Consider the following 72,089-nt stretch of genomic DNA (forward strand, 5'->3'; position numbering starts at 1 on the left):
GGTAATTGCTTTCCATTATGGGACATGTAGAACTGTTTACCCAATTATAAATTCAGGAGTACAAGTCCCAGAATGCAAAGAGAAAAGCATGCACTGGAAGAGCTACTCAGGCATGGATGTACATGGAAAACTTGAGAGCTTTGTGTGTGGTATTTACATCCATGGACGTCATTTAGGGAGCCGCAGCTGCGACCCCTGGCACTTCCTTTGTAACCCCTGGACTCTGAGGTAAACATCAGTACCAGGAACACAGGACAGCTTGTCCTTATGGAAGTCGGATGGGGATCCACTTACATTGTTTTAAGTCACCATTTTAAATTATGCATTTAATGAATAATATGATATTATTTACTATTAGTAAATAATATCATATTATTCACTATTAGTGTAATAAAAAATGGAGTACACTTAATTTGAAAATAACTCAAAGTGCCTGATGAGGTAAGTAAACAAGCATTTGCATTGCAATAGGTCTCGCAATTGCGAGATTTTGAGCTATTGGCATTGTAAATGGCAATGCCTTTATTTAAGTGCTTAAAAAACCTGCAATAATAAAAGGCATTATCATTTACATTACCAATTGGTCAAAGTTTCTAAAATGCGAGACCTATTGCATTGGAAATGCTTGTTTATGGTGTCTATAGGAGTAACATAAGGCTCTTCCACCTGCTTAAGTGATGTCGTAAGACCTAATCAATTATCATTCCGAAATGGCAGAAAAACTCCCATATGAAGGAGAACGCATGCTTAGTCCTTCTTTTATTTCAATGCAAGGAGCGACGAGGCCTCTCCTCTTTGGTGGTTTCCGCTGGGTCAGACGCTGAGGCTGGTAGTCAAAGATGGCGGCGTCCAGTGGCTGCTGCACGTTGTTTCTTAGAAGAAGCGCTTGATTGCGAGCCTGAAGCATCAGCGTGTACCCCAGTCGTACCTATTTCAAGGGGCATAAAAAGGTTAGTGGTAGGCAGTGTCTCGTGAGTTTGAAGTCCGAATAAAATTTATTTATCTTTCAATAATTCGCCTCATTCACAGACATCACACATTCTTAAAACGTGAAATGGGTTTGTTTACATTAAAACCTAATGTTTTTCACTGCGCGTCATAAATATCCAATTGGCAAACTTCACTAAATGGGTCACTGGCGTTTCGATCCATAAAGTGTTTTCTTCTCAGTCTCTCCCAACAGCTTTAGTTGTTAGAAAATCAATGCTTTTTAAAACTTTTCAGTGGATTTAAGTCGCCTGCTTTAAATTCAGTTAGGTGCTCTAAGGAACTCCTAATGGTTTCGAGATTAGGTACAATTTCAGATTGGCACGTTAATGCTTTTTGGTGAAATGTGTAGTATTTACTTAAAAATAAAGTGCATGTTAAAGCCCTTCCACTGTCCACACAAGATCAACCATCACTGTGCTTGGTGTCGTTACGTAGTGGCATGAGCCCTTCCTCCTGTTTATAGAGGACTCGCTACGAAGATGTAAGAAGTTGAAAGAGCCTCAATCCTCCTTTTTAGTCAGTACAATTGTACTTGTACATTTGCAATGTTTGCATTTTTTTCTGCTTGTATCTCTTCCTTGTGTGACTTTACCACTTGTACATTTGCAAAAAATTTTCAGTTTGCATCTTTTATGTAACTCATGTAATCCTAAATCCTTATGTATCGCAACTGGTTCTTATGTAAAGCGCTCTGACACCTTCGGGTAATGTTCGTGCTATATAAAATCGCATTAAATATAGGCGTGGCCAATGTCCTTATATTGCAGAGGATGACCAAATTATGCGGTACGTTAAGGCACATTTATGCGGCGTAATGCTGCTCATTTAGTGATGGCATTACTTCATTATTTTGACATTTTTACGCATGGGGACACTGTCTGATAGAAGAGTTTGCCTTTATTAGTACCAATGTAACGCCCAACCATAATCAAGTGAAAGATGAGCAGTCAAAGGGCCATTGGCACAGGAAGATGTCCCCATGATTTTAGTAACTTTTAACCCATTTGAACTAGGAACAATTATTTTTATAATATGCAGATTATGCAGCAGATGATGGATTATGTGCCAAATGTAAAGTCATAATTTTGCGGTAAGGTTGACTATATTAAATGTCAAGAAAGGTCAAATTATGCAGCATAATATGCACCTTTTTAGGTCGAGCCTATCCCATTCCGCAGGGGATGGGGAGAATTTTAGTGGCCAAAATAGGTTCTCAAACCAAGGGCCGGATTTTCAACAGTTCACGTGAACACAAGCACGCTCATTTCCCCACATCAAAGCAATCAGCCCCCCTCCCACAGGCTTCCCCAGCGTACGCAGTGCGCGCTGGCCTCACTTCTCTTCCCCCCCTAATTGCTTTTTTTCACGGCCGCCAGACCGTGAGCTACATCAAAGGGTTCCAATCCCCTGCCCCCTGCTTCACGGACGATTCTTTATTTCTTTCGGCCATGTTTCCCCAGCCTCCGTCCGATTACTTTCACGCCTTGTTTTAACAGAGCTGTGCTTCTGACGAGCGTTGTGCTTCTGCCTTTAACCCCTTCGGGGCTGATGACGAGCTCAGCTCGTCATGGGCGTAACCTGCCCTACGCTGATGACGAGCTGAGCTAGTCACGTAACGCGGGTTTTTCAAAATCGCAGTGGGAAAACCGCTAGCGCGCATGCGGTTAAGGCTGTCCATTAAACAAAGATCGGAGCAGTGCTCCCAGGGTGTTTGTCTCCGAAATATCACCAACAGAAAAAAAAGGCTGCCCCTCAGTAACTGGGTTGCGCCCATTTTATAATTTCGGATATTAGGATTTCGATGGAGCGCTTTCTTCAGCTGTTCGCTGTGTTCCTGACCCTCTGCCTGGCTCTGGAAGGTATGTGCCCCCTGTGTCTGCTGTTGTTTGTGCCTCTCTTCGGCAAATGTGTGACAAACGTTTCAGAAAAACAAAAACTTGGGCCTTTTAGGGGTCCGATTTGGAATGGCTGGGCGCTTCCGTTTGTCAATAGGGCTCCAGTGTGAGTGAGGTACCCCCGGGGGCTCGTGTGCCTGAACCAGAGATCAGTTCAACTCGTTTAACAACGGCCTATTACAAGTGAGGTAGATAAGTGGGTTAACGAACCTGCTCCTGACATCTGCGTGCCCCGCTGCAAACCCAGACACGCCAGCCTCGCATTCCACCCTCACCGCTCAGTTCAAAAATGAAAAATGTAGTTTGTATTTCGTACTTGGAAGTTCTGTGAAAAGCAGCGCCAAGAAATCTCAGTGTGTGGTGTGTGCTAGATTCTTGATCACGTTCCGTGTGTTGCGCTGCCCTCAAACCCACAGGAGCGAACATAGAGCTTAAAATTTGAAAAAGTAACTCTTTTGCGTTTACTTATCCATGATAGAGAAAGAGGCGCTTGTGAGTTTCATCAGCCGCACAATGCGCTATATAAATAGGACAGTACACACAGCTCCTGGTGCATCTTAAGCACACGGGACTTCCAGGCACTTTAAAGTGGCTGCTTTTCCAGATTTTGTTTTTCTCTCGCCAGGCACACGCTATGTGGCCTCTAATTGTATCCATGGCAGCTCGGCGAGGCTATAGTTGTGTAAATAAATAAATGTTTTTGGCCCGCACCGCTGCTAATGGGGGACTGTTCACAGACCCTGCTTGAACCCTGGCAGCCGTGACTCGCGCCCGCAGTGCGTCCATCGTTACCCCGGCTCGCTCAGCATGGCTGCCCCCGGGGCTTCACTTCAGTTATACAATAGTCCCATCCGCCTCTGTAGTGAAGTCACGTCTTCTAGTTCCCCAAATCCCCGCGTGACTGACTCATCACGGCCAGGGGGGGGGTGTTCTGTGCATTCTGGAATGCGCAGCGCAACCAGATCGATAAATGTTTTTGAATTAATGTACATTTTTCAAAAAAATAAAAGAACCGCTCTGAACTGATGCTACGGCCTTGGCCTGGGAGTGCGAGTTAAGAATCTGGCACAAGTGAGACGCGGGCGCGCGGCATGAGCGCCCTCTGCCCACGCCCTCTCCTGTCCAGGCCTTGCCATGGTTCAGGGGTGACCTCCGCGGAAAACTGCCCTCTCTAAAGCTGCTCGGATTTGTATTCAATATTAACTGTGGGGTGCAGCCGAGAGGAGAGGCTCGTTTCTCCGCGGACCCGCTCTCGTGATAAAAATATGATGATCCGTCCAAAAGTCCCACCTCGACTATAGTTTATTCCATGCCAAGTGCCCCCGTGTCATGACACTTTCAGGCTAGTATTCTTTAAAACAAACAAACAAATAAAAGGTGGGCACATTTCCCAGCTTTAAAGGAGGCCTACGTATCAGACAAGACCCGAAGAGAAGCAGTCACAGGCCTGAGCGGCCACCGAAGGCATGGGCACCACTAGGTGTCCATGTATTTAATCGTCATTCTTGTTAGTTTTTGAGTCTGGCTCGACGGCTGCTGTATGTCACGTTTTGTTACAATTTCTTTCCATACAAATATACAAAGGCTGGGCTTTTGCTACACCCAGAAAAGTATAACTCTCTCCTAGCTCATGACACCGGCTAATTTTTGTATCCTTCCACCTCTCAGAAAGCGATCTCTACATTGCATGCGGGACTATTTTGCACCTCAAACAAACTCAAATGTTCGCGCACTTTGTCACATTCGATTCTTGTCTCCTATAAGCAGTCTATATTGTTGACAACCGTTTTCACTACCCCCCCCCCGCATTGGTAACGCCAAAAGGACAAGCTTTAATTTAATGAAGAATGTTAGTAAATGAAACTCGTGTACACAGCATTTTGCATGCCTCAGTTTTACACGAATTGTCCTATTAAAGTTAGATGTATTGGCTTCCATCCTGTCTTGCCTTCCTTTTCTTTCTTCCATTCCTTCCTTCCCTCCCTACCTTTCATTCCTTTCTTTCTTTCCTTCCTCCCTTCTCCCTTCTTTCGATCGTTCTTTCTTTCTTCCCTTCCACATTATCACTCAGCACCACTCAGCGCTACCCCAGCATCACTCAGCGCTACCCCAGCATCACTCAGCGCTACCCCAGCATCACTCAGCGCTACTCCAGCATCACTCAGCGCTACCCCAGCATCACTCAGCGCTACCCCAGCATCACTCAGCGCTACCCCAGCATCACTCAGCGCTACCCCAGCATCACTCAGCGCTACCCCAGCATCACTCAGCGCTACCCCAGCATCACCACAGCACCACTCGGCGGCACCACAGCACCACCACAGCATCCCCACATCACTCAGCGCTACCCCAGCATCACTCGGCACCACCACATTATCACTCAGCACCACCTCAGCACCACCTCAGCACCACTCAGCACCACCTCAGCACCACCTCAGCACCACCTCAGCACCACCTCAGCACCACCTCAGCACCACCTCAGCACCACCTCAGCACCACCTCAGCACCACCTCAGCACCACCTCAGCACCACCTCAGCACCACCTCAGCACCACCACAGCACCACCACAGCACCACCTCAGCACCACTCAGCACCACCACAGCACCACTCAGCGCCACCACAGCATCACTCAGCGCAACCCCAGGTTATAGGTGTCACATTTGCGAAAGTTATAACTATTGGCATTGTAAATGACAAAGCTATTAATTTAGCTATTTTCAAAAACAACACATAAATAAAAAAAATGTCATTTACAAGACCATTAGCTCAAACTTTCCTAATGTGAGACCTATTGCATTGCAAATGCTTGTTTGATAGTATTACTTAAATATTTTGATATTTTTACTGATGTTACCACTGTATGGGAAAAGGTTTCACCTAATTAGTACCAGTTTAACACCCAAACTCATCAATAAGCAACTAAAATCAACCTTTTTGAGGGCCTTCAACTCCACGGCTACACTTGTTCTTGTGTTTTTAGTAGATTTTGAGCAAGAAACTATTTGATTTTTTTGTTTAAATCTTCAGATTATGCAGTAAATGATGTATTAGTGGTAAATGTATGGTTTTATGAAAGTTACGTGACTATATGCAAATGGAACACTGTACTTGCATACACATGTATTTACCTATGTTCCAGGAGGTACTGTGTTTGCCCCGTGCTGTCTTGTTAGAACCCTTTTAAAGAGCTTGGGGATGGAAGAACAACTCCAGAACGATATAGGTGATATGGAATAAGACAACATTATACCACATCATGTTGATTATTTGTGTTTCTCCTCGAACTCTAATATGATATAATTTCCCCTTTCCAATACAAAGTAGGATAATATGCATATCCTGGCTTAAAAATATCAATCTAGCGTGTTTTATGGCATAAATTTGAAAGAATATGCTTCGATTTCATTATCGCATCCACTTTTGGAACACAGTCAGCCACTGACCATTGTTTACACAATTGAAGGCAATTTAATGTTAATATTTATAAAGATGTAACCACAATGACCAGATAAACCTGGACTAGGGGAACCAGAGGCACGGGGTACTGGTAGACGGCAGCCTCCAACAAGAACTGTTTACCACAATGAACCGCTACCAGTAGAAATATTACTAGTGTAAGTGGGGTGTTATTTTGTGAGTGCTGGCATCTCCCAAAAAGTGAAGGACTGGTCTCACACACCACCGGGTGTCATGCTTCGTCATTGACCAGTCCTCGCCCTCTAAAAACTTGGTTTGGTAGAGGGCGGGCATACACCTGACGACAGGGATGCACTTCTAAACTAAGTGGGGGCCCAAAGAAAAATGGGCAGTGAATTTAAAGGCCATTATGGGTGTCTACTTAATTTTAATAGCGTCGACATCCATATGGTAGCTTAAAATAAAGTGATCGGTGCGTGGGGATATTAGTGTCCCCACACCCCTGTATATGAGATCAACATGTTTCTGCCTGTAGGCCCACCTGGGTCCGCGGCATTCATCAGGATCATAATATTAAGGGCTCTACTCTTACCAAAATTGGGTGAGAGCGTTCCACTTGGTGGGGTGATCAATACTCACACTCCACTGTCTGTAATGATAGGTTTTAATGATTCCTATGATGAGGTAAACTGCGCCTCATTAGGAGGGAAAGCAGATGGACCCTTTAGGTCCTGGAATGATAACTGCCGTGATCGCCGCCTCTCAACCTAGGTCTGCAAGCCTCCACTCCTCACCGGAAGAACCCAGAGAGTCCGCCTCCCCCCGTTCAGATCCGAGGCCACCGAAGTCATCTGCGACGTACCACAAGGATCATCACTCAGCCCAAACCTCAACGTCTACATGAGCCCTCTCGCAGCCATCGCACGCAAACACAACCTCAACATCATCTCCTACGCCGACGACACCCAGCTGATCCTCTCCCTCACCAACGACCCCGCCACCGCCAGAACCAGCCTGCATGAAGGGATGAAAGACGTCGCCGAGTGGATGAAGAACAGCCGCCTGAAACTGAACTCAGACAAGACGGAAGTCCTCATCCTGGGATCATCGCCCTCCGCCTGGGACGACTCCTGGTGGCCGCCTGCCCTGGGCAGCACACCCAAACCAACGGACCATGCACGCAACCTGGGCGTCAATCTGGACTCCTCCCTCACGATGACCAAGCAAGTGAACGCAGTCTCATCATCCTGCTTCAACACCCTGCGCATGCTCCGAAAGATCTTCCGATGGATCCCCACCAAAACCAGGAAGACGGTCACCCAGGCCCTCGTCACCAGCTGTCTGGACTATGGGAACACCCTCTACGCGGGAACCACAGCCAAACTCCAGAAAAGACTCCAGCGCATCCAGAACGCCTCAGCACGACTCATCCTGGACATCCCACGCCGCAGCTACATCTCCGCCCACCTGAAAGACCTGCACTGGCTCCCCGTCAACAAGACATGGCTGTTCGAGCAGTAGCAACCCCCCCCTCCCCTTCAGCGCCTTGAGACCCTTACGGGTGAGTAGCGCGCTATACAAATTTTATGATTGATTGATACGGTAAGAGATTTCAGGAGTCCACTCGATGCCTCTATAAAGTGCGTTCCGCCTCAACCAGGCAGCGAGAGGCTCGATGACCGAGCCTGAATCGGGGGCCCAGTTTAAATATTTCAGCATTATGAACATGTATGTCCAGCTGACAGTCAAATGCCTTGTCCTTATCTACTAACAGTAGGGCAGATGGTCTATCGAGTCAATCTATGGCAGCAATCGCATTGTGCACTCTGCAAATGTTATGTCTGGTTGCTCTTTGCGGCATGAAGCCGGCCTGATCTGGGTGAATTAAATGTATGAGGTGTGGTTCTATTCGCCAATATCTTGGCCAGAATTTTGGCTTCTACATTTAAGAGAGAGATTGGCCTGGTCGGAACTGAAGCTGAACCGGGGAGTGATCTGACACTCCCCTGGGTAAGATCTCCGTCCCAATCAGTCTATGAATGTGTTCCCTGGTGATTAAAAATGTAGTCTAACCTAGAGAACGACCCTTGAACAGTTGAGAAGTATGTGTAGCCTACTTTCGCTGGGTGATGAGTTCTCCATGAATCTGCCCATCCCTGTGCCTCCACCAGTGGTCGGGACTCTTTGTGCATACTGTAGTGCGGTAGGGTGCCATCTCTCACGGTCAGGATGATTTACATCATTCCAGTCCCCCCTGTCATTGCTAAGACATCGGGTAGTGAGGCCCAGGTATCAGTAATATGTTCAATGAATGTTTGACTAAGAGGCGGGGGCATATGTACTACCCAATACTATTGATTCACTTCCAATTGTGCCAAGAAAGAACAAGTATTTCCCCTGTGTATTGGCCCAGGTGCAGCTATGAGTAAAGGAAATTCTACAAAGGAGCAATATCGCAACTCCTCTGGAGCCTCTTGTGAAGCCGGATTGAAAAACGTGTATGATTCCGTACCGGGCAAGACAAGGGGCCTTAGTCCCCATTAAATGGGTTTCTTGTAACAGCAGAACATCCACCCTTGCCGTTTCGCATATTTGCAGACTGCACCTCGTTTAATCGTGTTTAGGAGACCTTGCACGTTCCAGGTGAATACCTTAAGATCCCCCTTTTGAGTTTGGTTATTTTGATGCGTCATAACAGTATACGTTATGGAAGATCTACGAGTGTGCAACATGAGTACCAAGAAGGTCTGTTGTATTGAAGGTGACTAGTATCCACTCAATTTAACAACAATAACTAACTCCTACCCCACTCCCCACCCCAATACCTCAAACAACAATTAAGCATCTGTTGCAGAGTATATGCAGTTACCACTCCATCATTCCATATTCCTTCGAATATCCCATCCCTAGTGAAAGTCTCTGGGATCTGAGTAGATTAGTTCATGTATGGTAGCCTGTGTGGGTGATGGTGAAAGAACATTTGTCGAAGAGTCACAGTCGTTCACCTAATGATCCGGAGTGCAATTATGCCCATGTACCGAAGTCCATTGTCTCAGACCTCTGCCAGTTGACTGCTCCGAGATCGGTAGCGCCAAGACGATCTTGATCGGTGCCTTCCTTTCTCCTTTTGGTTATTGTTTTGATGGAGGCGTGGGTCACCAAAAGAAGAATCGGAATCGCGAGGTGGTGGTGTATGAGGCTTGACCGGGTGGCACTCATCTGTCCATTTAAAGACCTCTTCAGGGGTGTCAAAGAACAAAGTACTGCTTTTGTGGCGGACTCCAAGACGGGCCAAGAAAAGTAGCATGTATGGGATTTGCAGTTCACTGACGCGTTTTTTAGGGGCCGTGAAGGATTCTCTGTTGTACCAGTTTAGTGTAGTCCGGGAAGATCATTATCGGTCGGGATCCGTAAGTGAGGGATTTTTGCTCTGGGGCTTGTTGCAAGATGATGCCCCTGTTGTGATAATTTAAGATTCGAGCAATGACTGGTCTAGGTCTGGCCATTCGGTTTAAGAAAAGCGCCCCCCTGAAGAGCTAAATTCAAATGGTCTGGGAGTAAGGGGGAAATAAACCAAAATCAATGAACGACCTTCCACATGAGCTAACTTGCTTTAATGCTTGCTACTGTATAGCCTAGAAGCGGGACATTAACTCATGATTTCTCCACACATAAGTTTGATTTTTATAAAAAAAAGACCTTTATTTATCTTTTATTTCATTGCTAGCAGCCCACCCCGACCTTGTCTGGGAGCAATCAGGCTTCCCCGACCCCTGCCCGCCCCGACATAGCAGCCCGTCCTGAAATGAGTGTCCAGGGCCCCCGCCCGCCCTGTCCCCCGCCATAAGTGTTCAGGGCGCCCGCCCGCCCCGTCCCCCGCCTGCCCCGACACCCGCCTGCCCCGACATTGTCCGTGGGTCCCCCGGAGCCTTACCTCAGCCGTCGCTCCTCCCCCGCGATCCTCAGTTCACCACGCCGCTCAGCCGCTCCTCGCCGCTCGTCACCGCCTGTCCGCCGATCGTCACCGCTCTTCCCCGCTTGTCCGACGCTCCTTCCCTTGCCATGTCTGCCGCTCCTCCTCGCGCTCCTGGACGCCGCTCCTCCCGGCGCTCCTGACGTCAGCACGCAGGTCGCGGCCGGCGCTTCTTCCAAGGGACTACTTTTTTTTCCGCTAAATTTTTTAAATAACATATATTTTTTAACTTTATATAGCCTATGTCCATCTGCACACCCTGACGATTACAACGATGTATCGGGTGTGTGGATTGGCGCTGTGGTTCCCGAGTTTACCCGCCTCAAAGCTTCAAAGTTCTTCCTTTATTATAGTAGTATAGATTTGCTTATAAAAAAGACTGTCAAGCAACAATTCTGGTTCACATTGTCATAATTTCTTTCAACAATGGTGTTTTCCTGACCATGTATAAATAAATGTCAATAATATATTTCTTAAATAATCATCTCAATCTGTGTAAAGAAAAAACATTTATAATAGAGTAACAGAAGATTTTTTTTTTTTTATAAATTCAATTTTTTTTCTCTTAGAAAACATATACCAATAAATACTCGCCCCAAATTCATACCTCCTTCACAGGTACTCTCAGGCCTGAGAGTATGATGTCCCAGATATCAGCATAGCATCCAAAGGTCATTGGTTTTACCCTAAAAACATTTTTTTTCCCATCTGTGTTTGCGATGTTGAACTGGGGAGGTTGAATGTGTATAGTATGAGTCAGTGATACGAGTGTGGAGTATGTGAAGGCGGTATGAATGTGGGGTGAGTGTTTATTGGTATATGTTTTCTAAGAGAAAAAATGTATTTGTATAAAAAAATTCTTCTGTGTCTCTTTTATAAATGTTTTTTCTTTACACAGATTGAGATGATTATTTAAGAAATGTATTATTGAAATTTGTTTATACATGGTCAGGAAAACAACATTGTTGGAAGAAAGTATGACAATGTGAACCAGAATTGTTACTTAACAGTCTTTTTAAAAGCGAATAATGAAATAAAAGATAAATAAAAGTATTTTTTATAAAAATCAAACTTGTGTGGAGAAATCATGAGTTAATGACCCGCTTCTGTGCTATACAGTAGCAAGCATTAAAGCAATTTAGGTCATGTGGGAGGTTGTTCATTGATTTTGGTGTAGGTCTGGCGCCAGGAGGAGGCTTAGCCGCGAGTGCTCGATGGGCACGCTCCAGGATGAAGCAGGAGGACAGACTACCCCCGGGATCCCAAAATTTAGCCATTGACCAAGGAACGCACACATTTTGGTGCCTTCACACCCCTCTGGCAATCTCACAAATCTCAGAATATTATGACTGGCTCTCCCTTCTCCATCTTAGACACGTGTCGCGAGTCCCCGTGTTTTCGAGGGCCCTGACTTTCCCCTTGCATTGTGGTTATGGGGTCCTCCACACCAGAAATCCTTGTTTCGGCCTGGGTTACTCGCTCCACTGCGTTACGAAGACCTTGGCGCAACAACATTACATCTGCTCCGACCATGCCAATTTTGGCATCCAGCATATCTCTCGATTGATCACGGCCAGGATTGTGGCATTATCTGGTGTGGTGGATGGGATGTCGTTGTATATGGTGACGCCAGTGCCTCCGCCTGTAAGTTTGTCTGTTGTGCTTTGCTTTGTGGCAGGGCCTGTTATCTGATTTTTGGGCATGTCGGCGGTATGGTGGATGTCAGCTGATTGTGGTGGTTTTAGGTTGATGATACTGGTACAGAGCGTGGTTTTGTCATGGGTCTGCAGGACTCTTGGGGCATGTACTATGGAGAAGGGCGATCAGGGGGGTCTCCCTCACCCGCAAGCCGCACCAGGGCCTAGCCGCCTCTGCAAATGATGTTACACTCCTCATCTGCATTTTTGTACCTCTTTGCTTACAGGACGTTTTAGGTTCGACAATTTGTGCTTTTAATATTCTTGATGTGTTTGCAAACCACACCATTCCGAACCTCAGCACAGTTTGTAATTAACTATAGGCCTGTGTGACATGTAGGTAGGTAATAGAGGACTGGATGCGGATGCCCTGTGGTTGCACAGCAGGGTGGCGAAAGGGGTGGCCCAGGGTAATCTGACATCGATGCAAGGTTGATGGGTAACAGTGATTCCCTTGGGTGCTCTTGTATTGGGGAACCGGTCAGAATGCTACTGTGGGGCCTGCAAAGTATGGCGGAAATATGAATAGAGTGCACCTGGCGCTGTGTGCATTATGTTGGTAATTAGCTAGAAATGCTGCTCACCATTTATGCTGCACAGTGTTCGGCCAGCATACTAGGACTGATACTCTCTTTTTCTCTTCCTTAATTGCATTTTTCCATGGGCCTTTAAGTTTTCAACTAAGCCAGAGTGTTTTTTTCCCCTCGCTCGCGCTCCCCAACGTCAAGTTGGCGAGTGAGGAAAATCCACCTCCCGGCGAGATTTCTCAACACAGACGGTCGGATTTCTCTATGTGGGTGGTCGCGACTGCTCGCCTTGAGAAACATTCTTTTCGCGTTGAGAGAGTTGCCGCTCAAGCAGAAACTCTACTTGAACAGCAGAAAAGAAGCAGCGCCCTCTTTCGCTGGGCATGGTGCAATTTGCATTGATTTTTCCATTTCAGGACAGACCCTGGTGCTGAAAATAAACATTGACATGACCAAGCTCACTCCACCGCTTGTGGAAAGTCTGCTTATCGCTTCGAAGGTTATTGGTCACATCGGAGTTCTGCATAGCAGAACTCTGTGAACTCCGCCCTGGCTTAGTTTCAATATTCTTGGTGCTGATGACTCAAAAATGTATATTTGCACAGGTTTTTCATCAAGAAAGGTCAGTTCATTGTTATTCAAGGTGAACCTGGGCATTGTATCGTGCATGTGCTGTACTGTTTGGCCTGGTTGCTCTGTATGGAGGATTGTAGGCTTAGCCCGAGTGCCGTTAAGTATGCTGTACAGTGTTTATGCTGTATGGCGGGATGCTCCTTGGTATTCTGTACTATAGTGGAGGGCTGGGCAGAGTGTCGTAGAATAAGGTAGTGGAAGACTCCATGGAATATCCCTTTGTGATATATACAGTGTGGCAAAAAACGTAGCAGTTTGAACCACAGTCGTCTATAATGTTAAGCAGAGTTATGGGCGTGAAATTTGAAAAACATTACAAAACCTGTTTGCATTTAACAAATGATTTGAAGTTCTTTCAAGCAAGAGGAGCTGGTCACTAAGTCTGTTCATAACATTAGGAAAGTGACTTTTAAATTAATCCATTTGTAGAGGGTGCTCTGTCACACCATGAAAGTACAGAAATATTTCATGGGTCCACTTTCAGACCACATGACTTTTTGCTGAATTTAAGTGATTGTTCGTCAAAATGGACCATTTAACTCCCATTTTTCCCAGTTTTCTTGCTAGAGTTAACAAAAGTGGGCTAGGTGGAACCCAGCCCTTAGCAGTGGGCAGTACCAGTGGTGGTTGAGGGCAGCGGCCAACCAAGAAGTAAAGAACTGGACACATGCACTTTTTTTTTAAACAAAACACTGCTTAAATTGTGCACAGATGTGTACTGTCAAAGTAAAGTTTTAGTAAACAAACTGACATCGGGGAGGATAAAAACAATGACCTATAGTGCTCATTAATTCCTTTCACAGTCTACAAACATGACTTAATGTTTTGTATAATATGAACACATATAGTATCCAACAAATTATGAAACCGTAACCATACTTAAAAACCCTTCTTCTGCAAAAGTCCTGCAAGCTGACTGAAAAGTGCTCTGTTATAAAAAAAATTAAAAAAACAGTAAAGATGTAAAAATCCAATGACTGAAGGAGGCGTGATGGTAATTTCATTTTGGGAAATTATATTAAGTGTAATGTCTTTGTTGGGGTTTTGGTGTAAATGCAATAGCTTACAGAGATGTGGTCAAAGAAACCAGCACCAAGAAACTCCTTTTAAGCATACTGTATCTGTAGCATGTACAGGATATTGCACTTTAACTCAACATAATTGCAAGTCACTGAAGAGTTCTGAGCATGTAAACGCACAGCGCTACTGTAAAGTACATTTACAAGTTCAAAGTATTCTGAGGTAATAAAATAATATATTTTTTAGTAACTGGGGTACCCACCAAATCTCTGCTTGCAGACAGCTGAATACTTGTCTCAAATAAGGAGCACCACCAGGTTTGTTTTATTGTTTGACAACTGGGCCTTATGATCGTTTTATAAATGAAAAAAATCAGGACTACAAGTCCCAGACTGCAAAAATACAGCAGTCCTGGATGCGCAAGTTGCATTTTTAAATTCCCTATTCTTATTTTTAATCAAGGTCTACCTGCGGTCTTCAGTGTTGCTGATGATCTCTGATGGGTACAGAACATTGAAACTATAATACAACTATAGTTGCCGAGAAATGGAGAGATGCAAGAAAAGGAAAATATAGCAAGCCTGTATGTGAACAGAAGAAACTGATACTTTGATACCGAACAATGCACATAGAAAATGGCTACGGGGAGAAAGACTCACTGGTGTAAGAACAGGGAATTGAGAACATAGCAGTAAGTGCCATAAACACGGCTCAAGAGTTGGAAAGGACAATGGGATGGGGAGAATGGAAAGGCACTGGACCGTGGTAATCTGGAAAGACTGAGGACGGGGAAATGCCTACATAGAGACAAGGACTTTGGAGGTAGAGCTGGGCATTAGTGCAGAAGATACTTGGAGAGGGGCGCTTGGGACACGGAGACTTGGACAATGGAAATTACGGAGGTGGACAGAGGTACAACATAGCACACTCTGGTCCAAGAGCACAAGGACACAGAAAAGAGAGAGTTCCACAATGAATGACTGTTTTATGAAGATGTATCTTTACTACTAGATTCTCAATGAAAATTCGAAGTCCTGAATACAAGAGGGAGCAGCAGGTCCAGTCCTTCAGACAGCAAGGCCAGACCGCTTCTGATCTTCCGTAGGTCCAGAAAGTGTTCTGAAGTGGGTTCATGGACGTGTCATATCTATATCTGGCTCTAAATTCTGGTTGGAAATTTCTCCTGGCAAGTCCTAAGCAATGGAGTAAAAATTCCAGGGTCAACCAGGTCTAATTTAGCCATGTTCACAATGACTAAAGCCTTTGGCCTCACTAAACTTGAGCTCTGGGGATTTATGTGGGGCGTGTACTATGGTATCTCTAAAGTCCTCCCACATCTAACATCTAGTTTGAGACAGCCACTGTACACGCACTAAACCCAGAGATCTAAGTCTGGTAGGACAAATGTCGAGTCTTTCAGCAACCTGACAGTGGATCCACAAGAATTGTTTTTTCACCCTGCTCTCTCCACTTCCAGGTTGCCCCAACGGTTATATGTAAATCAACAGACAGAAGTCTTGTAGGACAACAGTAGAGTCCTTAAGCAACCAGTCAGTGGACCCACTGCATCATGTTCTCTCCCCTTTCAAGTGTGCCTCAAATGTTGTATGTGAAACCAGCAGACTTGTTAAGCATGATTTGACCCTATAATCTCAAAAAGGATGTTCGCTGTCCCCACCCTTCCTAGTCTGTGGAGTACAGAGTGGCCCTTTGCTCATTCAAGTCAGCCTGTTTGCTCTTGGGAAGCATTTCAACCAAACCCACATGTATTCAATACTAATTACTGGCTGTGAGAAGCGAGAGAATCAAATCAAAATAGCCTCGAGGAAACCCAGATAGCAAGATGTAACTTTATAAAAGTAACTTTTCCTTCATATTTATTGACAAAAATCTTGCTTCACGTATTCTGATTTTCTGCATAGGACAGCTAGGCCTTCCTCTGTGAAAATAGCTTTTAGGTGCTAGTCATTGTAAGGACATGTTAACATTTAAATTTCTACATGTCCTGCCGTTAAATACCATCAGGGATGTGGAATTCCTATAGCCCGACGCCCAGGACATATTGTTTGGGGTCAAGGGCAACAAGTTTTCATGTGTATTTTGTCCTTGGGACAAGTAGGCCCACCTCTGCAGCGCAAACCCCTTAGCTGCCAGTTTGCAGTACCATATTATGGATCAGGGGAGGGCACAGTCTGCAGTTAAAGTAATCTTTTTGTCCATATGTTTGTGATGTTCAAACTTGTATTTATCGTTCATGAATTGAAAACCTTTATTATTAGGGTGAGCTTTCAAAGTAAATCTTGTAAGCACTAACTGCACTACTGACAGTGCTTCCAGTATAAAAATGTGCACACACGTTTTTAAGGTTTAGCAATATTAGGCTATGTATAATCCTCCCAGAATGCTCTCTGATTTAATGCAAATATTTGAAGAAGCTTGAAAGCAAGACTGATGATACTTTGCTTTCAAAATAAAATGTTCATTAAAAAAATGGAAGCAGGAAAAATAACATTTTGCTAAACAACTGTAAAATAACTGGTGCCATTTCTTTGCAGCATCATTTAGTAACATGTTTTTGATGCATGCTAGTATTTCCCAAAAATATTCATAATGGAGAATCGGTGTAACCAGTTCCAATAAGATTATGGGAAACAAAAATAAACAAGCATTGGCAAAGCCAGTTGGTCGGAAATTGGTGGACAGCTTTTTAGTTTTGTCAATATGCGACTTTTTTTTTTTAAATAGTATTTTATTGGAAAGAAAACAGTCATGAAATCAGTCACATTGAAAACAACACAATTGCATCAATGTACAAATCAAGCAGGAAAATAAGTTCGCATATATTTCGTCATATGGGTCCGGCTCGGCCCATAGCCAGCTCAGTTGTCGGAGATTCACAGAGTTCACCTCGATATTTGTTCCAGTGTCCCCATTTCTTATCCCACTTCTTGTGGCAGCCTCTGACTTTGTACACTGTTTTTCCGGCAATCATGCAACGGTCCATCTCAGCCATCCAGCCCACCACCAGCGGCCTTTTTGGAGCGCCCCATTTCATAGCAATGGACCGCTTGGCAAGGAGGAAACATAGCGCCACCCATTGTAGTTCCCGTTCGTTCAGGTCATTAGGTCCCCACATATTAAGGACACACTCCTTCGGCGATTGTGGGACTGTCTTACCCAGGGAGCTGCCCATCTTACGAATAGTTCCACCCCAAAAGTGTTGGATCACCGGGCAGTCCCATAGGGTGTGATAGAAGGTGCCGGGTGAGCCGCAACCTCTTAGACACGACACGTCAGGGCGTCTACCAATTTTGGCCAGTGTTGGAGCAGACATATAGGCTATATGTAAAACCTTCAGTTGGATCAGTCGGAAGCGATGGCAGATAGCTACCTCCCTAGGGGACATTAGGGCCACCTGCCATTCCTCATCATCCAAAGGACCCAAGTCGTCCTCCCATTTGTTCCGCAGAGGTTGGAAGGAGTCTGGGAGATTGTTACAGAGCTTGCGGTAAGTGTAGGAAATGGCCTTCACAGGGAGAGGTTCAGACAGTAGTCTTTCCTCTAGGGGGGAAGTTTCAGGTATAGATGTGAGGTCGGGGATTGCAGCGAGGATGGCGTGTTTGATTTGTAGATAACGAAAGGATTCAGTGAGTGCAAGGGAGTGTTTGGCCTGCAACTCAGCAAATGTCAGTAGTCTGCCCCTATGTACTAGGTCTCCCACCGTCGAGATCCCTATTGTGTCCCATTTGTCGAAACCCTGAAGGAAGCAAAGGGAACCCAGTCATTGCGATGACCATAGGGGTGTTGCCTTGGTAAGTTTATTTGACCATCCCATACACTTGTTGGCCCTGTGCCATATTGCGCCCGTGTGTGCCATGGGTCCCGCGTATCTATTCCTGACCGGCTTGCTGTAGAGGGCTCCCAGATATCCCTCCCGGTCTGGCATCTATCAAGGAGGAAGGCCGGATTCAGGGGTGGACCCTGTATCCAATGGTTGACTGCCACCAATTGCGACGCCCAATAGTAAAGACGCAGGTTAGGCAAGGCAATTCCCCCGTCGTACCAGCCTTGAAAGAGTTTGTGAAGGGCGATGCGGGCCGCCCCACCGTCCCATAACCGAAGACGGATATCACTCTCCACCGTGTTAAAATAGGACTCGGGGATGGGGAACGGACAGTTTTGCATAGCGTACAAGCAACGTGGAAGCGCCAGCATTTTAAATAAGGCCGCTCTACCAGGGACGGAGAGTGGGAGGGACTGCCAATGGGCCACATCACTGTGTAATCTTCGCAAGGGACCCAGCAGGTTACGATCATGGAACACCTTGGGGTCTGATGTAACATAGATAACAAGGTATTTGAATCCGTCTGGGGCCACAGCAATAGAGAACCCCCGGGGCAAAATGGGCGGGGGGGGCCATGCAGCATGTATAAGGTTGATTTAGACCAATTGATCGAATATCCCGAATATTTCCCGAAGTTAGTTAGGACATGGAACAAACTGTTAATAGAGGACTTGGGGGAGGATACATATACAAGGATGTCGTCGGCGTAGAGGGAGAATTTGTCTGTTATCTCCTCGTTCCATTGGAGGCCTCTAATGGAGACGTCAGTGCGAACCCAGTGGGCCAGGGGTTCCAGGGTGAGGGCAAATAACAGTGGTGACAAGGGGCAGCCTTGTCGGGTTCCCCTGTGAAGTCGGAACCGTCGAGACGTATGGTTGTTGATCCGGACTTGGCCCAATAAGTCTGTGTACAGGAGTCGCACCCAGCGGATGAAGTTTGGTCCGAAGCCAAATCTAATCAGGACCTCAAAGATAGGGCCACTCAATCGAGTCGAACGCCATCGTGGCATCGAGGGACAGGATGGCGGCATCTTGCTGGATAATAGATAGCCGACTTAAGACATTGTTTACTCTCTGTAGGTTTAGGGCCGTATTGCGTCCCGGAAGGAAGCCCGATTGGTCGTCGCGTATTAAAGAGGGGAGCACTAGGAGGAGACGGTTAGCCAGAAGTTTAGCCAGGACCTTTGCCTCTGCGCAAATTAGAGAAATCGGTCTATAGGATCCGCAGTCTGTGGGCGGTTTATTTGGCTTGAGGATGACCGTAATGGACGCTAATCGTTGATCGAGCGGTAGGGTACCAGCCTCGCAGCTGTCTTCAAACATGTTTTTTAAATGGGGGACAATCCGGAGACATGCTTTTCAGGAATTCGTTAGGGACCCCGTTGGGGCCCATAGCCTTGCCAGAGTTAACGGCAAAAAGTGCCGTAGTCAGCTCTTCTATCGTGATAGCAGCGTCCAAGGTCTCTTTATCAGTGTCTGAGATAGTAGGTAAGCGCATCTCGTCCAGAAGTTGTCTGGACTCTTCCGGAGTACAACATGCTCCAGCAGTATAGACATGTTCTAAATGGTCAGCAAAAGCCTCCGCTATTTCTTGTGGGTCTACGATCGTGAATCCATCCGTTTGTACTATGGATGACACCCATCTAGTACCCTGGTCACGCCATTCCAACCAAGCAAGCATCTTACCCGCACTGTCGCTAAATTCATATACGCGGTGGCGAGCATGAAGTAGTCGAGCCTGAGCCTTTTCCCGCGCTAGTGCTTTATAGGCTAGCTGCTGGGCTCGGAGACGGTGAGCCGTTCCTTCCGAGGGGGCAGCATTTTGGGACCTTTCGAGGCTGAGGAGGTCCGATTCAGCCTGTTGGATCTGTTCGTTGTGCTTCCGTAGATATCCCATCTTGAGTGCTAGTGCCTCACCCTTAACAACCGCTAGGTATGCCTCCCAAATCGTAACCGCTGAGCTCACCGACCCGACGTTTTAGGCAAAATAAAAATCTGTGCGTTCTATCAAGCTGTCTTTGATGTCCGGAATCTGCAGAAGCCAGGGGTTAATAATTATGGGGCCTCGGGTGAATAATATGCGACTTGTTTAAGCATGGTTTTTGTAAAACTTTATTGGTGTGGGAGCTGCCGGGCCGTCACCATTATAACAAACATTGGCAAAAGCAAAAATTGTTTTTGGTCTCAAAAAGCACACACTGCCACAGTAGTTACTCGCACTGAACAAAATTACTTTGTGTGCCGATATGCTCTATCTGAAAGAGCAGAATGCTGTCCATCACAGTGAAGCCAGCCAATACAGAGAGAGAGAGAGACAGACTTTTAATAAACGCAAAAGGTCATGGTCAACACCAGACCAAATCAGGGGCCCAATTATTAAAGAAATTCGCAAAAGGGCACCCATGGTATATTTCCTTGCATTAAGTGCAGCTATATGGCTTTCGTGAATTCCCAAAAATGTACAAAAGTAGGTCAAGAAATAGTACTCCTAGAAAATATTTGTGAACTGCATTTTAGCATGAGCAAATATGCATGTGTAGATTTGCTCCTGTGAAATTCTAAGTGTTTGAATTTCTCTTTCCATCCAACCACTTTTATCCCAACTCTGGAAGAAGGTTTACATATGTCATTGTCAGGAGTAAATTTCCAACAGTTGTCAGTATGGGAAAAGATTAGAGAGGAGTTGTTGAAACCCCTTAAAACATGCACGTTAGTATGTTTGCGCAGACTCAAAAGGGCTTTCTAACCCTGGAACTATTGCTTACCATTACTTCAGCCCCAGTATGCAAATCTGCAGAAACGTGGCAATTAAGGGGACTGCAAGTATTCAAACACTACTATGGTAGGAGCCCTGGCATAATCAAGAGAGACTATATCAGAGCTCTTATATAATGCCATAATTTTTCGCTGCACTACATGGAACCAAAGGCACATGCGGATTTTGTTACAGGACAAGTAGATTTATGAAGCAACCTGCCCCATGGACAAGTAGATATTTTATTAAATTCCACACCCCTGTAGCATGCTCCTCACCATAATATTTAAAAGGGTGGTTTTCATCTGTCAAAAGGGTGTAACTCCAAGTCTCTCTATTTGACTGTGAAATTTGATTGAAGTGGCATATTCGTTATTTTCATTTTGTTCAAGTTTTAATAGTGTACTGGCAGGGCTTCTCCCCCCCCCCTCTTACCTGCATTTAAAATTTGAAAGCACACCACGTTTTGGTGGATCCGGGTTCCGTGGGTGGCTCTGGGGATCGATATTCGGCGCCATCTTGGATTGGGACGCTGGTTTTTCGGCGGGCGCCATCTTGGAGCGTCCCTGCGCTCCGCCCTCCATTTCTTCGCCTATTTAAGGCGTCTTAAGCAGTGGGCAGCCTGGAAAAGGTGCCTCACCACCGCGCTGCGGTTTGTAAGCGACTATTTTAATTTCCTTAGTGATTTTATCACAGGCTCGTTATTTTCATTTTGTTCAAGTTTTAATAGTGTACTGGCAAGGCTTCTCCCCCCCCCCCCCCCCCCCTCTTACCTGCATTTAAAATTTGAAAGCACACCACCGTTTTGGTGGATCCGGGTTCCGTGGGTGGCTCTGGGGATCGATATTCGGCGCCATCTTGGATTGGGACGCTGGTTTTTCGGCGGGCGCCATCTTGGAGCGTCCCTGCGCTCCGCCCTCCATTTCTTCGCCTATTTAAAGTCGCTCTCTCCCGCGCAGCGGGAACGCGCAGCTGGACGCCGTCGCTTGCCGGAGTCTTGCCAGAGTCTTGCCAGAGTCTTGCCAGAGTCTTGCCAGAGTCTTGCCAGAGTCTTGCCAGAGTCTTGCCAGTCTGCGCTAAGGATGCGCTGGCCGTGGCAGGACATCATCGCGCTGTAAGTATGATCCATCAGTACTCTAGTCAGGCTCTTTGCTCGATTAGAAGTAGTCTACCCTCTTGTCCGCACTCAGCTCAGCATCCCTTATGCGGGCCCCATACCTGCCCTTGTGGCTGGTGGGAACTACCGACACCGACGAGAGCTCCTAGCCAGATACTGTTATGTCGTAAGAAGGAATTTCCTCCTCCTAGTGCCATTAAACTCTGGCACCATAATGTCAGATCTCTGTCGAAACATCATCGAGATATTTTTGAACTTATCTCTCTAGAAGGCCCTGATGTCTTTTTCATGACGGAGACTTGGCTTGGTGATGAGGACTCGGCTATTATTAATCTGGCCCTCCCCTTGGGTTACGCAATCCATACATTAAACCGTAAGGGGAGAGGTGGAGGCATAGCTGTGGCTTTCAAATCTTGCTTTACCTGTACCTGGAAACCTATGGACTTGGCCGGTGCAGAGTGTGCTTATTTTTCTATCACCATCAGCCAGTACCAAACACTGTCAGGTCTTCTGATATACCGCCCTCCGGGGAATGACAGTGCCTTCAGGAAAGCTCTTCCTGAGCTGGTAAGTTCTCTCTCTCTGTTCTCCTCCAACATTACCATCATTGGCGATCTCAACATACACTTTGATGCCATGGAGATACCAGCGATTAGAGGTCTGTTGAACGATCTTGAAGCAGTACAGCTACCCCAACTGGTTCGTCATCCGACTCATGAGGGTGGTCACACTCTTGACCCGGTCTTTACTAACCTTCAACTGGCAGAGATCTCACCCCCTCGACCCATGGGATGGAGTGATCATTATCTTATTGAGCTTGTTATAACAACGATGACATCTTCCACTGGGAAGCCCGATAAATCATCTTTTAGGCGACCCTGGAAAAAGCTCAAATTGGAGGATTTCCATCGTCTCCTGATCACTACACCTCTGGCCCACTCGGATGACATTGCAACTGGATATAACATCTTCTGTGCTTGGATTGTCCAAGCCCTTGATGTATTGATCCCAGCCAGATGGAGTAGGAACCGATGCTCTCAGCCCAATCCCTGGTACTCGGAGGCACTCAGGTGTATTAAAGCCACCTGTCGCCAAGCCGAAAGAGCATGGAGAAAGAACTATGATGAAGATTTGAAAGTATGCTACTTAGCTAAGGTAAAGGCATACCATAGAGCTGTCTGCCGGGCCCGTGCTGATTACTATGCACAGGAGTTTCAGGCAAGTTCCAATCCATCCAAACTGATTTTTAAAGTCTTGAAGGAGCTCACAGCGAACAGACTTCCTACTACGGAGATCTGTTCCCTCGCCCACTGAGAGTCGCTAGCCAGCTTCTTTGTGGAAAAAGTAAATGCTATATATCGTTCTTTTCCCAAAGCTGACCCTGATAGTACGACCTTGTCGCTGCGTACTACCCAGTGTTTGGCCTCTTTTCCCATACCATCGGAACAGGAGTTTAATCTCCTAGCGGCCAAGGTCAAGTCTGGCTCACCAGACGACCCTTTGAGACCGGATCAGTTTTTGGAATCAGCGCCCTTCTGCCTTCCTCCTATTCGCCATCTGATGGAGCTATCCCTCACCACCGGTTCAGTTCCACCTAGTTGGAAGGCGGCCTGTGTTATGCCCATCATAAAAAAAACCTGGATTTGATCCGTTGAAGCCGGAGAGCTATCGACCTATCTCCCTCCTCCCTTGGGTGGCAAAGATCACAGAGGCCCATGTGAATAACATCTTAACAAAACATCTGGCCTCTGCACACCTACTTGATCCTACACAGAATGGTTTTAGATCTGGACATAGCACAGAGACGGCACTCCTGTACATGGTTGAACACCTCCGCTCTGTGCTAGATGCAGGTCAAACGGCGGCACTGGTCCTTTTGGACCTCAGTGCCGCCTTTGACACTGTTTCTCATACCATTCTCATACGTAGGCTTGGTGAGGCAGGTGTTTCAGGCAGGGTGCTGGATTGGCTTCAATCGTTCCTTTCGGAACGATCCTTTCAAGTTGTAGTGCCACCGTTCAGATCTAAACCTCATGCCATCGTCCAAGGAGTCCCGCAGGGTTCGGCGTTGAGCCCCACGCTCTTCAACCTCTACGTTCAACCTTTGGCGGAGGTGGCGAAGAGCTGGGGTCTCACTATGGTATCATACGCCGATGATACCCAGTTGGCGGTGGCTCTCAATGGGGGCTCTGACCAACGAGCATCGAACTTTGCGGATGGTTTGAGGGCTGTTGCTAGTTGGCTTACTGCCAACTGTTTACAACTTAACGCCCTCAAAACTGAGGTGATGGTATTGGGGAAACTTCCTGACCTGTGGGGTGCTAGCTGGTGGCCTACTGAGTTGGGACCTCCTCCAACACCTGTTTCAGAACTAAAAAATCTCGGCGTCTGGTTGGATTCCAAATTGACCTTCTCTTTCCATACTAAGAAGGTGGCATCCACGTGCTTTGGCATTCTGCGCGGTTTGAGGCCTATCCTCAAATTTTTTGATGCCCCCACCCGCCAGATGGTGATACAAGCTAGCGTATTATCGAGGCTCGATTACACGAGCTCACTGTTTGTGGGTGCCAACCAGGCGGAAGTCCTACGACTCCAACGGGTTCAGAATGCGGCAGCTAGGGCCCTAGTGGGCTTGCCGCGATTTTGCTCAGCCCGTAGTACTATATTCAAACTGCATTGGCTGCCTGTAATTAGACGCATAGCGTTTAAAACCCTCTGTTTTGCGTTTAAAATTCTTAAAACTGACACTCCCACCATTCTCCAGCACCTCTTGACTCCATACACTCCTTTGCGCAGCCTTCGTTCTGCCGGCCAAAATCTGGCATTTGTTCCTCGGTTCCAAAAATGTAGACTAGGTGGCCGATCGTTTGCGGTTTTGGCCTCCAAATTGTGGAACGCACTCCCCCTCTACATACATTCTTTAGAAGACCTTTTTTCATTCAGGAAAGCTGTTAAGACTTATCTTTTTCCTTTATCTTATTAATTACCCCCTACCCCCCCTACCCCTTCTGCGTTGTTGGTTATGTTACCTCCTTCAGATATAGCGCCGGGACGCCCCTTTGCTGGGGCAGCTGTGCGCTCCAAAAATTCAATTAACATAACATAACATATCAAAGCTAAATGTCGACTCCTGTTCACTTTCTCTTTTGCCTTTTCTTCATTTGCATAAAGATTTGGACTAAAATAAAATTGGTTTGGTACAGGTACTTGTGTGGACTCATAAGAAATACAACTGCTATCATATTTGTTTATGTATAATGGTGTCTGTTTTGTCTCAATCAAAACCTAATTTCTATACGCAATTTGTGCAGACTGCTCCCCTCCAGTTTCCTCCCAGGATCAGCAGATGGCGTGTATTATAAACGTCCTCATCTAATGCCAAGCCCTGATCAATTTAGGAAGGGTTCCTTAGCAATGTTGGAATTTACACATTGCATGCAGAAGTACTTAATGTTGGGTAATGCTAGATGAGCAAACAACCCCCTAGCAATCACACTTTTCTTGCCATGTTTTGTTCTCTGATTTCTGCGACATGTTTGCAGATTGCTTCTGAATTTCTGACACTATAAAGTTTTATGAACTTCATTTATGACTTTATAATCGATATAGGAGTATATTGCTCTGCAAGGTATAGAATATAGATAAATATGATTATTTACGGTAGTGATTCACACACTTTTGACAGAAAAAACAGAAATGAGTAGACGTGATGCTAGGGCAGTGTACTTATCAAAGCAATTATCCACTCCTAAACTGATTAAGAACAGAACTAGTCCGGGGTCCCTTCATCGGAGCAGGTAAGGACAGTGAGTGATGGATAATGAGCAATGGAGCATGTTGCCCAACCCTTGATTCCTGTTGTCATTGGTACATACTTCTTTTGTGAAAACCTGATGTATTGTACCATCAGTACTTGATGCTTGACATGTTGTATATTTTTTTTTTCCAGATTGATTTTAACCTTAGGGGCATGTGAATGCACCAATTGTAAAACTGAAGGTTTTGGGTGTTTCCTTAAAGAATATATTGAACAGTTGTTCATTCTCCATTATGAGTGGCCACCAGGGAAGCATGAGCAAGGGGATGAAGTTTGCCGAGCAGCTTATGCAGAATCAAGGCTGGAAAGAAGGTATGATGGTTATATATTTATTTTTATAGTAATATATATTTTTTCATTTATTTAGAAAAACATTGGCGCAGTACAGTGATACATAGTTACAAAACATCAATTATGTGGAAATTCTTAATGCTTACTCTTGAGGTAGACAGGGCGAGCTTCGCAGTTATGTAGGAGGTGGGTGGAGGCAAGGGTTGACATCATTTGGTTCGAATAAGAATTCAGGATTAGCTGCTTCTGCAGTTGTAGTATTTCACAAGCTTGCCCCTGTACGTTTTTGCTAGATTGTTGCTCTCAGATGTTTTGTAAGCTAAAGATGCAAAAAAGTTGTCTGGCTTGCTGCAGTAGTATGGTGTTGGACATCGCTCTTCTTAGGGGTTTCCCAAAACTATTTGCTTTTTTCCCTCCTGCTTTTTGCTGACTTTATTTTCTTGGGCTTAAGACTCTGGGCACTTTCACACTGTACTGCAGTGGCAAAGTGCACACACCCTTCCTACACATGCCGGGAAGAGGTGCCTACTTGATTTGTTTTGATGTTGCACCTGTGAGTGCACTGTAAAAACGTGCACTACATACCCAGGGCGGGGACTCCACTGGCTAGTAGTGGGATGCAGCACTGAATGTGTCACCCACCGAAGTAGCCTGTCATACATGTATCATGCTCAGGTTGGCCTTTCTCACTCGTTGGCCAACCCTGAGTGGGCCTTTCACTACCACTAGACCACCCCAAGGTAAGTCCTGAGGGGTGAAGCACATTGTAGGTGAAAGGCAGGGCAGGTGCACGTGCATATTCTCTGCCCCGTTCGTGAAGAATCCTCATATGGGTTTTCCCTACCTAGGAGGTCGGCTCATCCCATGGGATACCCCCGGCGTGTTGCTGATTCTCTGTTTGTGCCCTTAGGGCTCTGGGTTTTTCCCCACTTTAAATGCAGTGTGAAAGTGTGCATGCGCCTTAATACACATGGTAGGAAGTGTGTTTACCTGACTTTTTAAAAACATGCAATTTTAGGTCTGTGTGTGTGCAGTTGCAGAAATAATGTTATTAAACATGTCAGGCCTGCCATCGCAGGCCTGTGTTTGTGTGCGCTTGCACCTCTGGTGTTTTTAAACATGTGTGCAGCCTACCATTGCAGGTATGTGTGCGCAATTGGCCTTTCTAATTCACTAGCCAATCCGGAGGGGACCTTTCACTTCCACTAGAGCACCCCTAGGGTAAGTCCTGAGGGGTGAAGCAAATGGTAGGTGAAAGGCAGGGCAGGTACACATGTATGCTGCCCAGGTCGTGAAGAACACCCAGGGGTGTTTTCACTTCCTATGAGGTTTGCTCTTCACAGATGCGAACATGAGGGAATGGTTGAATTTACTTAAGGCTGCAATAGTGGATTGCACTGGAGCAGCCTCGTAGTGTTTCCTGTCATTGGATTCACACTGACAGACCCTCTCCTGTGGTAAAGGTCGAATTGTCATTCTAGCAGTGGCATTTCTAAGCGAAGAAAGGGGTAATTTCTCTGCTCTAAAACTCTTTTGCCTTTTAATTTGACTTCATCCCACACTGGAGGCTGGGAAGGCACATCTGTGCATTCCCCAGCGACAGCTATAAACATTGGGCATGCAACTGGAATAACAGACCTGCCATTTGAGGGCCTGATTAAATAGATTGGAGGGTGAAGGTTTTGACACTTGGCCTCTGGGAGCCAGATCATGGCCCTACTAAAGATTAGGATCTGCATTCCACGATCTTATGGCAGAACGGACTAAAATGTAGGATGAGACATCTGTGGTTCAAAGGGAAATCCTCTGAACCGCCACACTTCAAAGGCACACTGCAGTATAACTACTGGTGCCGTTCTTAAGCAGGGGAGAGGTACACTTGTGGGGATGTGGGATCGGAGAACCTGGAACTGTGTGGTGCACACTGCCAGAGGAATCTGTTGTGCACAAGGAGGATTACTGCAATAGGAAGGTACCGTGCACCCTTCCTTAATAGTGGCTGGCTTGGGCTGACTACCTGCTGCTGTGTGCTCTCCAAGGGCTTGTTGGCTTGCCCCGGTTCTCTTGTGGAGGTCTCAAGGACATAAAAGACCTCCTGCAAGGGACCCACACAGTCTACTTGTGACTCCTGAAGAGTGGTACCCTCTTGACTGCCTACATTGTCTGCTGGATCCTAACTGGTGGTGCAGCGTGGGTGTGGAACTAAGGTTTGTGCCTGGAGATCGGATTGCCTTGTGAGTAGCCCCAAAAGTATTGGCTGTATCTTTGTAGTGGGGCCCCTACAACTTGGGGACCTCAACATGTCTTGTTGGTGGTGAGTGGATTCACTGGTTCCTGAATCCAGCGTGACCCGCTTCTTCGATCGTGGCGTATCTTTCTCATGCAACACGCCAGCTGCATGCTCAGTGTGTGGTGTTGGATTTACTGGTTGCAACCCTCGGAGGTGTGCGTGTAACCATAGTAGTGCCTCATTCTACTTCATGTGGCAATACTTAACGTTTGTCTGGGCGTGACCAGAATTGCCTGGTGCGACCAGTATCAACGTGCACCAGATGTTGTGCATAATTTCCAGGGAGGTACTGAGTTTGCGACTCTGCATTGTGTGAGAACGGAATTGTCTAGTGTAACTTGTATCACTGTGCACAAAACGTTGTGCCCGGATTACCTGGGTGCTACTCCTATCAATGTATGCCTGACGGGGTGCCTCTTTCTCCTGAGAGGTTCCCCTGCTTCACTCCCCATTCTTTGATTGTTCCTTTGGCCCTCAGTGTGGTGAACCAACTGCCCCCTCCTCACCTGGCTCCGACGACCTTGTGTTGCCAGGTAGTATTGCCCGGATCTGGCCTGTGTAGTGAGAGTTGACTGAGCCAACGCAACGCTTCTAAGAGCGATTGGAAGCAGGTCAAGAGACTGCATGACATGTAGCCCCTCCCCCCCCCAATCACCGCTTCACAGAACTGGGAGGGTGCAGGAAGGCACATTGTGGAACCCTTTTGAGTGACCGACTATCGTCCTCAGCCGACTTATGCTCCGCATCTTGTGGGTCAACATCTAAAGTGGTGGCCAAACCCCCATTTGGCGACTGCCTCCTAATCAGTCCTGCTACCTACCCCCCACCTTCATCCAGGGGACCCTTACTAACTTTGACTTTGGCCACGATTGGCCTAGTCGATTGGCCTAGTATTCTGGGGAGGGCTGTTTATCTCCAATCCGGGCCAGAGGGTAGTCTGGGTGAGTTGGAAGGTGAAGGGAGGCTTGGGCCATGGGGTCTGTAGTGTGCCATCCATTGACCTGCCGGACGTCATTTACACTGCATTACGGTGCTGTGTGCCTATGTGTGCGAGTGTGTTCCATAAGGACCTGCCTGATGTCCTTTGCACTGTGTATCGGTCCTGAGTGTATAAATGCCTACCTGCTGAACGCCTGTGATTCATTACAGCGCCCGGCCGTCTTGCTTTACACACTGCGTCCTTGCCAAAAAAATTCTACTTTTGACATTGGGTTTTACCCGTGCGGCCTCGGCCCACGGTGCTGTTTAAAAGTGTTGTAGTTCTTTGTATGTACATATTTTCTATATTGTGATCTGGGGTGCACCCTATAACTGTGTGATATTGAATTATAATAATTGCCAGCGTGGGCCTAGTTTTTACAACATTTTGCACAGCATTTTGCACAACATAAGGGTGCTGGGGGGTAAAGTGTGATCTTTCCCAAGTGTGCTTACTACTTAGGTCATTTTAACACTGCTGGGTCTAATATTGCTAGTAATACTTCCAAGTGTGATTTATGCCTAGAAATACATAATCATGTTTTGTTAATTTATATGTGTTGAATACATGCACCAGGTGTGAAGTCTCTTTTGTGACCCTCAGTGTATTTATTGTGTGAGTGCTGTGCCAATGCTTTACACATTGCCTCTCTGATAAGCCTGACCCCAAAGTTCCACGCTACCCAAGGGTGGGTGCCGGTTATGTAGTGAGTGTTAACACTCACCCTTGACGGATTTGTAGGTTCTGCCTGGCTAGGTCTTCACCTCGGGCAACTAGAAAGTGCCAGTTCCAATATATGGCAACCTATGTATACAAACATTCTGTGTTACCTGTGCTAGGTTGCATCTAGTAATGTCTTGATTTCCAGCATAATACTTTTCTGACATTCTCTGCCTGAACGCTCTTTTTTAGGTCTCGCCTAGCGAACGCAGCGCAGCTGCTTCGCCTTGGTGAGACTCTATTGTTGTCGCTTTCGTTTGCCAAGGGAGACAAACTATGTGCGCTCCTGGACAGGCGATGTGCACGCTCATGGCGTCTCGTTTGTAGTGATAGGAGCTTTCACATGCTCCCACCGAGCGCTTGATTTATTAGCTCTTGTTTGTTCAGCAGTAAAGCTTTAGCAGATCTTTTAACTTCAGTTCTAAATATAGCCACTAGATGCCAGTATGAGCCTAGTTGTATAATGTCCCGGTTTATGGTTTTAAAATTCTGGTCACCCGAGTCCCCCAAGAAACGTCCCCAGTTACTTTCTGCCTATACTGCTGGGCTTCTCAGCTCACACTAACTCCCCCTGAATGAATGACCAATAATATCCGAGTTTACTGATCATCTCATTACTCTTCGTGCAGGTACTTTAGGGATTGTCAGGTCCTGGTATCCCCCCATCTATCCTTGCAGAGTAGAGTCCACTCAGTGCTGTTAAAGTAGAGCTGATCAGTGCCTTGTAATTCTGACAGCTAATAATACTACGGAAGAGGTACCATATCCTTCATTGGCTTCTGGCACGGGGGAGACTCCGGCTCAAATGCCTCTTTTAAATGCACTGCGCGGGTCATCTCCTTGTTACCTGTGTAACAAACCCTCCCCATGTTCCTGTGAGTGCGGGCAGCTGACCACTCCTCACGCCTCTTACAAACGGCAGTTTACGGGGCTATAGGGGCCCTCTTCTGGAATACTCTTACATATCTTACTGGACTCTGATTTTCTTTCCTTCAAACAAAAGCGTGAGTCATACCTCTTCTGGCCTCAGTCAACCTTCACTTCGTACATCTATCTGCTCACAGAGATAGAGTTGTATTTACCTTTATGTTTGCATTTCCTTCGGTTGGTACCTGACAGTGTCAGGACTCCTGGTGTGATAACACCATTCTCTTAGTGACGAGCAGTGCCATGGGCCCTTGGTCACCTGTACACTCTCGCAGAGAGCCCTAACATGCTCAGCCACCCAGGCACAGAGATAAATGTATTTTTCTCTTGAACTGCGTGGCTTTCCACCCAGCTTTGAAAACACTAAAATAGAGCTTGAAAGAAGCACGCTGGAAATGTGCCACAGACGTCTTCGCGGTCAGACATCTCTCCACGGGGGGTATCGGGGCTGATTATCTCATCTCTGTCACAGGCCCTAAACACTGGGCCCGGGGCCGAGGAATTCCACTGATAGGAGCAGCTACTTGGAGGCAGGGGCAGAGAAGCGATGGAGGGGACTGGTAGTTTCTTTCGTGAACCCCTGGATGGTCTCTCCTTTGGTCAGGAAGAGTCTACTCCAGATTAATTCGAGGGGTCTGAGAAGGCTCAGGGGTTCATGCGTTCACTTTACCTGGGCCTTGTAGGTTGTAATCTTTTTTCCTACCCCAGAACGTCGCCACCCCTCCCTGTGAGCATGGCGAGGAGCACTGATTAGATTAGGTATCTGATGGTTGTAGGCGCCCAAGAGCGCTCACGAAAGAAAGGCACATGGTTGAGGTGCATTAGAGCTAAGTGGGTCGCGGGTGCTGGAGTAGCGGGGGGTGTTACCTAGAGATGGGGCGCAATTGCAGAACTGGTGGTGTGCCCCCTGGATGGCTAGGTGAGCCACTGAGAAGAGTTGGCAGAGTTGTGGATTTGGGCATGCCAGTCTCACCTGGGTGGGAGCATCTGCCGATGACGTCACGGAGCAGTGTTGAGGTCCCTCTTACGGGCCTTTGCATGGAGTGCTGCAGGCCAGAACGGGGATAAAAAGAACTGTGTGCTGCTCCTAGTGTTGAAAAGCCAGGGGGTTCTGCAAGTCCGACTAAGGAGCTTCAGCAGAGCGATGCGTGTGTGAACTGCATAGTACTGTTTTGGCAGGTCAGGATTGAGGTGGGGAGGCAGAATTGACATTTTATACGTAGATGCCGATGTGGCAGGAAATGACCCATTATCCAAAACAGTGCTGGACGTTTTTACAGGACCACGGCGCCTCCTCTTTTATTTATTTATGCATATGTATACAGGGCGAATAAAACCTATTGGGTATCCATGTGCCTTCTATAAAATCATATAACACAAGTTTCATAACTGCATTAGGGCAGTTTACTTGTGAACACTTTGACACTATGTTTCACATAACCAACAGTTTCATAACTTCGTTAAAGCAGTGTACATAAGGGTAGCTTATCATAAATGTCCCCTTAGTAACTTTTGCATTGTTGCATAAAAACAACAAGCATTGGAAATGCAATAGGTCTCGGATATATTTGAGTTAGAGCTAATGGCATTGTAAATGGCAATGTCTTTTAGCCATGTGTTATGGAGTGTATGCATGTGGTGTGTAATGGAATTATGTGGTTTGGATTGGAATTGCTCACCCTGCACGCTCACACACTGCTCACCCTGCACGCTCACACACTGCTCACCCTGCACGCTCACACACTGCTCACACTTCGCACTCGCCACTCTGCACTCTCTGCACGGCACTCACTACTCGGCACTCACTACTCGGCACTCACTACTCGGCACTCACTACTCGGCACTCACTACTCGGCACTCACTACTCGGCACTCACTACTCGGCTCTCACTACTCGGCTCTCACTACTCGGCTCTCACTACTCGGCTCTCACTACTCGGCTCTCACTACTCGGCTCTCACTACTCGGCTCTCACTACTCGGCTCTCACTACTCGGCTCTCACTACTCGGCTCTCACTACTCGGCTCTCACTACTCGGCACTCACTACTCGGCACTCACTACTCGGCACTCACTACTCGGCACTCACTACTCGGCACTCACTACTCGGCACTCACTACTCGGCACTCACTACTCGGCACTCACTACTCGGCACTCACTACTCGGCACTCACTACTCGGCACTCACTACTCGGCACTCACTACTCGGCACTCACTACTCGGCACTCACTACTCGGCACTCACTACTCGGCACTCACTACTCGGCACTCACTACTCGGCACTCACTACTCGGCACTCACTACTCGGCACTCACTACTCGGCACTCACTACTCGGCACTCACTACTCGGCACTCACTACTCGGCACTCACTACTCGGCACTCACTACTCGGCACTCTGAACTCACTACTCGGCACTCTGAACTCACTACTCGGCACTCTGAACTCACTACTCGGCACTCTGAACTCACTACTCGGCACTCTGAACTCACTACTCGGCACTCACTACTCTGCACTCACTACTCTGCACTCACTACTCTGCACTCACTACTCTGCACTCACTACTCTGCACTCACTACTCTGCACTCACTACTCTGCTCTCACTACTCTCACTACTCTGCTCTCACTACTCTGCACGCACTCACTACTCTGCACGCACTCACTACTCTGCACGCACTCACTACTCTGCACGCACTCACTACTCTGCACGCACTCACTACTCTGCACTCACTACTCTGCACTCACTACTCTGCACTCACTACTCTGCACTCACTACTCTGCACTCACTACTCTGCACTCACTACTCTGCACTCACTACTCTGCACTCACAAATACGGGTCAAGCTAGCGCTATATAAATCTTTTAAAATAAATAAATAAATAAATAAAATACATGCCAAGTGTGTACGAAAGATGCAGAAATGGGGTGTGTTAACATAAGACATTTGAAGAATGGAATATCAAATTGATACATCGAAAACCTTCTAATGAGTAGAGTTGTGCGTTGGATTTACAATATTTACCCATGCAGTGTATCAGATTTCTTCCGCCCTTATTTACCCACCACCAGCCTAGCCAAGTTTCTCAGGTCCATGAGTAACTGCTCTAGAGCAGTTTTTTTCTTTGCATTCTTGGACTGGTCTCCTGTTTATCCCACTACTATAAAATCAGAACGACATCCCTGCATGCTAGGAAAAAAACTGGCACGGGAGCAGCTAGCTATTCGCGCATGGACCGGGTTAACTTTCCAGCTATGCACCAACCTCCGGTTTAGAAACAAAAAAACCTTTTAAAACAAACTTTTATATTTTACCTTTCGCACTTCATCCAGCACCACGTCAAAGGATTTCTTGTCCATTGTTGGACATCTGCTAGCGGACTCGCAATTGTTTCAATGGCTCGACAAATCAATATTCTAGGAACGGTGATCAAAAACACGATCACCGAAGACTGGATAAATTAAAATAATAGACAGCACCCGTGCAGTGCCCTCCTATGTTCGTGGCACATTAGATGCAGGATGCTTCGTTTCTCCAGTCACTAGCCGTGTGGTGCTTAGGTATTCTAGGAAGCAATACAAGAAACTCTAAACGCGTTGTGTTTTTGTATTCATCGGTGCAGGACATTCTTGACAAAAAGCTGGCTCCCTTTCTGGACAATGGACAGCAAAAGCGTTACCAGGGTTTCAAATCGATGGACAGAGAGACTGCTAGCTGTCCGAAAACAAACAGTTCAATGTGGGAACATAAAAACAAAGGCAGCTCTAGGAGAGCGAAGCAGAATGAAGAGGTGAGGCAGCTGTCAGGATAGAGCTCCAGCACTATCCTTCGTTAAGGTGGTTCCCATTTCCAACTGCATGGCGCGAGACAGAAGGTGCGAAAACACTTTCCAGGAACCACTTTGCTCCAGACTGACAGTGCACGAGAAAATAGCTAGTTTATTACCAGAGTAGTAAAGCAGTTCCCAGACCTGGAGTTAGCTGTGCTTCCGGGTTGCGTAGGCGGCTGCTAGTGGGATTATCACCCATATTCAGCGACCGAACATTCGGCACAGTAAGAAAGCTATCACTACAGTGCAGCACGTATATATCAAGCGTACAAGAAATTACATTTCACTCTTTGTCCATGCTGAAACGTATTAAAAAATATATATGTTCGTGTTATTTTTAAGTGATGCAAGCAAGAACATTATGATAGACTACTTTCAATTTCTTAGTAAGTATTTGGAATTAAACAGAATATGAGATTGTCGATCAAAGTGACAAAAAATACTACATATAGGTATCTGATGTAGACTTAAGGCCAGTGATCATAGCAGACCCCCTTCCAATATGGCAGCCTACCTCACCAGAAGCGTCGGTGGACGCCTACAGCAAAAGTAAATAAACAAGCACGAGCACGGAATCGAAACCGGCCGACGCGGGAATAGAAACCAGTGGTGCTCGCGCACCAGAGGAGCGGGGGCAAGGGAGCGCGATGACAAGCCGAGACGAGGTAGGAGATTTGTGTGTGTAAGGGGGGGGTTCTGTGTGTGTATGCGCGGCGGCGGCGGGGGGGGCTGTATGTGTGTATGCGCGGCGGGGGGGGCTGTATGTGTGTGTGTGTGTGTGTGTGTCTGCTTGTGAGTCTGCTTCCAAGGAGCCATGGGAGACAGGAAGCGCGCGCGACCTGATCCCAGTTCCAAGGTTGCGCGTGCACCTCAATTGTCTGTCTCCCTTGACTCCTTGAAACCGAGAATGATTACAATAGAGTCTCGGAACGACAGATTGCTTCGCAATCTGTTCGCAGTTCCGAGACCTAAAAAGCAACAGGACCTATTTCCATACTGTTGCTGTTTGACAGTGGAGGTGACAAACTCTCTAAATGACAGGCCAGAAAAGGAGGAAGTCAAAGTAGGAACTTGAGAAGCACTAGCAAAGGCTACAGCATCAGATGGACGTGTGAAGGGGATGGATCAGAATTTGCAGCTAAACACAATACATAATATATGGTTCGTCACCAGAGCCTAACACCGCTGACAAGGGGGCTTACCCAAAGTAAACACCCAACCTCAGTTGTGGCGGCTACTGTCCCCTCATCTGAGCGATGACTACCCAAAGACTCCGATAAGAGTTCTCCCAATTGCAGGCAATTAAAGCAGAATTAGCTGGATAGGGAACAGCTCACTGAATAGTATGAAGCAAGTCAAAGCTTTAAAGCCCTTGGAATTAAAGAAGGCTCCATGGGTTGTCTTACAGTAGGAACATCTGAAAAATGAGTCAAATATTGAAGCATTACCTGGGCCTAGGCAGTTATGCGTAGCTGCTACCTTACATAGGTGTAAGGAAACAGGCTTTTTGCATATTTGCCTCTCACGTTTTGCCTCCATTTTGACTACTAGGTACTGGTGTAATGGCTCTGAAATGCCTTGAGCCCTCATAAACAAGACCCAGTGTATGTGCTCTGACCCTTAAAATGGTATACGTTTAATTGGTTTGTCCTCAATTGGCATAACCTGACTTACTTGTAAGTTCCTAGTATATGAAACCAGGGGTGCCTAGTTTTTTTTCTGGCTGTATTTGTTTCTTGCATATCCCTCCTCTTGGTCTTAGTTTCACTCTTTCCTTTCTGTTTTTGAGTATAGATAAATCTTTCTTTAAGTAACCATGATAAATCTCCTTTCTAACATTAAAAAAACAGCCCTTTTGAAATTCTAGAGTTGTGCACTAGTTTCCCTGTCATGTGCATGTTAGTACTAGAAATGTATTCATTCAGCAGTGGCTTACTTTCATATTTAATGTTCTTATGGTCCTATCAATACCTGCTTTGGGTTTAGTATGATCCGAGGGACATTTTATTAATCATGTTTTTCATGCTCATTTTTGTTTACATTTATTAGGCCATGGCTTGGGCAAAAAAGAAAATGGGATATCCCAGGCCATCAAGGTGAAAATAAAAAGTGGCAAAGCTGGGGTAAGCTATGTTCTTTTGTGAAAACAATTCTGCAGTAGTACTTAGTATTGTAGTGTAAATTACAAAATGTTGATTGGCCAGTTCTAGTCAGTTAACTATTGTAATCTAATTAGGAAATGCATTATTTTTTAATGCTGTGTCGTTGGGAACATCATCTTGAGTTAAAGAGCAACCCACATTGTAGAATGTTACTTGGTTAGGTGAATTACCTTAAACTGGGAAGAGTGGAGATCGAATTAGAGAGCTGCCTGGTGATCAGGACAGAAAACCTGTTGCATCCATATGATTCATATGCCATCAAAAATGTGGGATGCGTTGTTGGTCACAATATTTTTCCTGGTGGCAAATTCTAAGTTTACTACAATGTGCGATACTAGTATTCTAACAGAATACAGCTGGCTTGTATTCTTCATACAGAGGAGTTTGTCTGCGATCCTGTAGGAAAAGGTGAGAGATCTGATCAGACACTACTTTATATGAATGCCACAGCTTCAGTGATAGACCTGACCCGTCTTTAGTGTGATGTTTGTTTTCTTCTATCCTGCAATGCATACTTCACCCACACCTCAGGGGCCAGGTTTGCGGGGAGTACATTAGTAATTTGCTGATTAAATTGTACTGTACACCCAAAATGTAGATAGAGTAAAACTATCTAATGATTTTTTATATTCAGTGCTAGGACCTGAATCCATTCAGAAACAAAAGGAGTTCCGAAAAATACTGAAATCTGTTAAACAGTATGATTGGATTTCATACATTCTCCTAAGACATGTACCCCCAGATCCAAAAAGTCTATTAATTTCACATGGCCTCCACAGCTGCTCTGCAATCAGTTTCCACCTCCCTCGAAACAACTTTATGTACTGTGAACCTTCTAAATTTTCTGCAGTGTGTGCCGTGCAGAAGACATTTTCAAGAGGTATGCCTCTCAGGCATATTCAGTTAGGAAATAGAGATTGCAATGTCTAGGGTTCCTTTGTCACCATCTAAATACTTAATATAGAGAAAACCAAGTCGTGTGGATTTTAAAGTCCTTGGCATGAATCCTAGCATCTCTAGAAGGAAATTGGACCTTTTCCAGTAGACATCGCACTCGGTTGTCTCAGAACCATACAAAAGATTTTGTAGTAGAAGCATGGATGTCTTAACAGATCTATTAATTCCAGATGCAAACTGCCCCCTCCCAAAAAAAGTGAACAATGAGTTTTGATTTTTGTTTCTGTAATGGAGCACATTTGGTTTTGGTTGAGCATAAGGAAAATGTTAACTGGTTTGATTTTTCCCCATGTATGAGGTAAACTCATAGTAGTCTAGAATCCGACAATTGAAAATTTATGAATTGAAAATGGGTGAGGAGGATTGTAATGGAGTAGGTGCTCTTTCATAGAGCAAAGATACCTTATCCGGATTAGATATGGGGTAGTGGTGATTCTGCGTTTGGATGTTCTGAAAAGACAATTCTTTGTATCCCCCTTTATTTTATTTATAAAGTTTTATATAGCGCGAACTTGATCCCGAAGGATATGCCTGATTTGCTCTGTTTCATGTTTTCTTTTTGTAGATCGGTCACAATGCAGCAGAGCAGTTCACATTCCACTGGTGGGACCACATCTTTAACAAAACAGCTTCAAGCTACGATGTACAGACTGAAAAGGTAACCAGGTGTACTTAGCTAAAATAACCAGTGCAGTTACTTAAAACAAAACCAAGTTGCAATAAGAATATCTTTTTTTTTTGTTTTTCCACTAGGATGGGCACTTAAACACAAGGGGTGCTCTATACAAGCATAGCCCTTTACATGGCTTTACTATATTTTGAGTAAAAAGAGTCTGTGTGGCAAAGTTTCTTTTGTGGTTAAACCTACAAAGTTGTCACAAACTGTGATTATTCAGAAGCAGCATGAACACATTTTGCCATCTCTCTTGATCAGGGCCAGCTGTCTCTTCTCACTTCCCTGAGTTGTTGATTTAAAAAACAAAAGCTTTACTTTTCTTGTTGTACTGCTGTATTGTCTGTTACAAGTCGCCTATTTGATGAATTCTTCTTGACTTGTGAGGCTATGTGGTTCATTCTCGCCAGTTGGCAGGTGCTTGTTAACTTTCACTGCTGATGTCTGGAGCCCTCTCCTTTCTTACCATTAATGTAATTTTTGCTAATATTTCTGCTAAGAGGTAATCCTGATTCTGATCAAAGGACTTTTTGAGTCAGGCGCAATACAATTGGATCCAGTTTGATTGTTTGCCAATGATCTGTTTACCAAGGGGTGATTAAAAATGTGGCATCAAGTCAATAGGCTAGGCTTGGATAATTTTATAGAAAAACAATCATTGCCCAAGCAAAGCAGAGGACATGCCTTTTTAGGTCTAGCCAAGGCATCCTGCATGCGCTGCCTGCAAGACATGCTGTATGTACAATATGGGCTTTAACCACGCCCATCAATTGCAATTGGTTCTTTGTTGTGCTGATTGAAAATGCTACCTTTTGATTGGTGCATTTGATGTAATTGTCCCTCCTTTGTGCGCTTGGTTCCCTCTCAGGCGATTCCACTCATTGTTCATTTTGGTTGGCCATCCAACTCGTTTACAGCACCTCCTGGTCAGCCATTATTTGTTGGCCAGATGTGATTACACTTCTAGAGGAAATGAGTGAGGGCTCCCCATTTGATTTCTTATTCAAGTTAGAATAATCAATGGAGTTGAGTGCATACTCAAGTGAGTGCTGTGCCGTGTTTTTGTAATTTTCCACCAGGCTCAGTGAAAAGTGAACATTGTTCAGTGTTTGTGACCGTCATTAAAACAGTGTTTACCTCCAACATTGCCAAGTTTTGATGACCGGGCAAATAATAAACTGACTTTCTTAAAGGCAAATCTCTCAGACTGTTCTAGTGCGCACTTGAGAAGACTATTGAAACCTCTGGAGAGATTGGGCTAACCCGGCCCTTTTCTCCTGCTCTCTGGATGTGGCCCAGCCATGCAGTTTTTTGCCGTGCTGGAAGTTTGCTTTTCCGAGTCTTCTTGCTCTCGAGATCCCGCGCATGCCCCCGGGCAGCACATTTTAATCCCTCCAAGACCTTGTATCTTCTGAGACTGAAGGAGGAGGACTACAATGTTCAACTTTTGGGAGGTCTCTCTTCCGCCAACGATTGCCTAACTGCCCCTAATTTAAATATTTCTTGTTTGCAAGGTCGGCTGACGATTAGCTGCGGTGCGTGTGGCGCAGCATTCATAAGTTGAGGTAACAAATTGTTTCTTTAAAATCACAAGACATTTCATATTTTATCTCTTATACTCTAGATACACTTGCTTTCTTCCAATTAATCCGTTTTGGCTGTGTTATGACATTGGTGAAAATGAGGTCCCCAGGTACATGATGTCTTCACTGAAAATAGGGATGTTTGCTATCCATCATCTTGTATTAGTAAACCCATACTGATGCCAGTTTTGGGTTAATCAAAACATGCACCCAGAGGGAACCTTAGAAGTGCCCCCTGGAAACCTACCAGCCTCTGGTGTGCTTGCTGATTGGCGTTTGCCAGTCTGCCACCTGAGATACTGTTCTGACCTCCTAAGGTGAGAGCCTTTGCTCTCAGGAGACCCCGAACAAAATCCTGTCTGGGAAGAGGGTGTGACAACCCCTCTCACAGGATGGCCTGCCGATTAGCCTTCCTCCTTGGACAGGCGGGCTTCAAAGAAGCTTCTGCTTTTGGAAGGCTAATGTGGCTCCCCTCACAGGAGAGCAAGCACCCCCTGGCCCAGAGCCCCCTGGACAAGTGGGAAAATTAGCTAGTCCGGTAGGCGTGCCACCTCCAGGCTCTTACCACCACTAAGGTGGATTACTGTGAGGTAGACACAATTTGTCAGAAATGACCATCTTTGTGATGGTTATGGTTATGGCTTATGGTTATGCCCACTTCCCACAGGAAGTAGTCATATAGGGGTGTAGTAACCCCAAGGGTCAGTAGCCCATTGGCTACTTCCCTAAAATCCCCTAATTCAGTTTTTAGGGGAGTCCCAGGCACCACAGAATCAGATCCCAATGACCGAAGACGAGAGAGGATACCAATAAGCTGCAAAAGCAGAGGAGAGAAGCAGCAGCTGACCTGGTACCAACTCTGCTGGCCTGTCTGCATCCCTAGTCAAACACGTAGCCAAAGTAGACTCCTCCTGCAGCTGAGTCTCAAACTTGGGAGGATTGCCTGTCTTCGAAAAAGACTCCAGACCCCCCATGAACAGCAGACTTATTCTAAAGAACTCCAAAAGAGAGGACTGTGTGGCGGCCATAACTTCTAAAACCAGACACCCGAGGCAACCACTGCACCCGTCGCCTCCGGCCGAGGTGAAGTGGGACAGGGGTGCCGGAAAGGTTCTGCAGCCCCTCAGAGCTAGAGTCCATCGCTGTTTCACCCCACGTGGACTTCCAGATGCCGCCTGCAGCCTCTGCATGCAGGCCCCCCACTGTGACTGCTCCTGATAAGAAAGCCCAACGCCTAAAGACACCTCTGCATCCGTCGCCCCCGAGCCATGGAGAAGAGGACCCAGGGGTCGCTGAGCATTTCAAGCATTGGAACCTCCCCCTGTTGGTTGACCCGACTGGCCTCCTGGCAAGAGCTTGCACCCTCTGTTTACAGTGACCAATCCTCATTGAAACGCACTGGGCTCCCTGCGCTGATTTGCATCCTGCACCCGACCACCCTCGTGCCGCTGGTTGTGTACTGTTGGTGCTGCCTTGGACCACCACTTACCTTCACTCCTGGAGATTGGTCCTGTAAGGCGATGTACTATACCTGTTTTCAGAACTTGTTCTTCCTTCTTTGGGATAACATTGCAGAACCAGAAATTGCACTATGGCTACTTTTTAAAGTTAAAAGAATTTCTATTTAAGAACGTAGTTACCTGAACGATTTTTCTCTGCTGCAAAATCCTATATAAAGGTACTTGGTATTTTTGAAATTGATGTAGATCTCCTTCTTGAGTCGTGTTGTCATTTAATAATCATTGTGTGTATTTTGCAGATGTCTTGTACTCCTCTGAGTTAAGCCTAGGGTTGCTAGACCACACTACCCGTAACAGAGCACTTTGGGATTGCATAGCAAGCCCTGTCCACTTATAAGGGAACCCCTGGACTCTTTACACAGTATATCAGATTTTTGATCTATTACATAAAGAGCCAGCTTCCTACAGAAACCTAAATGTAAAGTTTATTTAGCAAGGATATACAAGGTTGTTGTTGTAATTTTATTCCGCCAAGCCAAGCACTCTCCGCCTGTATTTGCTAATTTGTAACTTTTGATAATACTCTTGAAACAGGCACTGAAGCATCAAAGTGCAATGTATGTTTTGCAAAGTGATTGTTAAAATTAAGAGACATTGTTGGTGTTTACCATCTTTCCAAAATGTTTTTCATTGTTGCAGGATTGTATAGTAAAATCTCATCAGTCACAAAATATAGAAAGCAAAAAATAAGAGGCAGGTGTCTTTGAAAAGGCTGCCACAAATGTTCCTTATTTAAAAGGATTAATGTAAGAAAATATTAAATGGATTCATGTGTAACTGTTGGTTGGAAACACTTATTTAAAATGAGTAATTTGTGACTAAATCTTCTTGAAGCCTACACTGGTGCTTTGAAAATAGTGTTCCAACATACTGTGCCTGCTGTGTAATCTAAAAATATTAAACTATATTTTTCCCTAGGATGGTGTTCAAATGAAAAGGCTTACAGAGAAGGATATGGAGATCACCAATAAAAAGCCGCTCAAAAGCCATGGCAACCCAAACCTGTTGTATGGCCGCTTCATAAAGGTAAACAAAGGGGAGCATGTCTTGCTCGGAGGCGTTTTGTTTAGTGTACCTGTGATGCTGTAGTCCTTGTCAATGTAAGCCAAAAATATAGGTCCCTCCCTCCTCGAATACTTCCAATAAAGATTACATCAATAGTAATCTGACTGTAAAATTATGTAGCCCTGGGTACCTTCGTGTTCCAGCCAAGTATAAAGACGCCAGGGGTAAGGTATTCTTACTCTGTTGGAATGAGAAGACGTGCAGTAGAAAAGGCTACTCTGGTCACAGGAGCGTCTACTTGTTGATGCCAACATGAGTGGTGTTGTGTGCTTAATTAAGCACACTCAGCGTAGTACTTGTTGCCCTCCTCCCCAGATGAACACTGACTACCATACTGTATGTTAACACCTTCCATGCTCATGACGAGCTCAGCTCGTCATGCAGTACACTTGTCGTGTGCTAATGACGAGCTGACCTTGTCATGAACAATGGTAAATCTGACTTTCAGCACCCAGCGGGAATTGCTGTAGCAGTCAAGGTGCTAAGCCTCTATAGCAAAGATGAGTTGCTTCCAAAACATGTTCCCTGTGATGCTTTAGGGAACATTTATATTTCAAGTCCAGAATCTCTTCTAAAACAATCTTCTTGAAACCTAAGTCTTCTATGGTAAAGAGTTTTGAAGAAGAAGAGAAACAAACTCAATAAAAGAACACTCCTTGGCTTGCACTGCCCAGGGAAATTCAATACTTGTCATTCCTCCACAAAGATGCTCAGTCGGCTTACCTCCTGCAGCAGGGTAGAATATAAATGGTTGTCATGAAGGTGGAGATTAACTGTAATGTGAGACGTTATTGTAATGAGTAGTGCATTTTATTTGATGGGGTGCAATTTCTGATTAGTTAAAAGCCTAAAGCTTCAAATTTCTGATCCTGCTGTCTGGTATTGCCTGAGAACAAGGTAAAGAGAACATTTATTTTGGTATGTATATCGTATTACTAAAGTACAAAACTAGCTAAAAGGCAGCGGACTACGGTACATGGTCAAAAGCAAGCTTAGTCTTTGAGTAATCTAGACAGGCAAGCTGTTTTGTGGACAGTTACTGCATTGTGATGAGGTGGTATTAAAGAGGGAAGTCTACTACTCTTCCCTATTTTGGAGCAGCGTTAGTGGTCTAGATGAGATACAGGGATATTCCAGATCCTGTGTGCATCGATGGGGAAAAGGCTGTTGCCTCAATACTTTTTTTTTTTTTTAAACACTTTTTTGTCTGCAATCTGATGGTGTCCTGGCTGCTGCAATCTTATGTACCACCCACTAGAGATGATGGGTTTGTCTGCAACATAAGCAGGGGGGCTGGTTGTGATGGCTTTGTAAATGATGTTGCTCATGTTGAAGGTGGTGCGGGCTGGCAGGGGAAGCGAATGGAGTTCCATCAGAGTGAGGTGATGTGATATGATACTTCTTCAGGCCCTGGATGAGACGTGTTGCAGCGTGTAGGGTGCCAGTGTGGAGTCTGGGAGGCCATGGCTTCTGGAAGAAGTGTCTTGATTTTCTTTAAAAGATATAGCTAGTACCAGGCAGTCTTAGTTTTGTTTTGGCTGTGTGTTCTTTCAGGGACAGGTTGGTGTCCAGGGTGAATACAAGTTAATAGGCATTCAGTGAGAGTTGGAATTTGAAAACCTAAAGGTTCATGTCATTGGGCATACAAATATAGTTCTGTCATGGTTGGGTTGAGCTTCAGGTAGGCACTGTACATTCAGGTCTGTATGATGTGCAAAAGGTGTATGAGGTGTTGGATGTCTGAAGTAGATGAGATTTCAAGTAGAATTGTACCTAAATTGCATATTGGTGTATCTTGATGCTTGTTATCTGTGAGTAGAGCACCAAGCAACTCCTATGTAGAGGTTGAAGATGACAGGAGGCTGTATGGAACCCTGGGGGACTCCTCTTGTGAGAGGGATCCTTTTTGATTTGGAGGTTTTCATGTGAACAAACTGGTGGAGACTGGAAAGATTGTAAGAAAACCAGTGCAGGACATTTCCCATAAATCCCATTTGCGACTCAGGTTTGGTATGAGGGTGGGATAGTCGACTGTATCGGAGGCAGCTGAGAGATCCAGGAATATCAGAGGGCATTGGTCGTCATAATCTGCATTCTGGTCCAAGTCTCTGTGCAGTCGTGTGATTTGAAAACTATCAGTTGTGCAGAAGATGGTTAGCATGGATGTGATCTTAGAGTTGAACTTAGAGTGCTTTTCAGTGAGCTTGACGATTAATGTTAGGTGAGTAGACTGGTAGTTGGTGAGCTCATCTAGTGCAGGTTTCTTTGGGATTGAGAAGATTTAGATAGTCTTGAGAGCTTCTGGGCAGATGCCTTTAGGGAGGGCGGCATGGACAATGGGGTAAGAGCGCTTCCTCAGAGCTTTGATGAAGGATGATAGTAAAGCATCATCTTCATAAGAATGAGTTTCAAAGACGAGTATGTCAGCCAGATCTGGAAGGAATAGGGCTATGAAGGCTGCTAATTGTGGGATTCTGTGAGAAGGGATGGGTGTGACAGAAGAAGCAAGCTTATAATTGTTGGCAAGCTGTTGGATCTTCTGCATTTGTTTGCTGAAGAAGAGGTTGATGGCACAGTATCTTTTTGTGGAGTGAGGAATAGCATAGGTGAGTCTGGTTGATGTAGTCCGGTCCTTGAGTCTGGTTGAGGTAGTCCGGTCCTTGAGTCTGGTTGATGCAGTCCAGTCCTTTGTGTGGAATAGGATTCTGCTGTCGTCCGTGGCTTCATTGATTGTGATGTTCCTAAAGTAAGCACATAAACCTATCCACATTCAAGCTTGGATTAATTCGAATTTGCAAACTTTGATATTTAAACCAATCATCCGCATCAAAATCTTTATTCAGTTTATAAAAACAAACCATAAAAGATGCAAACATTAGACAGTACATTTCACACGAGCGATACACATAAGTCGATTTGTTCTGTGGGATTGATCCTACAATGGGGAAATCCCCTTCTTTGGATTTAATTTTCATAGAGTAGTGCCAGGAAGCATAAATTCAGTCAAGAATTACTGCAATTCGAGGCATAGGCCATCAAACTTGGGAGGCGAGGAGGTGGAGGGTAGTTAAAGTAAGTTATCTAGAGAGTCGCTTGTGTATGAGCTGTGGGGTTGGAAATGGAAGAAGGCAGCTTACACTTAGAGCTGTTGAGTGAGCTAGCATGCGCTATGGGGTCACCACTGGGATTAGTTGGCAAGTAGCTTTGTTTGTAGCTATGCAAAATGCCTGAAAAGTGGTTGCCTTACAGAGATTGACAGTAGTTTAAACGGCTGTGTATCAGAATCTGTCAACCATTGTCTTCTTTGTCTGGACTGAACGCAGTAATGTCTGTGAACACTTGAAGTCTTGATGTCCATTAAGTCTGACTCAGATTTCTTGTAGATTGGCGGTGGCAAATAAGTCCACTATCATGGCAAAGCATGTCTTGTTGTGAAATAAGATGAGAGCAGTTTTTGTGTCTTTTCTGTCAAAAGGACATTTTCCAAAAATGGAACTTACTCTGCGTAGTGACACTAATCTTTTTCACTGTTTACATTTGATTATTAGTTTTTGAGAGGTGCTGCTTCCTAATCTGTCTTGTCTTATTTGAAGTCTGCAACATTGCTGTCAGGGGGTGAAGAGCCTGTAGAAAAGCCATCGTCGTCTGACAGCAGTGAAGATGAAGATGAGAAGCTAGACCTCTCGTCTGCCAACAAGTAAGTGAAAATCTAAGAGGGAATGTGTAGGTATGCATGGTTAAGAGGCATTGGGAATACCATTTCCAAGTTGCTTTTGAGACTAGTAGGATTCCAAGGCAAGCATTGGCAAAACCAATAGGTCTTGATGTTTGTCTACTTGTGAAGACCCATTTGCTTTGCAAATGCATTTTGCAGATGCTGTGTAGCATCAGAAATAAAAGTTAAAAGTGTAATGATGTGTATGCTAACATACGTCCTGATGCTACAGTGACCCAGTGTGATGACATCACACATGTCCGCAAATGATGCATCCACTTTTTTTTATGCATGGTTCTAATACGGCAGACACCAATCTTGGAGCTGTAAAAAAAAAAATTTGTTGCGAGTGCATTTTGAACAAGCTTTGGAAAGCCTAATAGGGGAAAGGGGGGTGTTTATTGGGTTGGAGGGATGAAACAAAGAAACAACGGACAGTGTGAGTGGTTGGTGGGGGTGTGACAGTGAGGGGGGAGGAAATGCAGACACCTGTACTGTTTGAGTGCATATAAAAAAGTTTTAAAAATATATAAAATACAATGAAAAAATAGTACCTGGAGGAGCCATATGCACTGACAGTGATAATCATTCAGTTCATCACATTGTATGGTTTCAGCACAACAAAATTCACAATACTTAACTTGATTTGTTCAAATGCATCACTGCATATAATTTACATTTTTCTTCATGATCTCTCTTAAGCTTCTATCCTCACCAGAGGTGATGCACAAACTTGGCATAATATTCATCGTCCCTAGAAACAAGTTTAACTGCTCTTTGTTTTTCAGACTAGGTGCCTGTTCTATGTACCCTTCACCAACTTCATCTTAGATTTTACCTGTTCCCCAGATAAATACTTTCAATTTTCAACACTGACTCATCCAGACCTGCCTCACTCAAAGTTCCCAAAACTCTCCTCCCCACTCCGTAGTTTCCTACGCAGTCATGTATGCTGCAACAGTATATCTGCTTGAAAATATCCAACATCTTTTACCTCTGCAAACATTCTCTTTGTTCTCTACATCCTGACCAATATTTGCCATGACTCCCCACATAAAGCATTCCAGCTGCCTTTCGACCATTAAATAGTATGTCTGCTTTAAAAATTCTGTGAACAGGAATTTGACCATAAAAATAGTATAGTGGATTTGGAAACAGCTTTATCCAGCTCCAATCTGTTTAATTTCTTTAAGTATTTTCATCTGTTGTGTAAGCGGAGCATGAGTCCATTTATTCACATACAACACTAATGCCTCATCACTAGACTTCCACACCATTCTAGCACTTTTGGTTTTACTTCCTCATACAAATGCTCTAGAAATGTTCAAATTTCTTGCATCACTAATACAACACACTAAGTGAAAGACAATTACTGGCAAAGGAGAATACCTTGTGCTACCAAGCAATAAAACTTCACTGAAGATAGTACCTTATCTGTTTTTCTTACTGAATCCCCTTTTCGTCTTTGTCCATGTTCCTCCCGGGTTGTAGGTCTCCATTTTCTGGTACTACATTTACAGGACTTATTTCAATGTTGTCCTTTTGATTGCATACTTTTACGTATTTTCAAGTGATCTCCATCCTTTTCAAAATTTGAACAGCTTTGTCTGTAAGTGGCTTTTACATGTACAGCCTTGTCCAGAAGTGGCTTTTACATACAGCCTTGTCTGAAAGTGGCTTTCACATACTCAGGTTTTTTTTCTAGCTTTCATGTAATTAGTTCTATTTATTAGATGATTCTTAATCATCATTTCCTCCTGTAATTTTCTGAATTTATATGTGAAAACTAACTTTTGTATCAATAACATAATGCCAATTTGTTTCCCCTGTGTGTTGTCTCTAAGTAAAGAACTTACACCACTACAGAACCACATTCACTGCCCAAGTGCTAATTGCTTTTGTAAACTGGTGCCAAATTATCGGCCTCGTCTTCAAGTTCAGTGTTCTCCTCAAAGTAATCCTTTATCGGCAATGGGTATTTGTTCCAAAACCTTTTCCTTGAACTTCAACATCATGTTTTTATAATGCTAACTTACGTTGAAGTGAAAAAAGTACCCTCCATACTGCCCCCCCCCCCCCAATTCTAAATACATTTCTACTGCAAAACTCCACTTTTACTAACACATAGGTGGTTAACCTGAAGTTTGAAAAAATGATGCAGGTGCTATAGCCACTTAACTCCCACACTGCCTACAAATTGTATGCACCATTTTAACAGTAGTTCTATGTAAGCTAGATGGTAAGAAGGGAAGAAAATTAACAAACTAATACGAAAATGGATTGCACTCGTGAGTTGTCACTTAAACTCTTTACCTCAGTATCCATATTTTACAGTGCTAATGAAAATGGCTACACCCCCCACTGTCAACAATAGGCATCCTTTTTAATATTTATTTTTATACCAAATAAAGACCATATGCTTCTGTAGTAAACATTTTCAACCTTTATCATGATACAGAAGGGAAGAGTATCAGCTGTCACTTGAATGAGCGCAGATTCTTACCCTCTTGTGGTACCAAAATGCTCCCACCGTTGACCCAAGATGTTTTTAGGAGAGCACCTTACCAAAAATGTGGGTTCCTCCATCTTAGCATGTGTGTCCAGTTGCTTTCCATGGCTTCATCATTTCTGATGACCATCTTTCGGATACCCGCCAATGTTCTCTCCCTGATTGCCCCTAAGGTCCATCATCATCCCCAACGGGGCAAGTTGTGGTGTTGGTTTGGTTCCACAAGTCTGCCCAACACGTTTGAGAGCATAGTCTATACTGATCCCCTATAGATCTGGACACTCCCAGACAGAATGGAAGCATGTTCCTCCTATAAAGGCCTCATTTAAGAAATTTGGGTAAAGATATTCAGTCAACGTGTGACAGCCTTTAACTAAGGCACACATTGTATTTTATAAAGTAAAATAAGTGATGTGAAAGTATTTCAGCTGTATGATAGTCACTGTAGTTGAAATTACGATATGTTGGGGCACCATCTTGGCGTTATTCCAATCGGGGGGGCTACCTTGTCTTCCCATTTTATTCTCTAAGATCAAATCTGGGTGTTTATTACAAGACGTCAATGCAATTGTGAGGTATTACCCTTTCATACAAGTCCAGAATGCCTATGTTAAAATGTAAAAATAGTTATATTTTTTTGATAAGCATCATGTAAAGGCATGTCACATTTTGGTCACTGGCTGGGTATGAACTTACTATTTATGTATCCTATGGCATTCAATATCGTTTTTTGTTTTTTTTAGATATGATCTAGTGTGTACTTTCTATATTTTGTATAAAACTTAAATGTGTTCAAGGAAACTAGAGCGCTTCAGATTAGACGACAATCGTATGAGAAGGAACAATGATATTAAAGTGTTCTAGACACCCACGGCATGCATAACACAAACCTGTAATTTTGTTTATCCTTCTGTTCTTCCTCCAAGAATAGTGCCAGAGTACCATATAACTATTTTTGCTTCTTACTTCTTCTGTAGTTAGAGTTGCATGTTAAGTTTCAGGCCTGTCATGTTAGTCATTAAACCTTTCTTTTTCAACAGGATTACTGATGATGAGCTAGTCCGAGCCTGTGGCGGTCGCACTGCCCACAAGTAAGCTCTACCTTTATTTTACAACTTATTACATAGCATCAGAATGTTTGAAAGACAACCATGACCAACATCCTTGAATGTCTGGCTCTGATTAAGGGAGTATTTTGAGCATATAGGTGTGTAGGCTTTACACTTTGTGCGTGTAAATTCTCAGTCTGTAAATTGGTACACTCTGGACTACAGTATTTTACATGCTTAAAGTATGTTTGGAAATGCAGATAATTTGTCAGTATGCTTGAATTCACAAATTTATGAATATGGGTTGAGTTGGGCGGGTTTCATTTGGCCCTACTTGCCAAATGAGATGAAAAACAATGTTTTTAAGTATTTCCATGAAAGGAGAATTCCTACAGTTGAAAGGTTCTTCGCCAATGTTGTAATAAAGTAAAACCGCTCCAGTAGAAATCTTCTGTGGCCTATTTACACCACTACACTCCCAGTCAGCTGAGTTGAGGTGATATTTGGAATCCTTGGGGGACAGGGGCATTACATCTTCAGGAAAGAAGTCTTTTCCTGGAAATCGAGGTGTTCACAAATTTAAAAATGCAAAATGGCTCAATATTATTCCCTCCCAAGAACCAGTAATTTGTATGTATGCTCATGAAAGTACTACTTGCATCAAAACATTCAGCACGTTACCATATTTGTAAGACAGTAAAAAATGCTTTTTTTCCCATTGTGTGTAGGGGAGCACGACATGGCCTAACGATGAGTGCCAAACTTGCCCGACTGGAGGAGCAGGAAAGGGAGTTTCTAGCAAAATATGGAAAGAAGGATCAAAAATCCGTCCCCAGTGAAAAGCCCCCCAGTAAAGTATCAGAAGAGGCGCTTTGTTCAGAAGGTTCTAAAAAGAAAAAGAAATCGAAAAAATCGAAGTCTCAAATGAATGCTTGTCCTTTAGACATCCCTGAGGCAGACGCTGCTGTGGATGTACATTCTCCAAATTTAAAGAAGAAACGCAAGAGGAAAACACATTCGTTTAGTGAAGAAATTGAACAAACCAACACAGAAATAAGGCATCCATTAGAGGAGCCCATGGAGGAAGAATATAATGCGGCAGAGCTGCAAGTTGCAGACCAGGTAAAATCGAAAAAGAGAAAAAAGAAGGAAAAAAAGGAGAAACTTAGAGACTTATCAGAAGACTGTGAAGAAATCATAGTGAAAAAGTGCAAGAAGAAAAAGAAAAAAAAGAAGTTGCAGGAAGACTCAAACTGATAAACTTACCTCCTTAAATTGTTTTTAAACAATTAGAGTTCTAATTTATTATGTATATCTCCTGCTACTGAATATTTGAGCACCACGATGATATTAAACTTACTTTTGATGATATCGTTTTGGAGCTTAATTCTGACCTCATGTGTTCTTTGGGTAGGCTCTTTCATCTTGAACTGTATGGTATGTGACGCTGGGTTTTTATTGAATTAGAATATCATACAGCTATTTGGAGACTATTGTAAATTCCAATTCCTTCATTCAGGCAAGTTCAAACTAAAAGAGGTAAATGGTCTGTTAGCCTCCCTTGTAAAACACACCAGTCCTGTAAAGTCCTGGCATTCTCACCTCTTAATCTTCTAAGCAATTCAATTGAGCTTATTTAACAAAAATCCTACAGCCGCTCAGCTCAAAATGGAGGATTGCTGCTGTAGGAAAGTGCTCCTTTTTGCATGGTTGACCCCCACTTTTTGAATGATGTTGACACTCTTTGACTAAGTGTGCCATGGGAGCCAGGTACCCCTGTTTGTTCTTTCCCTAAAACTGTACTGTTGCACACCCAATTGGCAAATCTCTGGCCTTATGCAAGTTCCTTGTAAAAGGTACCATGGTTAATAAGGGCGCTGTGACCATGGAAGGCCTCTAAGGACTGTAGCACATATTGTGCCACCCTTAGAGGTGCTGTACCTAAACACACACTGCCATTGCAGGCTACATGTTTTGGTGCAGAGCAAAATGAAGAGTCAACATGGCACACATCCCTGTGTGCCATGCATACAATCCACTGCAAATGGCATATGTAAGCCACCCCTCTAGCTGGGTCCACTAAACCACTGGCGAGGGTACAGGTGCATGAGCCCTCTACCCCTACATTGTCTAAGTCTATTCTTAAACAACGAAAGTGGTAAAGCCATAAAAATAGCAAGTGATCTGTGATTTTGTCATTACGAAGTCCACAGCACCATAATGGCTTCACTAAAATCTGGGAAGTTGGATATTAAACTTCTCAGCTCATTAAACCCACACTGATGCCAGTGTGGGGTTTAATGCAAAATGCACTTGGAGGGCATCTTGGAGATGCCCTCTGAAAAATGACCTAACTCTAGTGTCCTGGCTGCTCACCAGGTGCCACCCCAGACATGATTCTCAACCCCTGGGTTGAGAGCCTCCCACTCCTGGGGTCCTGAAACAAAGCACATCCTGGGCAGAGGTGCCAAGCCTCCTTCCCTAGGATGGGCAGGCTCCACGAAGGGGAAGCTTCAAAGGCTTGCAAGCCTATGTGAGCTGACCCAGCCATTTGCTGCTCCCAGCAACTAGCCCCAACCGTTTGACCCCCACTTTGGGCGGGAGAATCGGCAGGAAAACCAAGCTAGGAGGACAGATGTGTTTACCTTTGCCAACCCAACCCCTCAGGTGAGGGGGGGAGGGGGCGTAGCACAACTCAGTCCCTGTCATCTTGAAGATGGGAGACCTAACCAACCAGAGTGAGGCTTAGGCCACCCTCTGGAGGGTGGCATAATAGGGGTATACCCACCCCAAGGAAGGGGCCAATTGGTTGCAACCTGTATCCACCTGAAAACCCCCTACATTTTGTATTTAGGGACAACCTCGAACCTTGCCTCCGACAAGAAGAAAGAAGAACCGAAGAGCCATGCTGAAGGAAGAGGAGGATGACACCAACTGACTTGGCCCCAGCCCTACCAGCCTGTCCCGACTTTGACCTGCTCCAGTGGAATGCCGGTGCATCCTGCAGCTCCCCAGAACCCGGAGGACCTGCCCTGCCTTCACTAAAAAGACTGTGTCCTGTGAGCACCGGATTTGCTCACCCAACAGACTCTGGCTCCAGCCAAATCTGCGAGTCTGCACCCCACACCCACAACCCGAGTTTGAGTGGCCCAAAACCAGAAGGTGTCCCCGGCGATCCTGACCTGGGTTCTTTTGATTCCTGAACTACCTCGAGTCTCCCGACTATGCCTGCAGCCCCTATCTGGATGATCCCATCGACCAGATCTGGTAAGGAATACCCAACGCCAAAAGACACCCCTCCACCCAACACCCCACGGCCTTGGGTGGCCCATCATGGTCCCAGCATCCCACAACATTCCACCTTACCTTTCTAACTGGTGGTCTCCTCCAGAAGATCTTTGTGCCTGAGTCTGCAGTGTTTGTCCTGACTGAAGCTTCTCCATTGAGACTAACAGGGCTCCCAACGTCGATTAAGCATCCTGAACCTGGCCACCCCAGTGCCTCTGTGGGTGCACTTTGGCTGCGTTCTTGGATCCTCCTTTGCCCTGAGCTAAACCGCAGGAGCTTTGCTCCCACATCCAAGTGGCTTGCCTGTGAGCAGCCACCAACTGGAGGCCATCTGTCCCCCTTTGGATAACATTGTGCCTCAGCCCTCTGCACCCGGCTACCCTAGTGCTGCTGAGGGTGCTTTTGGAGTGCATTCTTGACCCTGGGGAAGCCTTGTTCTAACCCACAAAGTCCACCCCAAAGACCGTTTACTTACCTGCAAAACAATAACCTAATTTTCCTCCATAGAATGGCATTGACTGGTTTCCACGGAAGAACTAAGTGTTGAGGGTGTTTGTATGGAAACCTCAAACTGTTTTTATGAAAACTGTTTTACCTACCTCTTATCTAGGAAATGTCCCAGTGTGATATCTAGGCATATCACACTGAGTAGTAAAAGTAATCCCAAAGCAATTGCAAAGTAACTGCAAAGTAATTTCAACTGTTTCTGAACATTTTACCTACCTGTTACAAAGCTAACTGCACACACCTGTATTATTCTTGAAAAGTACAATGTTCTTAACTGCACCAAGTCCTGCTTGGTTCTAAAAATTAAAATACAACTAAAATATTTGTATACAAAACAATTAGTCAGAGTTCAGTCTTAGTGTGTGTGAAATCATTTCTTGCCTGAATGTGTACAATAAATGCTTAACACTACCCTCTGATAAAGCCTTACTGCCCCCGCATACTACCGCAAATAGAGAGTAAGGTATTATCTAATCTCACCTCTGTAAGCCTTTGGGGGTCCACTGGAGCTCACTATACCTTTCCTTGGTAAAGTATATACAGAGACAGCTTCCTACAGCTGCCATTTTTGGAGCAAGGCAAATATGTTTGAGAGTGCTGGTGATGTCTTTTAGTAATTCTCTGAGAAAAAGGGAGAACGAGAAAAAGTTACCAAGGAGGTTAGAATCCAAGGTAACAAGATTCAATCCTACATTTATTTGTGATGCCACTGGTGGATTTTATGTCAAGACCCGAAGGCCAATATTCTGTAATGATTCTTTAGTGCTGCCACACCTAGCTGCCTCTTTAAAGCTTAGGAACACAGAACTCAACAACATTCCATAAACAATAAAACCCAGCATCACCAAACATATTCCTTCTTTTATTATGCTGCTCATGCAGATCAGTAGTGTTATGCTATTGAAGTTTGAGTTAAGTGGAGTGTATGGTGTGGAAAAGACTGAGTATTTTAAATGTTTAAGAGATGATGCTCGATCGTTATGCTGGATAGGTTTCATTTTCAGTTCAGGACTAGGCTTGAAACTTCAGAAAGGGCCTTAAGACCTGGCTGTTCGACTGAGACCAGCAGCAAGCGCCTGGAGTCCCTGACCTGATTGACTGAAATATTTTTAACCCCTTGCGTGCTCGTGACGGAACCATTCCGTCACGAGCCACGGCGGGGCTGTGCTGGTGACGGAATGGTTCCGTCACGGCCTGGCCGCCGCGCCTGCGTGATGCCGATTCCGCGCCTGCGCGGAGCATTGCATTGAGCGGGCGGGGCCCTGACGGAACCATTCCGTCACAAGCACAGCGCCAAGGTGGCTCGTGACGGAGTGGTTCCGTCACGAGCATGGTGGCCAAGGGGTTAAATTAAATAGTTTCAACAATCTTAAACACTCTGGTGAGTAGTAATGAGATTCTTAACTTAAAGTTTAACTTTTAAGCTTGCAGCGTTAGTAGGCCCGATGTCTTTTCATAGTGTCTGATGTAACAGCTCTGGATGATGTTAGCCGAATGCATACACTTGAAGGAGTTTGTTTTCATTTGACTCGTTGGACTAAGGCAAATTCTATCTTGTATACTTTTTTTTAATTACGAGAGGTTGTGCGTGGTCCAGTGTGCTAAGGAGTATGAGGGTAGGACAGTTACCTTGAAACCTTCAGGAGGAACTCCGTTTCTCTTCCAACTTTTGCGAGATGGGTTAAGGAAGTGATGATGACTTCTGGTGTGGATGTAGGTGTGCTTAGTGCTCCTTCAGTACAGGCCCCTCCGGCTTTGAAAGCATTTAAGATGGGTGGCAGTTTGCAAGATATTTTGCTTGTGCTGACTGGTCGAATGAATCTGTGCTTAGACATTTCTATTGCAAACCTGTGGAGAGTGCTACAAGTTGTTTGGTTGCTAGGCTTTGGATTTGCATAATATTGATCTCCAGGTTTTGGCATAATGTAGATTTTCCACACCGTGGTGGGCAGAAAATCTGGAATTTATTAAAGACACAAGGGCTAATATTATCCCTCCCGGTTCCCAGCCTCTGAGTTGATTCTTTCAGACCAAGTGTGAGAAGTCATTGGAACAAAGCGAGAATCCTATTTGGAAATCGATCGGACCTTCTGTCTTTTCTTGATGTATGGACTTTCGAGTTGAAAGAAATGTCAGTATTCTTTTGTTTGAAATGTTGTATAATAATTTTTTCGTCATGTTTCAGTCGTTTGCAGTTATGAAAGAAGGAACAGGGTCGGTGACGCTGGGTTTTATTGCTCGTGGAATTTTGTTTAGTTCTGTTACTAGGATTTAAAGGTCTCGGCTGTGTTTGATGGCAATAAAGTATCTTTGCATCTGGGCATTTGCATATATCGCTCCTCAGACGATCTACTTGACTGTAACCTCACAAGGGCGTTGTCCTCCATTCGATCTTAAATTGTGTTCTGCAAGACGTTACCATTATCTGTGATGGGTCCGATCACATTATTAAAGATGGTTATCCTTCCTAGACTGTTGTACTATTTTTCGAATCTGCCCATTTAAGACCCAGCAAAAATTTTCAATGAGTTTGAACAAAAAGTCTGCAAACTTATCTGGAACACTGGGCACTGTAGGCTAGCGTTGAAGAAACTGTATGCACCTCTGGATCAGGGAGGGTTGGCAGCAACTAACATGGAATTATATTACCTGGCAGCTCAGCTGCAATGGGTGGCCAAAAGGCTCTCAGGCCCACAGTTGTCTGATACAGCAATTATGTTGCCGATCTGGACGATGCCTAATATCCATCACCTATTTCACCCGATAACTAAAACCACTACACCGGGACCCCTATTACTAGCTGTTGTGCATCGCTGCTACCGTCAGAGCCTATACCTGATGCGGTTGGTGATCCTAAACGCACTTGCGCTACCCCTTCTAGGCACACCTAGACATAGTGCCATCACGTCCGGGGCAGAGCTTACAATCTGGCATGCTGCTTGGCTGCATACATTGGGAAAGGTGTCTTGCTGTCCTTTGAAGATCTGGTGGGAGGCGCAGACCTGCCACTGGAGCAATTTTTATTCCATAATTCGTTGCTGGCCACGTTGACACGAGCATGGGGCGATCTGGCAACTGAACTACAACCACACTTAGTACAGTATTTACAGGTTATGGGGATGGGTAGTCACATTGTGCACTGGTTAACTGCATTGTTACTGACACCTCTGCTGACACGCTTACGAGCCAAATGGGCGGAAGACCATGATCGTCCTTGGGCAGCTAGGGAGTGGGCATTGATTTTGGCAGGACCCACACACATCCCACGGAATTGTAATTCCGGCTCATACAATTTTACATCATACACAGAGCGTACCCAACACCAGCCAAAATAAATCTATATTTTCATGGGACAGATGCTGCTTGCCCCCGATGTGCGATTTAAAAAAAAAAAAAAAAATTGTAAACTTTATTTTTTCAAAATATTCAACTAATCAACATTACATAATACATCAGTTCTGTGTGTTCCACCTAATTTCGATCTTGTATAATGCATACTCATGTAGCAGGTTTCCAACAGTACAATGTTCGTTATCACATCCAATATGTACATTCATCGTATTTGTGACTTGCAAAAGCGTGATATAATTATAGTGTACAGTACAACTGTATACAGTCTCCATTTCTATTATTGTGCTTGTGTTCCAGTCTATTCCATTCCTCCCCATCGCTGTCTGTTGTGAGTAAGTAGGAACTCAGTGGTTGCCAAATATAACGGGGCCTGGATGTGGGCGGTTGTAGGGAGGCATTGAGTTTTCTATTTATGTAGCAATGCATCAGGCTCTTAATCCATGTATGTCTATCTGGTAGACGCTTATTACCCCAGTTTATAGCCGGTTCACTTTTCGCTAGTAGTAGCGCTATGGCTACATACCTACGCACAGATCTAGGGAGCTCACGGACCTAACCCAGCAGTGCCATCAGTGGGCTTGAACCTTGTGGGATATTGTCTGGAAAATATCACGCCAGTATGAGGCCACTTTGTGGCATGTCCATGTCCGATGTAGGAAATCTGCCATGGGAGCTTGACATTTGCGACAATTACCCAAGCGGTTAGGGTCTAGCCTATGAAGTTTGGCTGGTGTGATGTATGCCCGCCGGATAAACTTAGTGTACAAGCTTGTGTTGGTGGTTCATTGATATGTTTTGTCTGTGTGCAGCAGCAGATCCATATTCGGTCAGATAAGGTTTGCCCTAAGTCCTGTTACCATGTTGCGCAGAGTTTAGTGTCTTGTGCGGGGATTAGGGCTATCCTTGCGTGGTATAGTTTAGAAATTAGGTGGTCCCATATGGTATCTGTTCTCAGCAGGGTCAGTGGTGGGAGTGCCTCAGGTTCTAATGAATAGGTTGGTATTTGGGCCGTAAGAGCGCTCTGTAGCCGTTGTTGCATGAAATGGTCTATTAAGGGAGCGTTTTAGAAGCGTGTCTCTTCAGTGTGCGAGTTTATATGCCCATCGAGGAAGAGATCTCCAAAGGTGGTTAATGAATATCTCGTTAAGGTGTGTTGTACTAATGATTCTCGGGTAATGGGTCTTCAAGGGTTGGCAGCTAGTGGAATTGCAGGTGAATATAATAGTTGTCTACCTAGTTTGCATAGTAATCTCATCCATGCCCAGCTAGTGGTTGAAATGTTGTTTATCTTGCGGGTCTCGTGGCAGGCCCGCCGGCAGTACAGCTGCTAGCCGCACAAGTAACGCCAGGTCTGCCTCTAGTCTGGCATACGGTAATCGCACATCTGGGTGGAACCAGTGTCTTGCAAAGCTGCACAGTGCGACCAAATAGTTTATGTGAAGGTTAGGTACTCCCAATCCTCCCCGCTCACACGGAAGGGTCAACGTGGTCCAGCCAATGCGCTGCTGTCTGTATTCCCCCCCCCCACCCTAATACGAGTCTAGTAAGGGTAGAACCTCCGTGTGGTAAAAAACGCATTTGTTAAGGGTATAAAGATGTTCTGAAACAGGTATAAGATTTGAGGTAATGCTATCATTTTAATAACTGCAATCCGGCCCGCTAGGGAATGTGGGAGTTTGATCCAACGCTCCACTCGTTCCGTTAGCTTGACCATTGCCGGGCCATAGTTAAGCCTCAATATTTGGTCTTTTTTGAGGTGTAGATGTATTCCCAGATATTTCGTGATGTCACTCCACATCAGGGCCATCTCACTAGTTATAGGTTGTATTGCGGCTGTGAGAGGGAACAATTCTTATTTGCCCCAATTTATATGGAAAAACAACAGTTGATGGACAGAATGCAGAACAATGTCATACATTCACCCCAGTACAGAGACCTGGGCCTTAATCCATCGTTTTTTTGCACTCCACACCATCCCAGTTCAGACATGGCCATATGCAAATCAGCCTTGACCCTGTGAATCATGGGAACAGTCCAGCCCGAACTGCCAAGCCATGTCTTTCCTGGACCGAAATCAAGCATCCTAGGACCGGTTTCTGGCTATCAGCCGTCTTCAGCCAGGATAGCTTGACTCCAGTGGTGCTGAGAGCATGGGACTCATGTCTGAGCATACCCATCCCACTCGGGGTGACAAATCCAGGCCGAACTGCCAAGCCATGTCAATTTATATGGAGGCCTTGTTATTTCATAAAGAATTGGAGCTAGATTATCATTTGGGTGACGAATTTAAAGAATGTTGTCTGCATACGCTGTAATTAACAGCAGCCTAGGTTTAAATTGTAGCCCTCTATGCAGGTGCTTAATTTGCAAATGTCGCAGCAACGGGTCTAGCGCTATAATAAATAGCAACAGTGATAATGGGCAGCCATGCCTAGTTACCCGCGACAGATGGAAAGTTGATGTAATCGTGCCGTTTAGGTGGAGGCGTGCTTTTGACAAGTGCAGAGAACCCGGCAGGGGCCCCCAGTTTTTTTAGTGCGGCATGCAAAAAATCCCATTTTAGTGATTTGAATGACTTTTTTCCGCTTGTAATACCGCCACCACTGCTGTAATTGAGGCGTCCGTTCTGTTTATGACAAGAAAAGGGAGCGTAGATTCATAGTTGTGGATCTGTGTGGGATAAACCCCGACTGAGCAGGTGAGATCATTTGTTCCATAAGGAGCGAGAGGCGGGTGGCAAGCATTTTCGCTAAGATCTTGGTATCTGCATTTAACAATGACAAGGGCGGCTATAAGCCGCATGCCTCTGGTTGTTTCCCGGGTTTAAGTAGTAAGATAATGACTACTTCCTGGACTGTGGGAGGGAGCTTGCCCACTTCCATGGCTTCGCTGTATACCTCTAGGAGGTGAGGTGCTATGAGACTCTTGTAGGTTTCGTAGAATGCGCCCGTGAAGCAGTCTAGTCCAGGCGCCTTATTGCCATTAATTGAGTCAATGGCCTGCGGGATCTTCTCTACCGTAAAGGGTTCTGCTAGGAATTGTGGCTGTGCTTTGTAGAGCCACACCATTGCGATCTTTTCCATATATTGCTTGCGGTATTGGTCATTCGAGGACAGTCTGGTGTCTAAGTCTGTGTAGTAAGAGAGAATAGTGGTTTGGATGCTATCGGTGTCCGAGGCGAGCGTGCCATATTGCCATTTAATCGCTGAAATATATGATTTTCCGGGGGGGAGGGAGAGGGAAGGGGAGGGTCGTCTCAATAGGTTAGCTAGTGTTCTCCCAAGCCTTTCCTCTAGCCCCGTAGTGTCTGGCCATGGCGAATTTCCCTAGGTAGCGTGCTTCTCTTGCAGCTGGCTCATAAAAATCCAACAGTTTGGCATGGTTGGAAAGATAGTCTGGGGTCTGGTTCTCGCGGTGCGCACGTTCCAGCTCTCTTAGCTCATGTTCTATACGGGTTAGTGTGTTACGTAGATCTCGTAGTATACCTGCGTGTTTGGATATGCAGACCCCTCTAGCATATGCCTTAAAGGCTTCCCACAGTGTCGACCATGTGCCCACTGAACCTTTATTAAGCTCAAATTATTCCTCTATGGCGGTGTGGAGTTCAGCACGAAATACTTCATGTAAGGCCATGTTTGGGAATCTCCATACTCTCTCAAACCCCTCCACCCTGGGGACTCATAGCTTGTGTTACCGGGTAGTGGTCAACTAGTGTACAAGGTAGATGCATTATGAAGGGTACCCACGGTGAAAGGCCTGGGGTGTGCAGCCAATAGTCAATCTGGGTCCAGGTCTCATACTGTGTCGAATGGTGTGTGTAAGTACATTTTAAAGGATGTTGCTGGCGCCACACGTCCGCCAGAGACAGCGTGTCGCATATTTCTTGTTGCGCTTTTCTCGCGCACGGTTTTGTGTAAGGGGTTTGAGCAGTATTAGCTAATTCAGGACTAAGGGCCCGATGTAGGTAGCCCTTTACCGATCGGAATCGGCCGAAAATACCGATTTTTGGCCGTTTCCGATCGGTAAAGGGCTATCGAGATGTAGGGGCACATTTTCGGTAATTTTACCGATTCGTTATCATTTCCGAATCGGTAAAGTTACCCAATCGGTAATATTTACCGATTCGGTAATGATGACGATTCGGTAGAACTACCAAAAATGCAATGTAGGTAGCCAATGTTCCATCAGCACATGGCCTACAGAATCGGTATTTTACCATGGAATACAAATCCATGGTAAAAAACCGATTCCTGTGTACATGCACATCTGTGCATGTACACATGTGCCATGTGACAGACAGACGTGCCCTTAGGGCATGTCTGTGTGCCACATTGCACACATGCCCGTTTTGGGGGTGCTAGAGGGTGTCAAAGTGACACCCCCTGCACCCTTGTGAATTCTTTAATTACCGATTCGGTAAATACCGAATCGGTAATGCCTAATCATTCCTATGGGCTTCAAAGCCCATAGGAATGAATGGGCATTACCGATTCGGTATTTACCGAATCGGTAATTAAAGAATTGTTAAGGATTCGGTAACGAATCCAGATGTTGGGACCTACATCCCATTTACCGATTTTTGAATACCGATTCGGTAGGATTCGGTAGTTCAAAATCGGTAAATGGGATTTACCTACATCGGGCCCTAAGTAACATGTTGAGGTCTTTCCCCATACAGATGTAGTCTGCATCCAGGTGTTCCATTGAAGTCTGTAAGATGCTTGTAGAATTCTGGGCTGTTCGTGTTCGGGGAAAATACATTCACAAGCGTGACCGGGTGTCCGAATAGGTGCCCCGTAACCATGAGATACCTCCCTTCTGCATCCACTTGATGGTTTAGTGTACGAAAAGGTATGCATTGATGGATCAGTATTAAGACCCCTCTGGCATAGGAGCTATAGTTTGAGAAAAATCGGTGCTGGCCCCACACTGAGGCAAATGTATTGGGAGACTGGGGGGGGGGGGGGGTCTCGGGTGGGTTTCCTGAAGAAAGGTAATATCCACCTGGTGACATAAGGACCGCAGGACTTGTTTGTTTTTGTGTTGATTAAGAGAAATATAATGCCCATTCGCTCAAGGTACAAAGGATAAAGTCTGATCCCAAAGCTTCTAACGGGTCCCCCAATGGTTTCTCCAATCGCTTTTCCTCCCACCCCACAATATGTTGACTTAAGAGGGTTCTCTTTGGATCCGCTGTCAGGGCGGGCCCCTTTGACCTGGCGTTTGAGATCCACTAATTGAGTGAACGGTAGAAGGGACTATCGGCGGCATTGAGCGGATGCCTGAATTAGATGGAAGTGAACCACAGAATGTTAACATTTTGTGAAATTCAGTTTATTATTATGGTCTCATGATGCTGTAGATGTATCTTGTCATATACTAACAAGGTTTTTTTCTCAGACCAGAGCCAGAGGAGTTCTGGTAGAATATACTGTGGGTAATGTGATGGGGTGTAATATGGTTGGCAATCTCTTATTCAGTGAGTTTTGGGTGTATGATTTTGGTGTCGTGTAGTCTTGTTTTAACCGTTACAGATCTTAGGTTAATAACATGATCAGTTGGTGGTGCTTTGGGATGGTCCAAATGAGACCGTGATCTCCGACCTTTTTCATCTGCTGCTTGTCAAAGGTGCATCTCAGGGGGACTGGTTTCATAAGTGATGATGATCAATTTGGGGGAGAGGTACAATGTTAGAGCCAAAAGGACAGCTAGGAGTATAGGGGGCATAAATGATAATAATTCCTTACTTCACTGGTACCACACCTTAGCCAGGTTACATTCTGGTGAGTGTGTGAATAAGTCCCACTTGTATACATTGTTTGAAAGTGCAGCAAGCTATTTTGAGGAGGTAACACGCGTGACTGGTCAGGTTTATGATAATGCCCTGCCCAGGAACACGATGATGGTCATTCCTATACTGCAGGAGTTCTGCAAACATTTTAAGAGGGAACAGCAGAAATTAATACCATTAGAGAGAGAAGTGATGGCAGCTAAATGGAAGAAAGAAGAGATATGGAGAGACAACTGTACAACATGTGACACCTTCTAGCTATGGAAAATTCATGATAGAATTACTAGGGCTCATAAACTAGTTTGATGTAAGAAGAATCCCCGTGTTGTGCTCTCTGTAAGTGGAATTTTGTCAGGTTATGTGCTGAAGGTAACTCAAGGCTGCATGCTTTAACTCCCTTGAGTTGTCATATAATGGTGGGAACTAAGGATGGGAAACATATTTTAGATTGGACAGATACAATGAACATAAGTGTGAAACCCTCAGAAGATGGATAACCTGGAGATGCCCTAGCAGCAATATATTCGAGGAGGGTGGTCCTGCCTGTCACCAAATGTAGAAAAGATGCCCCCTTCCTTAAGGGTAAGCTGGAATAGTGTAACTGAGATATGGGAGAAGTGGACAGGGATCCAGGTTATTTCAGGTTTTGCCCATAAAACGACTCAAAGCACTGATACCCAAAATAAAATTCTCTAAATTCCAAAGTTAGTAGTTCCAGTTGAGCCACATTATACTTATATTCCAAAGTTTGATTAATCTTTGTGTAAACTGTGTTCAGACAATACCTCATTATCAATACGAATATAAAGGGATGACCTGTATCGACTAGTAAGACTACAGACCATGTTTTTGATGAATGCATGGATTGTAAACAAATATAAGCATGCAGGAATCCATTTAGTGAGTATGGCCTCTGGATTAATTGTCAGCAGACAAATTTCCCAAAAATGTAATTTAATTGTAGGCCGAGCTCCTCAGAAACCTTGGGGGAGAGGACTATGCCAGCACGTTGCGAGCAGTCCTAATATATCTCATAAGTCAATAAGGTAGAGTCACTGCAATCCGTAAAAACAAAAGTCTAGATTTCTAAAATATTTTTTTTAACGTGGGTTTTGAAACTATTTAAAAAAAAAAAATTGCACCAAGAGATACACATTTTGCACTAATCAACCCCATTTAGTAAACAGTTATTTTCATGGAAAAATAGTATATATATTTTGTTACCTTTGTTGAAAAAGCTGGTACCAATTGACACCCAAAATCCCATAAGATTTTGTTTTAACTAATCTGCATAAAATGTGATTGGCCCTATAACATAATCATTAATCTATAATACATATATGAATTTTCCTTTTATCTCTCTGCGCTTTAAGTACAACATCTGAAGTAATATTAAAACAGTCTAAAATGGGAAAAGTATTTTCATATGGACCCCAGCTTTAATATCTGTCCAATAATACAAACATACATGTTCTACACTGCAAATGTTTTGCATACTTGGAGCTATTCTTGCCAGTTTTGAAATTCCACTGCCCATCTCATGGTGTTACCATGTGCCAATAATAAGCAAGTCATACTTTTCATATCATTCTTATTTTTATCATCTTTAAACACATACATGTAGTCTTGGATTAATTTGTCTTAAAACAAGATGCCTGATAAAACCTTGACATAATATTCCTAGTAACATCATGAAAAATTAAATCAGATTGCCCACATAGGTGAGTTAGAATGACATTGGTAAATAAATCCATTCAGGTGAAGAATCTCTTAACAGCAAGTGATTGGACACTTGGAAGAACCGCAGTGGAGACGATGGACAACCCTGCCTGGTCTCCCTCTATAGCTGATTCTGTTGAGAATATACCATTACTCTCAGCCCATCTACAAGCATAATACTAGTATGCTATTTACCATCTGTATTACACGCCTGGAAAAATTGCTAGATGGGGAGGGACGGTGGGCATTACTTGCCCACGCTGCCAATTTTTCAAGACTGATATAATGCATATGTTTTTTAGCTGCCCCCCACCTAGAATCACTTAGTGAGATTATCACATTCTTCGATTTTTTTTTAAAGTATGCAAATCACTGTAACCCCTCAACTCATCTTATTGGGGGTACATGATGAAATGGTTCCTGGTCCCACTCTGCGGTTTACATTAATCGCAATGGTGGGGCCCAGTCTGTGTATTGCTTTGTCTTGGTTTGATAATATCCCCCTGACCTTTCAACAATGGCTTGCCTGACTGTTAGCAATACTCAATCTGGAAATGTCTTTATATTCAAGAAGCGGCTAAAATAATTTTTTTTAGCTTAGAGGAAACTGATCTGGCACCCTTCATAGACTAGCGTAATAATCAATCCTGAGATACAATCTCCCATTTGACTATTAGTTAAATGGAAAACTTTATTTTAGGGGCAATGTTTCAATTTAATTTTTATTTTTTGGGAGTGTAACACTTCTTTCTGAACTAACCCAACTACCTTAGGTTTCCTTCCCTTTTTTAGGTCGAGGACCGTCGCACTGCGTAGCAGTGGGCGGAGTCCGAAGATTTTAAGTTTTTTAGTTAGGGGGCTTCAACCCGCCCCTCTTCTCCATTGGCTGGCTTCCTAAACGGAGGCCAGCCATTGGAGGAGTGGGGCGTCACTCGGTTGAAGCCCCGTCTTTTTTGGATTCGGGCGTGTTTTTTGCGTTCTTTCTACCTGTGACGTCATCCGTCACTCAGCAAAAAACACGCCCCCGATTCCAGAAATTTCGGACGTTTGCGGCCGCCATTTTTGTTGTTGTTGTTGGCAGGAACAGCTTTGCTGCCACTCCAGGTAAGTTACCCCCTTTCCTCTTAGCCTCAGTGTCCCAGCGCCCCTGCTGATTCCCGCTGTCAAATCACTCGTATGCCCGCCCCCTCCTGTCTCCTTATCTGCCCAAATTGTGAGCACTCAAAATGCACGAAACGCCAGCACTACACATTATTAAAAACTCAGCTGCACTAATTAGAACGCAGCGTACCCTGGAAGGAGGTCGAGGTTTTTATCGCAGCACCTGTCAGTTCAAGAAAACCAATGGTATGAAGGAACGGGTCCATGGCGTCACTGGTTATCTCCTCCCCCCTCCCCTGCAGCCCGCCAACCCCTCCCCCAATCATACCCAGAGACACTTGCTTTGTGACACACGGGCCTGCTCTGCTGGAAAACATCTTCGTGGCCCGCAGCTGCAAACGCAGGTAATGAGAGAGGTTTCCCTCATTTACGGATCTGATTAGGAGATGCTTTCCTGGTCCCTGGGGAGGCTGCCAGTGCCATGTGTTTGTGGGGCAATCCGTTCCCATTCACAGCACAGGCCTCCCATGCCTTTGTGTTTCTGGTGCTGATTTATCCCCATCGCTGTCTCCCTTCCCCCCAACCCTCGGCGGTTTCCAGATGGCCTTTGCTCCTGCCTGTCCAAGGCTTTCACTTCCCTGGTAGAGACGGCTTTGGTCCCGCTGGGAGCCGCGCTGCCTTAGGCAATCCGGCTTCCCGGCCGTTGGCGCCCCTCGCCCTGTTTTGTTCATGCTGCTTCATGGGTTCATCTGGAGCTCGGGCGGTGGTGGCGGCTCCCGCCCTGCTGCCCCCGTCCACGCGCCACTCTGCCTTCGCCGCCCGGCCCCCCTCCCCCGTGCAGCGTGTTGGGTGGGTGCATTGTCTGGGAGTGTTTGGCAACAGGACCGCCCCAGACCTGCGTGGGGTGCAGTGTCTCAATCACTGGTTTAGCAAATGTGTCACAAACCCTCGTGCGAGCTAGGAAATGGCCCCCACGCCGCAGGTCTGTGGCAACATGTAGCCATACGTAGGGTACAGAGGGCTCCTTGCATCCCTGGGCCACGGCGACACGGCTCCTACTGCACTATTGCCAGCTTCGCCCTTGGTTTCAGTGTGTTTGAAGAAGCGGCCGCCCATCCCAGTGCTGTGTGGGAAGCTGTGTCTGCAGGGATGTGACCTCAGTGCTGTGTGGAGAGAAGTGTCCGTGGTGCTGTGACCTCAGTGCTGTGTGGAGAGTAGTGTCTGTGACCTCAGTGGTGTGTGGAGAGTAGTGTCCGTGGTGCTGTGACCTCAGTGCTGTGTGGGGGTTCAGTGTATTTAAGGGTTACGGCCCCTGTACTGTTTGGCGTGCAGTATCAGCGGATAATAACTCCTAGTGCTGTTTGGAGTGTTGTGCCCGCGGTTATGTGACTTCCCCAAAGCGCGTGGGCTGCGGTGTCTCAGCTTGTAAAGCTGACCCTCCAAGTGCGGTATGTGTTGCAGTGGCTGCTGGGATGTGACTTCTCAGTGCTGTGGCTTGCTGTAGCTCAGTGTGTCCAGGGGTCACCGCTCCCGTTCTGTGTGAGTTGCAGTTTCTGCAAGGATGTGGCCTTTTGGTGCTGTATAGGGTGCAGTGTATCTGTGTGTCTAGGCGTCATAGCCCCAGTTCGGTGTGAGTTGCAGTGTCCGGTGCATCTAGGGGTAGTGGTCTCAATCTGCGTGGGTTGTAGTGTCTTCGGGGATGTGACCTCTCCAGGCCTCTCAGAGCTGTGTGGGTGGCATCTAGGGGTAGTGGTCGCAGTTTTGTGTGGGTTGCAGTGTCTGATGGGATGGGACCCTCCCAGGGCCCTGTGTGGGTGGCATCTAGGAGCAGTGGTCGCAGTTCTGTGTGAGTTGGTGTCTGCAGGGATGTGACCCCTCAGGATCCTGCGGGTCTCAGTGTCTATGTGTGTGTGAGGGTCACCGTCTCTGTTCTGTGTAAGTTGCAGTGTGTGCGGGGGAAAAAGGACTCCATGTGCTGCTGTGTGGAGTGCAGTGTAGTGTTTCGGTTTGCCTGGGGTGGGACGTCCCAGTGTGAGAGTTGCAGAACCCGCTGGATGTGACCTCTCAGTGCGGGGTGGGTTGCAGTTTCTCGGTGTACCATGGGTCGCAGTTCTGTGTGGGTTGGAAAGTCTGCGGGGATGTGGCCCCCTGCTGTGTGGGTTACAGTCTCTTGAGTTCCTTGGGGTGGGTGTCTCTGTTATGTGTGGGTTGCAGCGTCTCTGTGTGTCTCGGGTTCACAGTCCCAGCACTGTGCGAGTTGCAGTGTCTGCGGGGAGGTGACCTGTCAGTCCTGTGTGGGTGTCAGTGCCTCTGTGTGTCACTACAGTTGTGTGTGAGTTGCAGTGTCTGCGGGGAGGTGACCTGTCAGTCCTGTGTGGGGTGCAGTGCCTCTGTGTGTCACTACAGTTGTGTGTGAGTTGCAGTGTCTGCGGGGATGTGACCTGTCAGCCCTGTGACGGTGATAAATGGGATTTGCGCAGGATCAGAGTTTTGTGAAGCAGATCTCACACCTAACGATTCTAAAGGCCACAATTCCCGAAAAGAAAGATGAATCCAACATATTAATAACTCGCACCCCCTTTTGACCAACGTAGAAGGTCCAAACAATAATCCTCCACTTTTGTCAGTGTTGTGGAAAAAAAACCCAGCCTTACAATGAAATAAAAATTTCTATCTACTCGCAGTTTCATGAGCTGGAGCTTTCCGTACAATCCAAAAAGGATCCCCCCGTAGATTCCGTTATATTCTGTTATAGCAAAAGGACAGGGCGCCGACCAGGAATACGCAAACGCGAGATGCGCGACTCTGAATTGTACCTATCATAGTTCTGCGTGCACCCAAAGTCACACCATGAACGTATAACTGTGCTGATTAAACTCACGAAACCTCTGTCGCCCCTCTCACCACACGCGCACTTGTGAAATTGGGCCTCTAACTGCACAGTGAGTCTACCCAAAGCATGGGTCAAACTTTAAGAAACCTGGCAAGCCGAGGAGACACGTGTTACAAGAACTGGTGAAAAGTGTGCGCAGTGATATCTTGAACCCAAAGAGTTTAGTTATAGAGGCAATATGCATTCACCATCTACGCACGCACTTAGGAGTTCTATATAGTCCCCGCCCTATACTCATGGCGCAGAATCGGCACTAGCGCCGCTGTAAGTTGTTTGATATAGAAAAATATGTTTTCAGAGCCCGCTTTCTGACATTTGTGCAAAGAAGAAAACGACAAAAAAAGTTTTCGTCCGTGTTTCAGAGAACTTCCGTTTTTAGGTCTCGCCCTGGAATTCGCATCCAAAGGATGCGTCCAGGGTCGGAGACTTATAGCGAGCTGACACGGGGGAATGACGGACAAAAATCTGTCACGCGCTTCTCCCCGGCTGGATTCAGCTGCTTGCACGCGCACCAACATTCACGCATGCGCACATCACAGGCACACGCATACACAGCACTCACGCATGCGCACATACACACGCGCTGCTTACTTTCACTTTGCAACCCCCCCACCAGTCATCGGATTTTTTTACGCACGCACGCATGCATGCATACATACATACACACACACAGACACACACACGCGCACGCACAGGCACACACGCACACACGCACACACAGGCACACAGACAGACACACACACGCGCGCGCGCACATGTCCCCTCCCCCCCCTCACACCCCACTCACCGAGTTCTTTTAGTGTGTCCCTCTCTCCTTCCCTCTCTCCTTCGGCAGGCAGCGGCAGGCAGCGGGTCATCCTAGTAGCAGGCGGGGCTCTCCACGAGCACAGGAGCCCCGCTAGCTGACACGCAAATCTTCCGGCAATCTTCCGGCTCACGGGCACAGGAGCGCGGGGTAGGCTCCCGTCTGCTTCCTGTCTTTTTGCGGCCCCGCCCCCGTCCCAACACAGGTTGCCTGGCTTCCTGTTCGAGCCGGGCTGCGGCGGTGAGTTTTTGCATGTTCTACAACTTTAAATTGTATGTCTATATAGTCAATTAAAATGATAAATAAGTCCACAAAGCTAAGTAGTCACATATATAGGCTTCTAATGTATAAACGGTCTTGACTTGTTTATGCCATGATGCGATGCCCACTCATAAGTCGCCACCCAGCTGGATGAGACAGCGTAACCGCCATTGGCTGAAGAAAACTGTAAAACGCAAGGCGATTGGTTACTATGGTTCAGCTGATGTTTTGGAAGTTAGACTTAAAGCTCGTACAGCCCTTCCTTCTGCAGAGCGCTACTACTGGCTGGTGTGGCGCTAAGTAAAAGAAACTGCAGTAAAACACCTCGCAGCGCCGCGGTTAGACATGTAAGCGGTGGTGTGATATCCAAATCTTATTTGTTTGCCACTAGATGATCGTGAGGAAATCTCCTTCTCTTATTCTGCCTCCCTTTTCCTCCGGCCACAACCGGTGTCACGTGGATGCAGACTGAAACCTAGTACCCGTAGCATCATAAGTGTATGCTTAAGGCTTGGGAACCGGAAGGCAGATTGGGGTGGACTCCGGGGCCGGCCACCTCGGGGAGAGGATGGAGCCGCTGCAGAGGAATGGCTACCAGGGGCACGGCCGGTACGTGCTGGCAGTGGACGTGGGCAGCACCGTCCTCAAATGTCACGTCTACGACAAGGCGGCGGCGGTCAGGGGAGCCGGCAGCAAGAAGGTGACTGTGGGGAAAGAAAGGGGGTTGTGGGAGAGAAGGAGGGGTGTGTCGGCTGGGAGTGCATGAAAAGACCCGGGCTGTAATAAACAGACAGTGGGACAATGCAGGCTTGCAAGAAGAGGCAGAGAAGGGAATGCAAGAGCGGAGGTTATGCAGAGCTGTCAAGTTTCCTAAGTCTATGCTTCAGTGGGTCACCCGGCCCAAGTTTTTCCTTTGCTTTTTGGGACTTAGAATAGTTCTTTTTATGGAGGGGTAAACCGGACTGCAAGTAGTGGGTCACCCGGCCCAAGTTTTTCCTTTGCTTTTTGGGACTTAAAATAGTTCTTTTTATGGAGGGGTAAACCGGACTGCAAGTCCCAGCATGCAAAGGAAATCCTTGAATTGATGACTTACTCACGACCATGGGGAACTCAAGAACTCTGTCTGTGATACATTTCAACTCACCCTCATTTTGGGGGGTGTCCCACACACCTTAGACTCATCTTCACCTTCCAAACGAGCAATGCCTTCCTTGGACTTCAACAGGGTCACAGAGGAACCTCCTCGCCTTCCAAAAATGCTTCAATTGAGTTCAATAGGCTCCCCCTCAAAGGACCCCCAATTTACACACTCTTAGGATACGCAAAAGCTTAGGGGTGCGGTGCTTTGCCTAAGAATGGTCTGAGACAGAAGCATGTGGGAACGGGCTGCATAAGAGAATGCTTTGTAATGCATTAAAGAGACGAGTGCAGTGCAGAATATCCACTGTAGCACTTGCTCAGTGTGCCATGCAGTGTCCTCGAGAGAGAGAAAACTAAATAAATACAAATATATATTATATATATATATATATATATATATATATATATATATATATATAATCAAGTAGTCAGTGCTATGTAGGTTCTGCAGCTGTTGGAACATTGAGGCATAACGCATACTCCGTGCACTATGATTACTGATAACTGAAGTGTAAAAGTGCACTGGTCCTTTATCACATAGCAGTGTGAAGTGCAATTGCTGAACTTGGCACACAGCTCAAAAGGTGGTAGATACATAATTAGGTTATGGAGACGTGGCATGCCTATGGTATTTTTTAAACGAGCAATCTTTCTCTATGCATTTTCTGGTTATGTGTCATGAATTATGTGGCAAGTGATACATTATGTGGCAAGCGATGAATTATGTGGCAAGTGATACATTATGTGGCAAGCGATGAATTATGTGGCAAGTGATAAATTATTTTGCTAGTGATACATTATGTGGCAAGTGATAAATTATGTGTCATGAATTATGTGGCAAGTGATACATTATGTGGCAAGCGATGAATTATGTGGCAAGTGATACATTATGTGGCAAGCGATGAATTATGTGGCAAGTGATGAATTATGTGGCAAGTGATACATTATGTGGCAAGTGATAAATTATGTGTCATGAATTATGTGGCAAGTGATAAATTATGTGGCAAGCGATGAATTATGTGGCAAGTGATACATTATTTGGCAAGTGATGAATTATGTGGAGGGGAGGGGCTATAATCATGCAGAAGACGCCATTTTGCTGCTGCATAAGTCATAGGTGGGCTGCATCATTATATGTCAATATGCAACATATTTTATATGTCCCTTTTTATAAAAACAAAACATAACTACTGCAAAAAAAAATTCTTTTATGCAAACAAATTTAAATACTGCATAAATAATTTTAACAAATACTTTATATGTAGCTTTTTATGTACATAAGAAAACTA

The 72,089-nt window shown here is 45.4% G+C and overlaps 1 protein-coding gene across 1 annotated transcript; it reads left to right on the forward strand.

Annotated features, from left to right (window-relative positions):
* Positions 1–815: 815 nt before the first annotated feature.
* On the forward strand, positions 816–51,315 carry GPATCH4 (G-patch domain containing 4). The gene is made up of 8 exons (XM_078668521.1): positions 816–950; positions 25,817–25,996; positions 36,761–36,834; positions 38,396–38,488; positions 42,525–42,632; positions 46,265–46,368; positions 49,936–49,986; positions 50,673–51,315. Exons 2-8 carry the CDS (start codon positions 25,918–25,920, stop codon positions 51,199–51,201), a joined length of 1,038 nt encoding a protein of 345 aa, XP_078524647.1. The 5' UTR covers positions 816–950; positions 25,817–25,917; the 3' UTR covers positions 51,202–51,315.
* Positions 51,316–72,089: the final 20,774 nt, after the last annotated feature.

This window comes from Lissotriton helveticus, chromosome 12, assembly GCF_964261635.1.
Source record: "Lissotriton helveticus chromosome 12, aLisHel1.1, whole genome shotgun sequence".
In the NCBI taxonomy this organism is placed as follows: domain Eukaryota; kingdom Metazoa; phylum Chordata; class Amphibia; order Caudata; family Salamandridae; genus Lissotriton; species Lissotriton helveticus.

Bases quoted from the DNA above. Each gene is read 5' to 3' on its own strand.
- GPATCH4 (XM_078668521.1), top strand. From the start codon at position 25,918: ATGAGTGGCCACCAGGGAAGCATGAGCAAGGGGATGAAGTTTGCCGAG. The intron at 25,997-36,760 runs GTATGATGGTTA...TACATTTATTAG, and splicing joins GAATCAAGGCTGGAAAGAAG to GCCATGGCTTGGGCAAAAAA. The intron at 36,835-38,395 runs GTAAGCTATGTT...TTCTTTTTGTAG, and splicing joins TAAAAAGTGGCAAAGCTGGG to ATCGGTCACAATGCAGCAGA.